General features: G+C 47.1%; 1 protein-coding gene across 1 annotated transcript; it reads left to right on the forward strand.

Moving 5' to 3' along the window:
* Positions 1 to 22,854: 22,854 nt before the first annotated feature.
* Positions 22,855 to 49,939, forward strand: LOC146808693 (keratin, type I cytoskeletal 47 kDa-like). The gene is made up of 8 exons (XM_085615504.1): positions 22,855 to 23,400; positions 34,857 to 34,939; positions 36,020 to 36,176; positions 37,483 to 37,644; positions 37,759 to 37,884; positions 43,004 to 43,221; positions 45,332 to 45,459; positions 47,592 to 49,939. Exons 1-8 carry the CDS (start codon positions 22,936 to 22,938, stop codon positions 47,690 to 47,692), a joined length of 1,440 nt encoding a protein of 479 aa, XP_085471630.1. The 5' UTR covers positions 22,855 to 22,935; the 3' UTR covers positions 47,693 to 49,939.
* The last annotated feature ends 22,150 nt before the right edge of the window (positions 49,940 to 72,089 follow it).

Raw genomic sequence — 72,089 nt, forward strand, 5'->3', positions numbered from 1 at the left:
TATAGCATAACAAAATAAAACATAGCATAGCATTAGAAAACACAAAACACAGCATAACAAAACATAGTATAGCATAACGAAACACAACAAAACATACCATAGCATAACAAAGCATAGCATAGCAAAACAAAACATAGCATAACAAAACATAGCATACCAAAACACAATAAAACATACCATAGCATAACAAAACAAAACATAGCATAGCATAACAAAACAAAACACAACATAACATAGCATACCAAAACAAAGCACAGCATTGCAAAACACAACAAAACAGCATAGCATAAGAAAACATAGCATAGCATAACAAAACACAACATAGCATAGCATAACAAAACATAGCATAGCATAACAAAACACAACAAAACATAGCATAGCATAACAAAGCATAGCATAACAAAACACAAGAAAACAAAACATCATAGCATAACATAACAAAACACAGCATAGCAAAACACCACAAAACATAGCAGAGCATAACAAAACATAGCATAGCATAACAAAACACAACAAAACATAGCATAGCATAACAAAGCATAGCAAATAGCATAACAAAACAAAGCATAGCATAGCAAAACATAGCATAGCATAACAAAACGTAGCATAACATGACAAAACATAGCATAGCTAACAAAACAAAACATAGCATAACAAAACATAATATAGCATAACAAAACACAACAAAACATAGCATAACAAAACATAGCATAACATAACAAAACACAACAAAACATAGCATAGCATAACTAAACAAAATATAGCATAGCATAACAAAACAAACATAGCATAACAAAGCATAGCATAACAAAACACAAGAAAACATAGCATAACAAAACATATCATAGCATTACTTAACAAAACATAGCATAGCAACACACAACAAAACATAGCATAGCATAACAAAACACAACAAAACAAAGCATAGCATAGCATAACAAAACATAGCATAGCATAACAAAACAAAACAGCATAGCAAAACACAACAAAGCATAGCATAACAAAACAAAACATAGCATAGCATAACAAAACATAGGATATCATAACAAAACAAAACATATCATAGCATAACAAAACAAAACATAGCATAGCATAACAAAACATAGCATAACATAGCATAGCATAACAAAATAAAACATAGCATAGCATAAGAAAACACAAAACATAGCATAACAAAACATAGTAAAGCATAACAAAACACAACAAAACATACCATAGCATAACAAAGCATAGCATAGCAAAACAAAACATAGCATAACAAAACATAGCATACCAAAACACAACAAAACATAGCATAGCATAACATAGCATAGCATAACAAAACAAAACATAGCATAGCATAACAAATCACAACAAAACATAGCATAACAAAACAAAGCACAGCATAGCAAAACACAACAAAACAGCATAGCATAAGAAAACATAGCATAGCATAACAAAACACAACATAGCATAGCATAACAAAACATAGCATAGCATAACAAAACACAACAAAACATAGCATAGCATAACAAAGCATAGCATAACAAAACACAATAAAACAAAACATCATAGCATAACATAACAAAACACAGCATAGCAAAACACAACAAAACATAGCAGAGCATAACAAAACATAGCATAGCATAACAAAACACAACAAAACATAGCATAGCATAACAAAACATAGCATAGCATAACAAAACAAAGCATAGCATAGCAAAACATAGCATAGCATAACAAAACGTAGCATAACATGACAAAACACAAAACATAGCATAGCATAACAAAACAAAACATAGCTTAACAAAACATAGTATAGCATAACAAAACACAACAAAACATAGCATAACAAAAGAAAACATAGCATAAAAAAACACAACGTAGCATAACAAAACACAACGTAGCATAACATAACAAAACATAGCATAACATAACAAAACATAGCATAGCTTAACTCCTTCAGCGCTGCGCGGATTCCCCCGCGGTGCTGAAGGGTTCGAGCGCGGGCGGGGCCATGACGGAACGGTTCCGTCATGAGCACAGCTCAACCGATGCTCATGACGGAATCGTTCCGTCATGAGCATGGAAGGGGATAACTAAACAAAATATAGCATAGCATAACAAAACAAACATAGCATAACAAAGCATAGTAAAACAAAACACAAGAAAACATAGCATAACAAAACATATCATAGCATAACAAAACATAGCATAGCGACACACAACAAAACATAGCATAGCATAACAAAACACAACAAAACAAAGCATAGCATAGCATAACAAAAAATAGCATAGCATAACAAAACAAAACAGCATAGCAAAACACAACAAAGCATAGCATAACAAAACAAAACATAGCATAGCATAACAAAACATAGCATAGCATAACAAAGCATAACAAAACAAAACAGCATAGCATAACAAAACATAGCATAGCATAACAAAAATAGCATAACATAGCATAGCATAGCATAACAAAATAAAACATAGCATAGCATAAGAAAACACAAAACCTAGCATAACAAAACATAGTAAAGCATAACAAAACACAACAAAACATACCATAGCATAACAAAGCATAGCAAAACAAAACATAGCATAACAAAACATAGCATACCAAAACACAACAAAAAATAGCATAACAAAACATAGCATAGCATAACAAAACAAAACATAGCATAGCATAACAAAACACAGCAAAACATAGCATAACAAAACAAAGCACAGCATAGCAAAACACAACAAAACAAAACATCATAGCATAACATAACGAAACACAGCATAGCAAAACACAACAAAACATAGCAGAGCATAACAAAACATCGCATAGCATAACAAAACACAACAAAACATAGCATAGCATAACAAAACATAGCATAGCATAACACAACAAAGCATAGCATAGCAAAACATAGCATAGCATAACAAAACGTAGCATAACATGACAAAACACAAAACATAGCATAGCATAACAAAACATAGCATAGCATAACAAAACAAAGCATAGCATAAGAAAACATAGCATAGCATAACAAAACACAACATAGCATAACAAAACATAGCATAGCATAACAAAACACAACAAAACATAGCATAGCATAACAAAGCATAGCATAACAAAACACAACAAAACAAAACATCATAGCATAACATAACGAAACACAGCATAGCAAAACACTACAAAACATAGCAGAGCATAACAAAACATAGCATAGCATAACAAAACACAACAAAGCATAGCATAGCAAAACATAGCATAGCAGAACAAAACGTAGCATAACATGACAAAACACAAAACATAGCAGAGCATAACAAAACAAAACAAAACATAGCATAACAAAACATAGTATAGCATAACAAAACACAACAAAACATAACATAACAAAAGAAAGCATAGCATAACAAAACACAACGTAGCATAGCATTACAAAACATAGCATAACATAACAAAACACAACAAAACATAGCATAGCATAACTAAACAAAATATAGCATAGCATAACAAAACAAACATAGCATAACAAAGCATAGTATAACAAAACACAAGAAAACATAGCATAACAAAACATATCATAGCATAACATAACAAAACATAGCATAGCAACACACAACAAAACATAGCATAGCATAACAAAACACAACAAAACAAAGCATAGCATAGCATAACAAAAAATAGCATAGCATAACAAAACAAAACAGCATAGCAAAACACAACAAAGCATAGCATAACAAAACAAAACATAGCATAGCATAACAAAGCATAGCATAGCATAACAAAGCATAACAAAACAAAACATAGCATAGCATAACAAAACATAGCATAGCATAACAAAACATAGCATAACAAAACATAGTAAAGCATAACAAAACACAACAAAACATACCATAGCATAACAAAGCATAGCATAGCAAAACAAAACATAGCATAACAAAACATAGCATACCAAAACACAACAAAACATAGCATAGCATAACAAAACACAACAAAACATAGCATAACAAAACAAAGCACAGCATAGCAAAACACAACAAAACAAAACATCATAGCATAACATAACGAAACACAGCATAGCAAAACACAACAAAACATAGCAGAGCATAACAAAACATAGCATAGCATAACAAAACACAACAAAACATAGCATAGCATAACAAAACATAGCATAGCATAACAAAACAAAGCATAGCATAGCAAAACATAGCATAGCATAACAAAACGTAGCATAACAAAACAAAACATAGCATAGCATAACAAAACACAACGTAGCATAGCATAACAAAACATAGCATAACATAACAAAACATAGTATAGCATAACAAAACACAACAAAAAATAGCATAGCAACAAAAAATATCGTAGGGGCCACGGAACAGAGACCGCGCTCATCAAAGCGGCTCAAGATATTAGAATTATTCTGGATCAGGGAGGCACGGCTGTTCTTGTACTGCTGGATCTCTCAGCAGCTTTTGACACGGTCGATCACACCATCTTGATCGACATGTCACTAAAATGGGTATCCAGCAAAAAGCTAGAGCACTTTTGACCTCTTTCCTCACCAACCGCACTCAGTTGGTAAATTTTGGCACCTTTCAGTCTGCCCAACTGGCCCTCCGTGTGGTGCTCCGCAAGGATCATCCCTAAGTCCGACCCTTTTTAACATCTACGTGTCGGATTTAGCCAAAGTAATTAAGGGACACAGGATGGGCCTTACATCGTATGCCGACGATACGCAGTTGGCGTTGACTATACATAATGATGGGGAAAAGGTAGCAGCCAATTTTCAAAGAGGCATGCTGGCCATCAGAAGCTGGATGACCAGCAATTGCCTTAAGTTGAACTCTGATAAAATAGAGGTTATGACATTCGGCAAGCTATCCCCGTCTGGTCCTCCTCTTGGTGGCCTTCTTTACTGGGTCCCCCTCCACTCCCAATTACTAGGGTTAGGAATTTAGGCATCATATATGATGACAGACTGACTTTTGTGCCTCATGCTAACTCTGTGGTTTCAGCTTCATTTCACAAACTACGTATGATAAAAAAGATGTTACCATTTCTTCCTTTGACTGCAGGAAAAACTCTGGTTAGTACACTAGCCATGTCTACCATTGACTACTGTAATGGGCTTCTTGTGAAAGCCCAAAACAAGGTCATTCATAAACTACAGTCAATCCAGAACGCAGCCGCCAGAATGCTGTCAGGAACCCCCAAGTACAAGCCAATCTCCCTCGTCATCCAGAAGTATTACTGGCTCCCTGTGAGGAATCGCATAAAGTTCAAGGCCTTGTGCATTGCCTACAAGGCTTCCCGTAAAACTGGACCTCTAATCAGAGAGCTAGCGACTTATATTCCAGCACGGGCCCTTCGCTCATCCACTGCATATTTGCTTAGAGTTCCACATGCCAAAACTGCTTCATGGGGCGGTAAGTGTTTTATTGTCGCCACTGCTAAACTTTGGAACTCGCTTCCATTAAAGATCAGATCGTGCCCGTCTTTACTAACTTTCAGGAAAATGACAAAAACCTGGTGGTTTAATCAATAAGTCCCTTCGGTATATGGTATAAGCTGGCTGTCCTCAGCGACGAGACACCCATGGGTAGTTGAGCGCTTTATAAATCTCATAAACATATACATAGAACAGGCCAGGTGAGCACTGCCCAGCGTCCCTCGATCCTATCGAATTCTATGATGAGCCGAGAGGCTGCAGGCGACCCCGCGCCCCCACCCCGAGAGATGGCGTCCCGCGGACCCGTCATAGCGTGCTCTGGCCACAGGCCTGCCGTGCTTACACTTCTGCCCCCCAACCCGCCGCCATGATGACTGGGCCGCTACCCGTGGCCGCGCTCGCCCATGCAGTCCATTCCGGATGTTGTTGCACTTCATCGCTTGTTGCGGGGCCGTCTCCCTGCGCGGAGGGTTGCTGTATATGGGAGTGGAGTGGAGCATTGTTCCACGCTTGACCCCGGGGCCAGGCCCGGGATCATGATATACCACCCTGCGCACCCTGGGCAGGCCCCCTGCAGCAGCGCAACCCTGCCCTCTTGCCCGATCCATGAAGGAGGAGCGGGAAGGGACTGAACGCCGCACCCCCCTACTCAGGTGCATCTCAACCATATTGGAGCCGGACTCTGGGCCAGGGGAGCTGCTTTCTCCCCTCCCCCTCCACCCCTCTCCCCCTAGTGACTCCAACTCAGGCTATTGCAGAGGCCGCCCCCGCAGGGGGCTCGAGGGCCGGCACCATAATGGCCGCCAGAGCCCGACAAGGAACGGAACTGGTTTTTACCAGCGGGAAGCGCCGCAGGGCGGAATGCCCTGAGGCCCCGCCCTCTCCCTACCAAGAACAATAGGAAGGGGAGATATAAGACGACGCTCCCCCCTTTGCCTTGCATACCATGGGAGCTGGGGGAGCGGCGCCAACAACTTTCGAATCGGCCTTGGGATCTTAGGAGCAGCTGCGGTCTCCACCGTCATGACCCAGGCGATGAAGCACCCAAGCCAGCAGGAGAGAACAGGGAACCCGGCTGCCACATGAAGTGCCCGAGGCGTCCCCACCCCCGCCGGGGCACAGAAGGTCAGGACGGAATGAACCAAAGCCGGAACACGCAAGCAGAACCCCCAGCTCCCATTATGCCGAGGCCCGCAGCGCTGGAAGCAGTGGCAGGCGCAAGGGCGATGTGCCGATGTGCGAGCTATGTAAGAGTAGGCAAATGTGGCCCCTTACCCACCGCTGGCAGGGATGAGGGCCAAGGACGGGCGACATCGAGTCAAGGCCATCAATCCCCAGCAGCCCTGAGCCGGGTCAGCAGAACTGCTGAACTTCGCCAGCTCCAATGTGCAGCGCAGAGAGGGAAGCTGGCCCCAGCAACGGCGCGATACCCCGTGGCATCCAGATTTGGGGTTGACGCCGGGATATGATCGCGACAATCAGCGTCGAGGCCCACGTCTTCGCCAACACTTAGAGGGCATGAGGAGGTTACTGGGAGGCTTCGGCCCGTTAAGGTGAGCGCGGCCCGGAAGTGTGAATAAGGCTCGGGAAAAATCTAATCGTTATGGTAGTTGGAGGGTATTGCTGGTTAGCATCGTACGTGTGTAATTGGGTACTTAAAAAAAAAAAAAATAATAATAATAATAATAATGTGAAAAGAGTGTGCCCATTTGAATATTCCCAGCCAGTTAATGCTGGTAAGGCTGTCGCGCAGCGCCGAGAGCCTTGCTTGCCTTTGGCGCTCGATAAAGCGGGCGGGGAGGGGGAGTCATCATCATGGGGCACAAGTAACTGGTCGCATACAGCCATCTTGAAGAAGGGCAATTTATTGATGAGGGTAGCGGCTATAACAGGGCTCAAATTTGCTTTAGGCGAATGAAAGGCAGACAACCCTGGTCTTAAGAGGTCATTAAACGTGTCCCTAAGGCTGCCGTTACAATTAAGAAAGATATGAATCCAATTCATCGCTTACAAGATGACCGGGCAAGCTCATGCAGAAAGTCTTCCGAAGCCCGGAATTAGCTTTCCATTCTCCATAGCTTGATGTCGACACATTAGTTACCGTTAATTGGGGAGCGCTAAACACATTGGGGCATATCAACAAGGGCTTTAACTCTGCTTTTTTGGCTTTAAAAGCCAAAAAAGCAGAGATAAAACTAGCGCCCTATCAACAACAGGGTGCTAACACGCAAATTTGCATGTTAGCACCCTTTTACTCTACGCTTCCCCTTGCATCTCTAATGAGATGCAAAGGGGGCGTTCCAGAGTAAAATAATAGGAGAAATGTCGCTAAGCGACATTTCTCCTATTATCAAGAATATCGCTAACCCAGTTAGAGACAAAAAAAGCAGCACTAACCGCGGTTAACGCTGCTTTTTTACGTCTGGTATTTGTCTGACTTAGCCATGATATCCTATGGAAGGAGGATATCATGGCTAAGTTTGTTTGTCCCTATCAACAAGGTAACGTGAGATTATCGCTGGCTTTCCAGCGATAATCTCTCGTTAGCCTGTTAGCGTGAGGATTTTTATCGCTATTGAGATAAGCGTTGCTAATAGCACGCTATCTCAGCGATAAAAATCGGAGCTAGCCGGCGATAATTATCCTAGCGCTAAGAGCGCTGAGCGATAATTATCGCCGGTTGTTGTTGATATGCCCCATTGTTATTATGCTTATCTCCAAGTTGCAGAGTCACAAAGCAACGTGCCATGTTTTTCGCCTGAATTGGGGGCATATCAACAACAACCGGCGATAATTATCGCTCAGCGCTCTTAGCGTGAGGATAATTATCGCCGGCTAGCGTGAATTTTTATCGCTGAGATAGCGTGCTATTAGCAACGCTTATCTCAATAGCGATAAAAATCTACACGCTAACAGGCTATCGTGAGATTATCGCTGGAAACCCAGCGATAATCACACGTTACCTTGTTGATAGGGACAGGCAAACTTAGCCATGATATCCTCCTTCCATAGGATATCATGGCTAAGTCTGAAAATTAGCAGACGTAAAAAAGCAGCGTTAACCGCGGTTAGCGCTGCTTTTTTTGTCTCTAACAGGGTTAGCGACATTCTTGATAATAGGAGAAATGTCGCTTAGCGACATTTCTCTTATTATTTTACTCTGGAACGCCCCCTTTGCATCTCATTAGAGATGCAAGGGGAAGCATAGAGTAAAAGGGTGCTAACATGCAAATTTGCGTGTTAGCACCCTGTTGTTGATAGGGTGCTAGTTTTATCTCTGCTTTTTTGGCTTTTAAAGCCAAAAAAGCAGAGATAAAGCCCTTGTTGATATGCCCCTTGGTGTGAAGCTATATAGCAGAATTGCCAATGGCGGCAATGTACTTTGATTTCTGCAGGCATTTTCTAAACTAATCGCTTGCTGCTGCTAAAATACCGTTCTAAGGGTTCCCAGCCGAGCCACAACGGTAATTTAAAAAAAAACAAAAAAAAACATTCCAGTACAGAGCGCGAGCGGTGCTGCACGCGCCTAGTGCCCAGAATGTTTGGAAGTGTGTGCAGGCCGGTGGCCGGCCCATGGTTCGCTCTGGAGCATGGGGAAAGTGAAAATTGAGAAGCTGCTGAAACACTGCAGTGCGGAGAGCGATAAACTAATAACACTTCCACGCAGTAAACCTCCTTTTTTACACGCTCCCAACGAAGATGTAACATCGCGAGGTGGCGGACAGCGGCAGAGTTGGAAAACCCTCTTTTTATGTAGGATATTACCCAGGGTGCCCGCGAAATGAGTCTGGTCTTTGTAGGACACGATCAATGTCACTCTTCATGGATGACCTTGGCTCCCAAAGTCGGTCCAGGAATCAGCTTGAAACTGCGTAGTGGTTTAATGCGCCAGTTGCGGAGGACCAGGTCGAACCTCTAACCATAGCATTCGAATTTGCGGCAGCTAACTGTAGGGTAATCCCATGTCATGGCAGCCACCCCCGGTCAAGCCTGACGTAGCCAGAATCACTTGGGAGTCTTGACAGGGCAGATTTTCTTTTCCCCCTTTTAAGGGCGGGTCGGCTAGACCTAGTGTATAGAGTGGTGTTGACCAGGGGCTGGGTGAGGTGCCCCTCGAGATATAGGGGCCACCTTGCATCTACATGCCAGCATTTCAACATTCTCAGATGGCTACACTTGGGTAATTTTCATGTAGCTCCGGGAAACTTTAGTAGCATATACACCGGGTAAACGATCGTCTGGTAATCAGAGAATTTATCCAAGATGTGTAGCGTTTTAAAAAGGGGTGATCAATACGGTGGTTATGCTTCTGCCTTGAAATAGAATGCGCACTGAATGTAGCAAGAACACCAAAGTGGAAAAGCGGTACCCCGAGGCCTGCCACTCTAGGTCAGTGTTGCACAGCCTAAGCTGTGAGGAAGATGCGCAGATGTATAATGAAACGTTGCTGTAACTGAAAGGAAAAACATAACGCTCAAACTACTAGATGGGCACAGGAGTTAGATGTTTTTTCAAATCGCATCTCCCTCTTTGCGGTTAAAGCTATCATGGTGCATGGACATATACAGGTTCAGCCTGCGGTCAAGCGGTAGATGAACTAAAAACCCCCAGAATAAAAGTCCAGTTGATAATTAGGTTACTATCGAATGTCTTCAGTAGCCCTTATTTGTAATTCTGGGTAGTGCGCAGTTACTGGAAGAAGCCTACTTTAGGCTTTGTGTATAGCGCCTGTGCCAGCAGGTGCATTTCGTAGAATAGAATGCAGAAGGATAGGTATCCAAGTCTGGCATGTGGCATAAACGGGATTGAAAGGGACTGTGTAATTGGGACAGTACATCTGAATGGGGAACCACGTCCGCCGGTAGCTCAGCTACCTGTAATACAAGGCTGATGGTATAATACGCGCGCACGTGTACCGCTGGGCTACGTCCGGGTACACCAAGGAAGATCAAAGGAGCAAGTTTTCAAAGACAGCCATGCTGACAGTTAAGTATATATGGGGACAATAATATTACCCGGTCAGTAAAGGTTTCCAAGGCTGGGGACCCCGGGCATTCGTGCTGTGTCTGGTTATCTCCGTGTTGAAGAGAGGAAAGTATACTGAGTTGGGTGACAATAAACATCTGTTACCCAGTGCCTAGATGGGGTGTACATGCGCTTTACAAATAGAGGGGTCAGGTTCCCTGCGAACCCAGTTGCGCCAATACGTGATCTCATCCTTCCAAAGTAAGAAACATGTACAGTTTAGCGGGGTGCCTATGTAAACGAAAATGTCTAACATGATAATACAAAATGTACCAAAACGATCTAGACCAGCTTCCAATACCTGTAGCTGACAAGAAGGCAGATGTCTGGGGCAGGTGTTAAACGTAGTAAGGGAATACACCAATGTAAAGCATCTGTACCACGGAGTTGGGCAGCAATAAACAGCTGCGCCCAAAGGCTACCCCCCACACGCAAAGGGGCGTGGTAAACAACAAAGAACAATCTATGAGCTGTCAGGGTGATTTACGACCCTAGGAGTTGCAAATGAGCAAAAAGACAAACCAGTGATTTATGGCCAGCCGATGATTTATGGCTGATGATTTATGATGCTCATGCGGAGTGATTTATGACAGCAGATTGTGACAGAATTATTTATGGCCTACCGATGATTGATGACCCATGATTTATGACCCATGATTTATGATGCTCAGGCAAAAATGATTTATGACAACGAAATTATGATGGCTTGTGACAGAATGATTTATGACGTGCCAATGATTTATGACTCATGATTTATGGCTGCTGATTTATGGGGATCAGGCAGAGTGATTTATGGCAACAAAGTAAGGGCCAATTGTGGCAAAATGATTTATGACGCACAATGATTTATGGCCCATGATGTATGATGTCCAGCTGACAAGGCGTGACATCACATTTGTAATAATGTCTGACAACGATTTATGACCCCGGCCTCCAAGGGGATGTCAGGGGGAGTTGTACAAGTGTGATTATGTAATAAGTAATAAACTGCGGCCAACAATTACCACCACATACAACGATTGTTGGCTGTTTTTTAGTAATGCAGATGCACAAATATGGTACGGTTCCTGGAATGGGCGCAGTGCGGCCGTTATGGCTGGGTGGTGCCGGGCAGTTTGGGGACGGGGGAGGGCTCACGGGCTAACCGCCTTAGCAGCTCAGCCAGGTGCACGTCTAACAGTGTTGAAGGCAGTTCTTATCCATTGGGCTGCCCATGTATGAGGGGCTGGGATCACCAAATCCCCTATACCCTGCCCCCGTCCCGCCGCCCCACCTGCACGGACCAGCCCAGACACCGCCATGCCTACTGCTGCGGCCGGACTGGCATAAGTTGCAAGGAAGGGGTTCCAACGGGGGTGGAAGATGTGGTACCTGGGGTTATGGGGCATTGCCTGCAATCACCTCGCACAACTCGACCTCAGGACAGTGTGTCCAACAGACCAGCAGCACGATCAAACGGCGTCAGGGCAGTGGGCAAAAGAGGACACCCAGTGGGCGGGAGAGGTATTTGTACCTCGCCCCCCACCCACTCATGCCCGGAAGTGATGCGGGCATGCGGACACGTAGGGGGTCGCAAACACTGGGCGGCTGCCTCGTGTGCCCTCATGTGGCACTAAGGGGGACCGCCCTCTTAGGAGGATTCCCTTTGTGCCCGCATGGTATCAGTAATATTAGTGGGAGGTTGGGGTGCGGTATAAGCAGTGCTTTAAATGGGCCGAGACTCACCTGTACTGAGTACCAGCATTTCCGATTTTTGGGGCCGTCAGTACCAGCACTTTTCTGTAGACAACGAGAGTACCGGTACCCTGATCGACGGCAGGCTCAGGTTTGGCATCTCCTCCAGGGCAGGGCTTCCGAGCAGCTTGTATGGATCCCCTTACTGCCACATTGAGTGCACATAGATCAGTGCAAGTTTGTTCCCCAAAGGAGTAACTCTTTGAATATTAGCCACCCTTTCGCAGAGTTGCTGCTGAAGAGTCTAGCAGAGCCCATTTCAGTGTTCCCAAACTGTAGGGGTTTAAGTGGGCACTTGTCACACTGTGATTAACAGGGCAGGGTCTCTAGACAGACCCCCTGAACTGTCAATCAGGTGTGCAGCGACCATACTGATGAAAGAGCTTTAGCACCCCTACCCCCACCCCTCCCTCAGGTGCGTGAAATGACTTGGGGCCTTCAGCCACTAATTCAGCCCCATTTAGGGTATGGCACTGGCCTTAGTAAAGTGAGTGGCAGTGCAAGATAGTCCTCCACCTCGGTCGGTTTTCTTTTCATGTTTTTGTTCATCACAGGAGCCGCTTCCCTGTGTGTGCCCCTCTAACACTAATCGCTGCATTTACATGATAACAGCGGCTGCCCTGGGTAATGGGTGTGAAGTTAGCCCTGCCCTTAGGGCAACGAATAGCAGGGAACCTGCAGCGCTCCAGGAATGAGCTCCCATGACAACTGGTGATGTCTTTGGTTGGGGGAAAGACAAGGTGAACATAGAAGGAAGGGCGAGAGAGGAATGTAAAGAAGTCAGGTGACAGGTGAAGTTAGCATTGCCACTTTTTAAGATAAAAATGCCAGATATTTGTGGAGTTCTGAAATCATAAATGGGCTTGGAAAGGTATTGTAACACAAATTTGTGTAAAGTCAAAACTCTGGTACATTTTTTGTTAGCTTTAATATATACATGTGTGTATGTATATATATATGTATGTGCATACATACATATATGTGTATGTGTATATATATGTGTGTGTATATATGTATGTATATATATATATAAATATATATATATACACACACACACAAAATAATGAAATATAGCCGAACAAAATAGTAACCAGGTGGCAAACTTAGGGGATGAGCACAGCATGGAGGGGAGAACTGGAGCCAAGTAGGGAAAAAACCAGTGAGAAAATGTAAGAGACTTGTGGAGAGAGTAAGGCAGAAGTGGGAGTAAGAGAGACAGAACTAGCGAGAGAAGGTTGGAGGCTGGGTAAAGATGAGAGGCAAGTGGAGCGGATATGTGGATGTAAAAACAAGGAACCAGCAAGAGACAGGAAGAGCCTGGTCGTAGGTCAAAGGGCAGTGGCAGTGCTTTGAATGGGCCAGCACTCACAGGTACTGAGTACCGGCACTTCTTATTTTTATCACTATAAGTACTGGACTTCTCTACTGTGTTTTGAGAGTACCAGTACTCATGAAAGGTAGGCGGATTGGCTGCAAGTGCTGGTGAGCACTAGGCTGTCAGCGTTGGAACCTATCTGGCGGATTGGCAGCAAGTGCTGGTAAGCACTAGGCTGTCAGCGTTGGAACCTATCTGGCGGATTGGCAGCAAGTGCTGGTAAGCACTAGGCTGTCAGCGTTGGAACCTATCTGGCGGATTGGCTGCAAGTGCTGGTGAGCACTAGGCTGTCAGCGTAGGAACCTATCTGGCGGATTGGCTGCAAGTGCTGGTGAGCACTAGGCTGTCAGCGTAGGAACCTATCTGGCGGATTGGCTGCAAGTGCTGGTGAGCACTAGGCTGTCAGCGTTGGAACCTATCTGGCGGATTGGCTGCAAGTGCTGGTGAGCACTAGGCTGTCAGCGTTGGAACCTATCTGGCGGATTGGCTGCAAGTGCTGGTGAGCACTAGGCTGTCAGCGTAGGAACCTATCTGGCGGATTGGCTGCAAGTGCTGGTGAGCACTAGGCTGTCAGCGTTGGAACCTATCTGGCGGATTGGCTGCAAGTGCTGGTGAGCACTAGGCTGTCAGCGTTGGAACCTATCTGGCGGATTGGCTGCAAGTGCTGGTGAGCACTAGGCTGTCAGCGTTGGAACCTATCTGGCGGATTGGCTGCAAGTGCTGGTGAGCACTAGGCTGTCAGCGTTGGAACCTATCTGGCGGATTGGCTGCAAGTGCTGGTGAGCACTAGGCTGTCAGCGTAGGAACCTATCTGGCGGATTGGCTGCAAGTGCTGGTGAGCACTAGGCTGTCAGCGTTGGAACCTATCTGACAGCCAAGGCCCACTGTATTCCTGAGCTGAGCTGCGGCTGAACTATTCAGTGTGGGCTCCTTTGCGTGATGTCCCTGTGTTCACCATCACACTGTGTTGGACAGTGGAGGGCCCATGTAGGCGCTGTGCTGTTAATCACATTCACACTATTGTGTGGATTTGTGGAAACACAGGTATGGAGGCAGCAGGCTGATAGCGGCGATTAAAAAACCCATGGGAGGTAAGGCGTTTAAAATGGCTTTCATCCCACCTGGCCCTTTGTGTGAGTGTTTGCATATGGCTGTGTGCTTGCCTGCTTGTGTCTGCCTGTTCTTCTGTGAGAGGAGTAGGGAGAGGATCAGGACACTCTCAGGATATATTGTAAGGGGACTGTGCAGAATGCTTTTGTGTGCATGTGTGCTTGTTTCTTTCTGTGTGTGTGTGTGCACGTTTCTGCCAAACAACAACAAATAACATATGGCATTAAGAAGCAGCAAATATTACAAAACAAGGAAATGTTAACATATCATCCTGTTTGGCTTTCATTTTGTGTAATATGTTAACCTGTTTTGTTACATAAACACATTTCTCTTGTGTTTTGATATGTGCTGCAACTGGTACAGAAGTCATTATTTATCATAATATCTTCCCATAGCCCCGCCCCTAGCCCCGCCCACTTGCCACGCCTCTATTCTAATGAGTACCTGCACTTATTTTTTGCCATTTAAAGCACTGGGTACAAGTCCAAGTTTGTGTCAGCTTGTACTGCTGCCCCATTTCCTAGGCTATCTGTAGTACTTTTCATTCGAAGTGCGCTCTGTTGAACGAGACACTGCGGGTGATCCTCGTCACGGCTGTAGACTGAAAGGTGGCTGCTGGCTTCAAGTCGCACGAGTTCAGGATTTCGGTTGACAAGCGACGCCATTTCGCAGTCCCTCATGATTCAAGTGCCCCCACCCCCCTCGCACGATAGCTTGGCGCCCTCGGCCGCTCCCTTTCCTTCATGCTGCGGTGCACAAAAGAACAGGCTTCCAGGAGCGGCGCTGAGCCGCAATTACTGCCATCAAAGCTTGACGGGCGTTACCGAGCGGCGCCCCGGGGGTCTCTATGTGCGTTCATTTTCCTCTTTGCCGTTAATGTGTTTTTTCACGGGGTTTGTCGCTAAAGGCCGTTGGTATGCGGCTTGTTCTTTTTCATTCTGTGCCGGAGACCATTGCTTTAATGGACCTATAGAAGTGCAGGTACTCTCTATTTATGGTACTTTTGTGATCCTCAAAGGTGCCGGCTCTCTCCCATTAAAAGTATTGCAGCAGTGCAGGTCACATTGAAGAAGTGCAGGCACCCAGTACCAGACAGCACCTGCCCATTTAAAGCACTGCCCAGACATATTACCACATTTGCATTTGCAGCGTATGAAGTGCTTCATTTTTTAATAAGTGTAGTGACGCAAAGTCTGTGGGATGATCGAAATGCTGGACACCTTGATACCACATCACGCCTCTTTTTTTCCTACACCCTGCACTTGATGTCTCTTTATCTAACTCTCCACACCCTTTTCTCCATGCTTTCTCCTTTTGTCCAGATTTCCTATCTTCATCTTCATTCTTTTTTCTTTGCCTTTCTCTTTCTTGTTCTGCTTCAAAGTAGGATGATGAAAAATAAGTCCTGGTCTCCAAAACGAACTGCGGGACCCGACAGGCTGCAACCACCAGCACAAATTAAGCACTGAATTTGGTAAGAGGATTGGAGAGACCTATCACCGACCCATAGCAACAGACCGAATTAGGGTGCTGTCTAAAATATATATGAACAAATCTCCTCACCAGCATAAGTGATTATAAAATAAAATGATAAAAATAACTTAAAAAATAGCTATTTACCTCATCACTTTCAATAGTTTGCTTTAACCCTACAGAGGCATTTGCTCCCCCTGGGAACCCATCCACGGCCCCCAAGGGGGGCGCGCCCCATAGTTTGTAGACCTCTGCCATACAATGATAAGCCACACTATCCTACCCATACCATACCATACAATGACAGGCCATACCATACTATAGAATGGCAGCTCATGCTTTACCATACCATACCATAATATACAATGACATACCATACCATGTACAATGACAGGGCAAATCATACCATACTATACACTGATAGGCCATACTACACCGTAGTGTACAATGACTGACGATACCTATACCATCACAAACCATCCTATACAATGACAGGCCGTACAATACCATACAAACCATACAATGGCAGGCCATACCAAACCATACCATACAACAGGCCACACCATACCATATCACATCATATACCAAGCCATACTGTGCCATACCATAGCATACAGTGACAGGCCCTTCCATTTCATACTATAACATAGAGACCTTTCTTCTTTTTTTACTCTTTGGCAGACTACACAGCAGCCGCATAGCTGTACGTGGCTAAATAAACATTGACAAAGCCAATAGATCTTGCATGGGCAAGTCAGTGGGTCTAGTGAGCAAAGTATTCCACTCGTTAATTGTGTATTGTGTGTGTGCGCACGGAGCATCTTGGCTCACGTGAGGCTTGGTGACTGGGATGATTTTTCATCCCTCTCACAGCTCGTTTGTTAGAATGAGCATTTTTGAGGACCCCGATTCTGGTGGTTTTCGGAAAACTAGGAGTTTGGGGTGATGTGTTTATGACGGTTGAACGCTTGCACTGGGAGGAATGGCCACCTATGTGGAATGTGTGGTAATGTGGACAGTCCAGGTTGGAAATAAACAGACACAGATTTAAATTACGAACAAGCAAGTTTGAAAGCTTATTTCCAGATAATTATGATAGCAAATAACACCTATGTTATATAAAGTAGGAATGACACTATTAACTTTTGCAACCGTGTGTTTTCTGTATAATTAAGGATTTGCCACCTAATTCACTGCATAAGTTGTATGAGTGTGCACATTTTGCATAATTTGCTCTTGTGCAATTACGCAAAATTCCAGAAAAAGTTTCACGAAATTATGTGAAATGCAAAACAGACGTTTAATAATATATTTTAGCGCAAAGTGCGTCCCAACGTTCATTCTGGATACGAGAACACCCTAAATGAATAGTGCAAAAAATATATGGGGCACGAATAACAGCAGCTCGTGCTCTGACCGTTCATGTTGTACCTGTGCACGCATGCGAAACTTGTGATGCGAACATCGCGTAATTATGCCACGCGGCTCAATGTAAATTAATGAGCGTAAACCAAGATTATGGACGTTTACGCCAGCGTAATACACATTTCGCCTGAGGCCTAATTGCTGGTTTGTACAAAAAAGTTGCTTTTTGCTGAAGAGATTAAGAGCTATGGGAGACTCTGCAAAGTTCCTGGTGAACTTTGACCTGCTCAGCGCTGTATTCAGGCATTTAAAGATGGGATTTACCCTCCCAAAGAATGCTAACACCCTCGGTGGACGAACTGACAGAAGGGACATTGTCTGCATCAGAGAACACAAAGATGGCATACATAAATGAACTACTCACCGGAAAGAAATATTCCTTTTTGTCAAACAATAGCTTGTTTGAAGTGTTTGCATCCATTTGCTATACATCCTAGACACTCTTCTCATGGCGGACGCCATTTCAAGGCGTCTAGAAGAGCCCTAAACCTGCTGCGTGAAGTCTCTCACACTAATGTGCCTCTTACTTATGTACAATCACAATGAATGCGCAATGCACCATGCTGTTTTGGAGGGATTGTGTTGTAATTGTGCACAAACCCTCATGCACTGGAGGAGCATGGCGCCCCCGCCTCCTGGTTGGATGCAAAGAGACAGAAGTGAGTGGTCTGGAGTGGACGGGTCCTGTGCCAAAGCTGCAGTTTTGGTAGCTACAGCCCGGTCTCGTGGGGGGGCTCTTTTTGGAGAGGTGCACTTAGAGGCAGCTGAATGCGACCCCGAGTTAAACCCAAAACTGAAAACACACTTTAGAAACATCTGGAATGCACAGAATAAGAGAGGCACATTTTAGCACCCAGAGTGTGCCGGGGGTAGCGGAGGTGACATCACTTATCCTTTCACCTTTATGACATCACAAGGAAATCATGTCTTATGACCTTAACCTTGACGACATCCCAATAAATGACATTACTGAATTGTCATATTTCATGATTAATGTAGCAACACAACACAGACATTCCTTTTTAAGATATCACCTCTAGGATGCTGCTGGCTTGATCTTTAAAAGGTCTGGGGTACAATAGTTGCCCTGAATTGTAGCAAGTGAGTGAAGCAAGCAGGCCAAACTACTTGTGAGTGGTTCCGCTCTCCTAAAGAATTTTGAAACTGAAAAAGGAACCAGAGCGGCACCCCCGTAATGGCGGAGCAGAGTCGCCCCACTGCTCAGAGTCAAACAATATCATTGTATTTGACTTTCACTGATTCTGAAATGCATGAGGGCGGGCCTGGTCATGACAGGCAGGTTGGTGACGCTTAGAAGTGCGCATGTATGTTTGGCCGACTGTCCTAGGCAATTGTATTCCGCCAGCCCAGCTGTGTTTCCAGTTAGGGTAGGGAAATGCCGCAGGCTCCCGGAGAGCAGCGCCTGGATGGGCTGGGCGGCCTCTGCCTTCCCAGAGACGGCTGGGAGAGCTCTGAGTCTGCGGCGGCCGGCGGCGTTAGAGGGTGCGAGGAAAAGGCATGTTTTTTAAAATATTATTATCCCCGCCCACCCGTCCGTCCATCTGTCCCTCCCTCCCTCCCCTGCCCCCTCCCCCCACGTTAGTGTTGTGGTGACTGCCACTGAAAGGAACTTTCAGTGCATTTTAATCACAAAGTTGTTAATGAGGTTGTTAAAGTGCCAAAGTCATTGACAAAACATTCATGAAATATTCATCTCAGTTCATGGTGTGCCAAGCCATTAACTGAAGGCGAAAAAAAAGACCTAGGCAATTAATTGGTATAACAATACCTAACAACACATATCATTGATATATGAAATTACTCAGCGTAAAAGGAGTTCTTCAACTAAAATGTTCACATTATTTTTTATTTTTTATATAGATTCATAATAAAAAGATAGAAAAATTTTGAATAATGAAACATAATACATATGACACCATAATCACAAATATATATTACATAAAAAACAGTAAATATAATACATAAATATCAAACATATAACAGAAAGAAAGACATATGACAAAAAATTCATTGTTGCTGATTGGAATTCAAAGTGGCTAAATCTTAAGACAAGTTTATAATAATATGTCTACGCGTGTTTCGGCGCAAAAAAACGCCTTCTTCAGGACGACCACAGCAACCTGGACAAACATAGAAGAACAGAATGTATATCATCCATACAATAAAATTAAGTACACTGAGTCAAAAGAACCTTGCATACAAGTTGCAGAGAATATGCATGCAACTAACATTAATGACAACAGGTGTTTCTGTGTGAAGGTGACATGCGACAAGACTTTCTTAGAAAACAATAAAAGTTGACTGTAATAAAGCACAAAGGGAACCAAAATGGGAAAGAGAAGGGTAAAGGGATAGAACCCAGGGAATCACCAATGAAATAGGTAAGTGGTTTACAAACTCTATAAATATAGAGTACCAGTGATGGGAAAAAGGAGAAAGGAAAGAAAGAAACCTAATAGAAAAGTAATAAGGGAAGTGCAGAATGAAATATAGAGCCAGAGAAAATTGTAGAATAGAGTAGTTTAGAATGATATCAGCTGAAAATTGGGATAGATTAAGACAGCTGAAAATAGTACTAGCTTACCAAAGGTAAGTCTGTATTTGGGACCAAAGATAATTGTTGGCCCTAAGGTAACTCAATTACCGGAAATAGAGTGCAATAAAAAAATAAAAAAATAAAGATTTGATGTCAGACCTTAAACATCACCAGGCCTTAAAGGAAGATAAGATCTTTCATTTAGTTTTCATAGGTTCTTGTGTCTAGCACCACAATGCTGCCGCCTTTGTCGCAACTTTTGATTGTTAACTTTTTATCTTGTTCAATCTCATGAAGAGATAAATATTCGTTTTTATTGAGATTATATGTTGGTTCAGGTGTGTATTTCAAGACGATTGAAGACTGTGTGCTCAAACACTTCTACTTCTGCTGCCACGCCATGAAACCAGATGCTCCCCGGGAGTTCACCCCATTAAAAAGAAAATGTGCTTAGGTTCCCTCATACGTCAAAAGTTACCTCCATTGTGCCAGTACTAGCGTTTTTCCTTGGGTACCCCATATGCCATCGGTGCCCCCAACAAGCTAATGGCAATATTGTTTAATTTATTCTGTCCTTTTGCCAGAGGTGACCATTATTTTAAAAACTCCCACTGTATGCCAGGGCCGGAATTGTGTCATGGTTGCCACCCTCCCACATGCTAGGTTGTCCTTCTTTATGCCAGTAATTTTCTCCACTTTGCTGGTCCCAGCCTTTGGCATGGGTGCTCCTATGTCAAGAATGTCCTCAGGTCCAGCAGCATTGTCCACGGGTGCCCTGTATGCAATAACCCCCGCTAGTGTGGCAGTGCAAGTATTTTATCATGGGTGCCCATCATGCCAAGAAATACCACCAGGGCCAGTGTTTTGACAGGTGTCTGTCATGTTCCGCACTCCTCAAGTGTGGTATAGCCTGTTTCTTGTTTCCAAGGCTGCCTCTGGAAGACAAGAATGGCCCTCAGCATGCTGGGCCAATGACAGACTCACACGCACACCTCCACACTGCCGCTCACTCACATCACCCACACTCTCTCACACTCTCTTATCCTGAATCATTCTTACGAGCAGTCAATCTTCATCTCACTCACTCATTGTCACTCACTCTGACTCACTCATGATTACTGACACTCAATCTCACACATTCTCACCATCTTTCAGTGACTCAGTCACTGTCACTCGTACTCACGTGCTTACACATAGACATTCTCACATACACATGCTCTCTCTCACATACATGCATTGTCACCTGCAAGCACTCACACAGTTTCCATTCAGCAGCAGAGATGTATTTCCCTCAGATGGCACTGAAAGTCCCTTCCAGCGGATCCCGCCCCATCTTTTACTCAATTAATAGTCATTAATACTGACAGGATATTATTCACGAACAGCAGAATGAAAAATAAACAGAAATTAACGAGTTTTTGCCAGCAGTAAGACAAGGGTCGCAAAAACACTGCCAGGGTCTGCTAATGACAAGCAGCGACCCCTGGTGACCCCTAAATGACACGTCCATAACGGGAGTGGCATCAGGTTGCCTGGAGGAGCATTAAATGTGGCCCCAGTGTCATTTCGAAGAAGGAAATGTGATTTTCGCTTCAGCACCATTCATTTTAGCACCAGGTCCGATCGAGGACACTAAACTAGAGACAGGCAGACTGCATTCAGGTGTGCATCAGGCACATTAACCCACCGAGCTTATACACAGTTCATGGAAACCTTCTGTAGAGAAAAATGAACGTATGTTCTTGTCTCTTGAAAAATGAAAACACGACTCAGATCAGCTCTAGGGTGCCAGTAAGTGCATCGTTCGAGTGTGGCACCGAGGCGGGCTCCGTGGACCATGGCGGGCACCAGGAGCGTCACTGAGGTGTATTCATCTTTAACTCTTCCTTGCCCTGGCACCGTCCTTGCTCGCCCTGGTGCCATGCTTTCTGATTCCAGGGACAGCACTCCTGGTTAGATTCTGCAGCTGTCACCCCTCCCTCAGATAGAAGCGGCTGAGAGTCTGAAGGCCCTGATGGAGCTAAGGCGACACGGCGTGTGATGTCACTTCCGCTGCCCTGGCATTTTCGTCACTTGATGTCTATGAGTGAGGCCCCTTTAATCTCACCTGTAGTGTCTGGGGTACTCACGGTGGCTTGTGAGTGTAAGTGGAAAGTGTGGGTGTTGGCAGCCGGCTCTGTCGCCCTCTCTGGACATCTGCTGCTTGCAGAACTGCCCTCTCCCCGGATCCATACATTATTAATTTTACATCTGCATTAAAATGTAAAGGCAGGTGTGGGGTGGAAAGACACACCTCTCCTAACGCAGATGCTCCCTGGATGTGAGTGTGCTGGAGCATGGCTCGCCGCCGGCCCCCACGCAGGGGCTGTAGCCAGCTCTGACGGCTGCTAGCCACGACATTCATGCTGCTACGGGCTAATGTGCAGGGTGCAAATATAAGGCGCCAGCCTCGGTGACAAGGGGCTGACAGGGAGCTCTTAACTCGTCTCCAGAGCGTGAAAAGCATGTTCTTGAAAGGTGAGTTTGTAGCCCCACCCTAGTCGCCTTTGGAAAGGTGAGAAACAGCCCGAGGGCAACATATTTCCCACACAAATGGCCCGATCGGGCGAGTTCTCGTTTGATGAGCAGGTGCTGAGCTTGCTGGAGGGGTTTGTGCTATGAGTGGGTGGAGAGGGGATGAGGGGAGTTTGAAATCTAATACCACCTTCTGGTGCTATAAAAGGGACAGTCCGAGCAGGCTGTGGTGTACTCTTGTGCTCTCGCCACACCAGGTACATCTGAAGCCCAGGGGCCTCTCACCAGCCGCCATCATGAATCGCTTTAGCAGCCAATCAGCGTATGGTTCGTCAAGCAGGGGCTCTGCATTTGGGGGCGAGTCCTTCAGCGTGGCTAGAGGGGTGTACAGCTCTGGTGGGGCTGGCTTTGGGGGGGGCTCCTTCGGTAGTGGCGTTGGGGCTGGCTTTGGGGGCGCCTCCTTCGGTAGTGGTGCTGGGGCTGGCTTTGGGGGTGGATTTGGAGGCGGTGCAGGTGGTGGCTTCAGCGCAGGGGGTGGCGATGGCGGCCTCATTGGCAGCGGCGGAGAGAAGCAGGTCATGCAGAACCTCAATGACCGCCTGGCCTCCTACCTGGACAAGGTGCGGGCCCTGGAGGCGGCCAACAGCGAGCTGGAGCTCCGGATCAAGGAGTGGTACAGCAAGCACGCCGGCAGCGCTGAGGGTGGGCGCACCAGCGACTACAGCAAGTACTACGCCACCATCGACGACCTGCGGAGCAAGGTAAGAGGGGGCGAGGGTAAGAGGGGGCAGCATCAGCGGCAGCGCGCGCGTGAGCGACTACAGCAAGTACTATGCCACCATCGACGACCTGCGGAGCAAGGTAAGAGGGTGACTCCGGGATCATCAGTGGCTTCACAGCAGGTCCTGCCAAAGATCCTGGAGGCGTTTCTGTAAAGGCTGGCTACCATACAGTTGGTTGAATTTCATACAGAATTGTGCCCCTTTGTTCACCCCCAAAACAAATTCACTGTCTCCTACTAGAAGGAAGTGGAATGACTTGTAAGAAAGGCACAGTTACTACAGATGTTGGGGTTCCATTTCACGTGTGAGTAGCAATGCACCCCCCGCTGTTTCCTTTCGCATTCTGTTACTGAAGGTGTTCACTGGAATATCGAGATCCCACAGCATCGTAGCCAAAATATCAGGTGAGTAAGAAGGGGTGAGCACACATTTACTACTCTCAACTCCACATCCATGTCCCGTAACAACATCTGAATCCCGTCAAGACAGATGTGTGTGGACTTAAGGATAGTGAAGCTAGACTTATGTATACTGTTCATGCTTTGCCCTCAATACTAGTTCGGCTGATATTCCCTCATCCTGATATAGGAGACGAGGGCGAATGGAAGCCCAGTGGGCGGTACCACGGGAGCGGGGGGTCGGGTACAGTTACTCGCACCCCAGGCTGTAAACACTTCAGCTCAGGGAAGGATATACAACGAAGGGCGTTCAATCTCTTCCTGGGATCTGTACATCTGACTTCTGTCCTTTGACTTCCGTCCTGAAAAGGGTCGTAAAGTCGGCGATAAGAACGGAAAGATGGGGGGGGGAGGGGGGGCGTTAAACTTGGGGGGCCACCTGCATGCATGCCATACGAACAGGGTTTCTATTCCTGGGTTCTATGTGGCACCCTCTGTGCTATGTCGGTGTAGATCCTATTTCCAATAAACTAATTAGAGCAGCCCGCCCATAGCAATGACTGGCAGGTTAAAAGTCCAGGACTGGAACCTGTACCCACTGTGACATGAGTGAGGTGGCCATCTCACGTCCGCGGGGTCCTCTCCTTGACTTTCCTCAAGCCCCTCAAATGTAAGAGGGAATGGAACGGCCAAACATTCAACGAATCTTCCTTTAGTCAATCTCTTTTTTTTTTTTTTTGCCAAGAAAACGTTTCATTCAATCAATCAATCATGGCATTTATAAAGCGCGCTACTCACCCGGGAGGGTCTCAAGGCGCTGGGGGAGGGGGTATGTTACTGCTCGAACAGCCAGGTCTTGAGCTGCTTTCTGAAGGAGAGATGGTCCTGGGTTCGCCGAAGGTGGGTAGGGAGGGAGTTCCAGGTCTTGGCTGCCAGGTAGGAGAAGGATCTTCCTCCGGCGGTGGCTCTGCAGATGCGTGGTACGGTGGCGAGGGCGTGGCTGGTTGATCGTAGCTGGAGGGTGGGCGTGTAGAAGGTCATGCGGTCGTTGAGGTACTTGGGGCCCAGGTCGCGGAGAGCCTTGTGTGCGTGGGTGAGGAGTCTGAACGTGATTCTCTTGCTGACGGGGAGCCAGTGCAGGTCTCTCAGGTGTCCGGTGATGTGGCTGTGTCGGGGAAGGTCCAGGATGAGTCGTGCAGAGGCGTTCTGGATGCGTTGGAGTCTTTTTTGAAGTTTGGCTGTGGTTCCGGCGTAGAGGGTGTTCCAGTAGTCCAGTCGGCTGGTGACGAGTGCCTGGGTAACGGTCTTCCTGGTTTCAGTGGGGATCCATCTGAAGATCTTCCGGAGCATGCGCAGGACGTTGAAGCATGAAGATGAGACGGTGTTGACTTGTCTGGTCATCGACAGGGAGGAGTCCAGGATGAAGCCCAGGTTGCGTGCGTGGTCCGTTGGCTTGGGAGCGGTGCCCAGGGCCGGGGGCCACCAGGAGTCGTCCCAGGCGGAGGGTGATGATCCCATTCCGGCACGTGTACCTTTACCTTTGCGGCTGGAAGCGTGGGTTTCCAAATCCCAGCATGCAAAGCACTGCCCGCTACGAGCCACAACTGGCTGAAAGCGCCCTGCGCCACATGGGGCCTTTCGGTACATTTTCTGCAGGGTTGGTACGTCAGGCACGTGCCAAACTGCTCCAAAGTGACCCATTTTTTCGACCTAGACAGTGACCGACTTGAAGCCACGCCCTTGAGTGTGTGCCTGAGGGAGGTCGACCAGGGTGCCTCTTCTTTTTCAGTGGCGGCTGGTGACATTTGAAAATCGTAAGCCGTAAACACTGCACTGAGGCGAGCAAGCGTAGAGAGCGAGCCCGAACTACCTACAGGGGTAAGTGAAATGAAAAAGAGCGGGCAAATGGTGCATTCTCAAGCAAATTTGAGGAAGAGGTGGCTTGGCGAACACATCTCTGGGAGTCGCCAGACAAGTCTCTTTGCACTTGCACAGATACATCACTCTCGCTGCATTCACATAGGCACACTGTTCACCATGCACTCACACAGACATCACTCACCCTTCCCTGACACATCACTAAGCCAGCATTCACCCATCCATATCACTCACACAGGCACACTGCTCACCCTGCACTCACACAGACATCACTCACCCTTCGCTGACACATCACTAGGCCTGCATTCACCCATCCACATCACTCACACAGGCACACTGCTCACCCTGCACTCACACAGACATCACTCACCCTTCCCTGACACATCACTAAGCCAGCATTCACCCATCCACATCACTCACACAGGCACACTGCTCACCCTGCACTCACACAGACATCACTCACCCTTCCCTGACGCATCACTAAGCCTGCATTCACCCATCCACATCACTCACACAGGCACACTGCTCACCCTGCACTCACACATACATCACTCACCCTTCTCTGACACATCACTAAGCCTGCATTCACCCATCCACATCACTCACACAGGCACACTGCTCACCCTGCACTCACACATACATCACTCACCCTTCTCTGACACATCACTAAGCCTGCATTCACCCATCCACATCACTCACACAGGCACACTGCTCGCCCTGCACTCACACAGACATCACTCACCCTTCCCTGACACATCACTAAGCCTGCATTCACCCATCCACATCACTCACACAGGCACACTGCTCGCCCTGCACTCACACAGACATCACTCACCCTTCCCTGACACATCACTAAGCCAGCATTCACTCATCCACATTACTCACACAGGCACACTGCTCGCCCTGCACTCACACAGACATCACTCACCCTTCCCTGACACATCACTAAGCCAGCATTCACCCATCCACATCACTCACACAGGCACACTGCTCGCCCTGCACTCACACAGACATCACTCACCCTTCCCTGACACATCACTATGCCAGCATTCCCCCATCCACATCACTCACACAGGCACACTGCTCACCCTGCACTCACACAGACATCACTCACCCTTCCCTGACACATCACTAAGCCAGCATTCACCCATCCACATCACTCACACAGGCACACTGCTCACCCTGCACTCACACAGACATCACTCACCCTTCCCTGACACATCACTAAGCCTGCATTCACCCATCCACATCACTCACACAGGCACACTGCTCACCCTGCACTCACACATACATCACTCACCCTTCTCTGACACATCACTAAGCCTGCATTCACCCATCCACATCACTCACACAGGCACACTGCTCGCCCTGCACTCACACAGACATCACTCACCCTTCCCTGACACATCACTAAGCCTGCATTCACCCATCCACATCACTCACACAGGCACACTGCTCGCCCTGCACTCACACAGACATCACTCACCCTTCCCTGACACATCACTAAGCCAGCATTCACCCATCCACATTACTCACACAGGCACACTGCTCGCCCTGCACTCACACAGACATCACTCACCCTTCCCTGACACATCACTAAGCCAGCATTCACCCATCCACATCACTCACACAGGCACACTGCTCGCCCTGCACTCACACAGACATCACTCACCCTTCCCTGACACATCACTAAGCCAGCATTCACCCATCCACATCACTCACACAGGCACACTGCTCACCCTGCACTCACACAGACATCACTCACCCTTCCCTGACACATCACTAAGCCAGCATTCACCCATCCACATCACTCACACAGGCACACTGCTCACCCTGCACTCACAGACATCACTCACCCTTCCCTGACACATCACAAAGCCAGCATTCACCCATCCACATCACTCACACAAGCACACTGCTCACCCTGCACTCACACAGACATCACTCACCCTTCCCTGACACATCACTAAGCCAGCATTCACCCATCCACATCACTCACACAGGCACACTGCTCACCCTGCACTCACACATACATCACTCACCCTTCCCTGACACATCACTAAGCCAGCATTCACCCATCCATATCACTCACATAGGCACACTGCTCACCCTGCACTCACACAGACATCACTCACCCTTCCCTGACACATCACTAAGCCAACATTCACCCATCCACATCACTCACACAGGCACACTGCTCACCCTGCACTCACACAGACATCACTCACCCTTCGCTGACACATCACTAAGCCAGCATTCACCCATCCACATCACTCACACAGGCACACTGCTCACCCTGCACTCACACAGACATCACCCGCCCTTCCCTGACACATCACTAAGCCAGCATTCACCCATCCACATCACTCACACAGGCACACTGCTCACCCTGCACTCACACAGACATCATTCACCCTTCCCTGACACATCACTAAGCCTGCATTCACCCATCCACATCACTCACACAGGCACACTGCTCACCCTGCACTCACACAGACATCACTCACCCTTTGCTGACACATCACTAAGCCAGCATTCACCCATCCACATCACTCACACAGGCACACTGCTCACCCTGCACTCACACAGACATCACTCACCCTTCCCTGACACATCACTAAGCCTGCATTCACCCATCCACATCACTCACACAGGCACACTGCTCACCCTGCGCTCACACAGACATCACTCACCCTTCCCTGACACATCACTAAGCCTGCATTCACCCATCCACATCACTCACACAGGCGCACTGCTCACCCTGCACTCACACAGACATCACTCACCCTTCCCTGACACATCACTAAGCGTGCATTCACCCATCCACATCACTCACACAGGCACACTGCTCACCCTACACTCACACAGACATCACTCACCCTTCCCTGACACATCACTAAGCCTGCATTCACCCATCCACATCACTCACACAGGCACACTGCTCACCCTGCACTCACACAGACATCACTCACCCTTCGCTGCACTGCACTCAAAGATGCACATTGTTTCGCTCTCGCTACGCTCACAAAAGTAGACTGCTCACCATGCACTCAGAAGGGCACACCACTCATCCAGTGTGCCCTGTGCAGGCCATAAATGCATATACATCAAAAATGGGTCCCTGCTGCTGTACAACAGTTCATTTGTTGAAAATAAATTCTGCAGAGTGCCGTCTACATTTCATAGTGACAGGTCTGGATGTTGTTGAAAGGGCCAAATCAGACTTTCATTTATCTGAGGCCGATCAAATGTGTCCCATTAAGGTGGACAATGCCTGTTATTTGCTGTGGCGCAAAACCACACAGACACAACGCTCCGATAGGACTGTCAGTATGTGCCATTCAAAATAACATTAAAAAGGCCAAGAATGCTAACACCTCTGAAGTGAGCCTTGTGCATGTACACGCCAATGCATGAACCCTACAACCACGCTACCGGGAGCCTGTAGACCTAACCGCCTCTAAAAGCACAGAGCATTCATCGCCTCCCGTAAACGAGCCAAAGTCCTCCAGCAACCGCAGAACAGCAGAGCCCACGGGTAAACGCAAACGCAACAATGCAAACAAACCCAGGGGCACATCATCAAGGCCCGAGAGAAAATTATCGCCGCATTAGCGTCCGTTTTCGGGCCAAAAGCGGCAATAATTTTATCGCACTATTAGCAAGGTCACGCTATCACATGAATCCATGCCACAGCGCCCTTTCCCTTAACGCCCAGCTTTGCATGTCTAATAAGATGCAAAGTGGGCGTTCCTCCCCAAAACAACGTGAGAAATGTCGCTAACCGACATTTCTCCTATCAACAATGTGAACGCTAACCTGCAGAGCGATAAGAAAAGTAGCGCTAACCGAGGTTATCGCTACTTTCCTTACGCCTGCTTTCAGTCTGACTTAGCCATGATATCCTATGGAGGGTGGATATCATGGCTAAGTTTGTGAGTCCCTATCAACAAGCTATCGCCAAACCCTGATAAACCCATTTAATATTTTGGTCGCTGACACGTGACGAACTGAAGTGACCGTGACAGCATATCCCGAGTATCTGCCCTAAACTCACTCCAATAATTCCCTGCCACCTTTCTAAACAGAAATCTTTCCGTGTACAGTTACACAGACACAAAAACTGGTCGAGGTCACCTGATCGTTTGGAGATTCACCCTCTGCTGGGGGGGGGGGGGGTTGCCCGCATTCTCACTGAGCTCAGGTGGTAGCAGGAGGAAACCATGGCCAGCAAGGCTCGCCCTACACGTGCAGTGACACTACAGAGCAGACTATTTGTCACATCTAAGCCACAGCAGATGCCCAGCGCTTTCCAAGTTCTGCTGACACCTTTCAAAGGGGCCTCACGACAGCCAGGGCAGCCAGCCTCTTCCGCCCAGGGAGCTCACAGCCCCGGAACCGCTCACTGAGTGCAGAAGACATCACCGGACTCCTGGGCGTCGACTTTCACAGGATGGAACCGAAGGAATAGGACAGAAGGAGGGACGGTCGAAGCCCCAACACTGGAAAGGGCTCCCACGCAAGTCACGTTCCTCAGTGGGCATTCAGTGACAGTTACCTGGGCTCTATTCGAACCAGTGGGCATTCAGTGACAGCTATCTGGGCTCTATGCGAACCAGTGGGCAATCTGTGACAGCTATCTAGGCTCTATGCGAACCAGTGGGTATTCAGTGACAGCTACCTGGGCTCTATGCGAACCAGTGGGCATTCAGTGACAGCTACCTGGGCTCTATTCGAACCAGTGGGCATTCAGGAAAGCTACCTAAGCTCTATTCGAACCAGTGGGCAATCAGTGACAGCTACCTGGGCTCTATTCGAACCAGTGGGCATTCAGTGACAGCTACCTGGGCTCTATTCGAACCAGTGGGCATTCAGTGACAGCTACCTGGGCTCTATTCAAACCAGTGGGCATTCAGTGACAGCTACCTGGGCTCTATGCGAACCAGTGGGCATTCAGTGACAGCTACCTGGGCTCTATGCAAACCAGTGGGCATTCAGTGACAGCTACCTGGGCTCTATGCAAACCAGTGGGCATTCAGTGACAGCTCCCTGGGCTCTATTCGAACCAGTGGGCATTCAGGAAAGCTACCTAAGCTCTATTCGAACCAGTGGGCATTCAGGAAAGCTACCTAAGCTCTATTCGAACCAGTGGGCAATCAGTGACAGCTACCTGGGCTCTATTCGAACCAGTGGGCATTCAGGAAAGCTACCTAAGCTCTATTCGAACCAGTGGGCAATCAGTGACAGCTACCTGGGCTCTATTCGAACCAGTGGGCATTCAGTGACAGCTACCTGGGCTCTATGCGAACCAGTGGGCATTCAGTGACAGCTACCTGGGCTCTATGCGAACCAGTGGGCATCCAGTGACAGCTCCCTGGGCTCTAATCGAACCAGTGGGCATTCAGGAAAGCTACCTAAGCTCTATTCGAACCAGTGGGCATTCAGTGACAGCTACCTGGGCTCTATTCGAACCAGTGGGCAATCTGTGACAGCTACCTGGGTTCTATTCGAACCAGTGGGCAATCTGTGACAGCTACCTGGGCTCCATGCGAACCAGTGGGCATTCAGTGACAGCTACCTGGGCTCTATGCGAACCAGTGGGCATTCAGTGACAGCTACCTGGGCTCTATGCGAACCAGTGGGCATTCAGAAAAGCTACCTAAGCTCTATTCGAACCAGTGGGCATTCAGTGACAGCTACCTGGGCTCTATTCGAACCAGTGGGCAATCTGTGACAGCTAACTGGGTTCTATTCGAACCAGTGGGCAATCTGTGACAGCTACCTGGGTTCTATTCAAACCAGTGGGCAATCTGTGACAGCTACCTGGGATCCATGCGAACCAGTGGGCATTCAGGACAGCTACCTGGGCTCTGTTCGAACCAGTGGGCATTCAGTGACAGCTACATGGGCTCTATTCGAACCAGTGGGCATTCAGTGACAGCTACCTGGGCTCTAATCGAACCAGTGGGCATTCAGGAAAGCTACCTAAGCTCTATTCGAACCAGTGGGCATTCAGTGACAGCTACCTGGGCTCTATTCGAACCAGTGGGCAATCTGTGACAGCTACCTGGGTTCTATTCGAACCAGTGGGCAATCTGTGACAGCTACCTGGGCTCCATGCGAACCAGTGGGCATTCAGTGAGAGCTACCTGGGCTCTATGCGAACCAGTGGGCATTCAGTGACAGCTACCTGGGCTCTATGCGAACCAGTGGGCATTCAGGAAAGCTACCTAAGCTCTATTCGAACCAGTGGGCAATCTGTGACAGCTAACTGGGTTCTATTCGAACCAGTGGGCAATCTGTGACAGCTACCTGGGTTCTATTCAAACCAGTGGGCAATCTGTGACAGTTACCTGGGCTCCATGCGAACCAGTGGGCATTCAGGACAGCTACCTGGGCTCTATTCGAACCAGTGGGCATTCAGTGACAGCTACCTGGGCTCCATGCGAACCAGTGGGCATTCAGGGACAGCTACCTGGGCTCTATTCGAACCAGTGGGCAATCAGTGACAGCTACATGGGCTCTATGTGAACCAGTGGGCATTCAGTGACAGCTACCTGGGCTCTATGTGAACCAGTGGGCATTCAGTGACAGCTACCTGGGCTCTATGCGAACCAGTGGGCATTCAGTGACAGCTACCTTGGCTCTATGCGAACCAGTGGGCATTCAGTGATAGCTCCCTGGGCTCTATTCGAACCAGTGGGCATTCAGGAAAGCTAGCTAAGCTCTATTCGAACCAGTGGGCAATCAGTGACAGCTACCTGGGCTCTATTCGAACCAGTGGGCATTCAGTGACAGCTACCTGGGCTCTATGCGAACCAGTGGGCATTTAGTGACAGCTACCTGGGCTCTATGCGAACCAGTGGGCATTCAGTGACAGCTACCTGGGCTCTATGCGAACCAGTGGGCATTCAGTGACAGCTCCCTGGGCTCTATTCGAACCAGTGGGCATTCAGGAAAGCTACCTAAGCTCTATTCGAACCAGTGGGCATTCAGTGACAGCTATCTGGGCTCTATTCGAACCAGTGGGCAATCTGTGACAGCTACCTGGGTTCTATTCGAACCAGTGGGCAATCTGTGACAGCTACCTGGGCTCTATGCCAACCAGTGGGCATTCAGTGACAGCTACCTGGGCTCCATGCGAACCAGTGGGCATTCAGTGACAGCTATCTGGGCTCTATTCGAACCAGTGGGCAATCTGTGACAGCTACCTGGGCTCCATGCGAACCAGTGGGCATTCAGTGACAGCTACCTGGGCTCTATGCGAACCAGTGGGCATTCAGGAAAGCTACCTAAGCTCTATTCGAACCAGTGGGCATTCAGTGACAGCTACCTGAGCTCTATTCGAACCAGTGGGCAATCTGGGACAGCTAACTGGGTTCTATTAGAACCAGTGGGCAATCTGTGACAGCTACCTGGGTTCTATTCGAACCAGTGGGCAATCTGTGACAGCTACCTGAGCTCCATGCGAACCAGTGGGCATTCAGGACAGCTACCTGGGCTCTATTCGAACCAGTGGGCATTCAGTGACAGCTACCTGGGCTCCATGCGAACCAGTGGGCATTCAGGGACAGCTACCTGGGCTCTATGCGAACCAGTGGGCATTCAGTGACAGCTACCTGGGCTCCATGCGAACCAGTGGGCATTCAGGACAGCTACCTGGGCTCTATTCGAACCAGTGGGCAATCTGTGACAGCTACCTGGGCTCCATGCGAACCAGTGGGCATTCAGGGACAGCTACCTGGGCTCTATGCGAACCAGTGGGCATTCAGTGACAGCTACCTGGGTCTATGCGAACCAGTGGGCATTCAGTGACAGCTACCTGGGCTCTATTCGAACCAGCGGGCAATCAGTGACAGCTACCTGGGCTCTATGCGAACCAGTGGGCATTCAGTGACAGCTCCCTGGGCTCTATTCGAACCAGTGGGCATTCAGGAAAGCTACCTAAGCTCTATTCGAACCAGTGGGCAATCAGTGACAGCTACCTGGGCTCCATTCAAACCAGTGGGCATTCAGTGACAGCTACCTGGGCTCTATTCGAACCAGTGGGCAATCTGTGACAGCTAACTGGGTTCTATTCGAACCAGTGGGCAATCTGTGACAGCTACCTGGGCTCTATTCGAACCAGTGGGCATTCAGGACAGCTACCTAAGCTCTATTCGAACCAATGGGCAATCTGTGACAGCTACCTGGGCTCTATTCGAACCAGTGGGCAATCTGTGACAGCTACCTGGGCTCTATTCGAACCAGTGGGCATTCAGGACAGCTACCTAAGCTCTATTCGAACCAGTGGGCAATCTGTGACAGCTACCTGGGCTCTATTCGAACCAGTGGGCAATCTGTGACAGCTACCTGGGTTCTATTCGAACCAGTGGGCAATCTGTGACAGCTACCTGGGTTCTATTCGAACCAGTGGGCAATCTATGACAGCTACCTGGGCTCTATTCGAACCAGTGGGCATTCAGGACAGCTACCTGGGCTCTATTCGAACCAGTGGGCAATCTGTGACAGCTACCTGGGCTCTATTAGAACCAGTGGGCAATCATTGACAGCTACCTGGGCTCTATTCGAACCAGTGGGCATTCAGTGACAGACCCTATCATTGTGCACCCAGGTGTCAGATTACAGCCCCAAAGGACTGGGGAAACTCACCACAAACAAGGACAGCGACCTACCATCACTAAGGACCAGCACTGTGGTTACCCACGCACGACACCAAAACGCTTCCCATCACGGGCCACGCTGCAACTCAACCGAGCGCTCCCCCACAGTATAGCAGGCTACGTATCAGCTAACGTGCTGTGGCACCTTGCCAGGGGCATGAAGCGCTACATGCAGAGCTCTCAAGTTCTCCAGGACCATCTGTGAGTAGCCCACCTATTTCAAGTTTTGTAATTTTTATTCTTGGATTTGAAACCCTGTTTATTCGATTTTAGAAACAGGACTACAAATCACAGAATGCACCAAATGAACCTAGACTGATTGCGCTAATCACGCATAGACCTAGAAAACACGAAAGCTCCACATATAAATGAAACGACAAGGCAATTCAATACATGTATGTAATGCATAATTGATTGTAAATGTAGGACTAGTTCGATGCAGTTAAAAAAGTATAACCCTCTCAAAAATCTCCCTTTTGTTTTGCGTGTCCTCCAGATCGGCGCCGCCACCATTGACAACGCCCGCATCGTGCTGCAGGTTGACAACGCCAGGCTGGCTGCTGATGACTTCAAGCTGAAGTGAGTAATAGTATTAGGGTCTTGAATTCAAGACTCTTTTACTGCTCCCTCCTTCCCTGACTGATGTTGTCTCCATAAAAGTTGCTCAAAGTACCCAGGGGACAGATTATCACAGCTAGCCTCACTCTGAGAAGCTGGTTTTCTGCTTTCAAAGTACCAGTCTGCTGGAGTACCAGGGCTCTCCAAGGATTCTTTGAACCAGACTACATGGATTTTAGCACAATGCTGCCACTTAATCTAAAGTGACATTTAGCACCTGTGGTGGCTTACCTGAATTCCTTTACATTTTCCATTTCTATTTCCGGTCAAATAGGATTGTTTCCATGGCAGATTTTTAGGACTTCTTTGTTAAGATAAATTCACATGAGGGAACTGACATGAAAATTGATTGCATATTTGGTGGCGGATATCGTGAGCTGGGTCTGGCCCTTCTAAGCCATACTGGATACCCCTGCTTTAAAGGGTCTTTGCAGCATGACACACCCACATTTCAAAAAGTTGTAGCATTGAAAATCCTGCAGAACCCGTCTTTTGTTTAAAGAATTCTATTGTCAAGGACTGTGCGGTAGATCTTGGCTCCACCCAAAGGTAAACTCTTCATTGACGCCTCACAGGATGTTATCGTCTACTGGTGAACCCACCTTGTACAAATACTGCCTGCTTCTGAAAGGTTGGCTCACTGAGAGTCCCCGCACCGCCCGCCATTCAAACTGGCCGTGCAGAATGTGGTCCTGTCGCATGGGCCGCGTGAACCAATTCAGATCTTTCTAGTCCACATTTCTATACCTTATTTGTTTTGCAGATGGGCAGATCATGCATAGACTAGTTTAAGGACTGTGGCATGACATATGGTGCATATTCCAATGTGACATTTATCAATAGACCTCTCGTTACTAAGGGGGTTAGTCCTTCATTCAATCGCCCACTCGCGATTCATCCAATGCACTCCAAAGCCGTTGGATGGTTTCTATGGGATCAGTGACCATTCGAAATTGTGCCGCAAGTTACAATATAGAAATGAAGTAGTCAGTACATTGTGCTCTCACTCGTGGCAAATACCTCTTCTTTGTCCTTCTTCAGGTATGAGAACGAGCTGGCCATGCGCCAGAGCGTGGAGGCCGACATCAATGGGCTGCGCCGCGTCCTGGATGAACTGACCATGTCCAGATCTGACCTGGAGATGCAGATCGAGAGCCTGACCGAGGAGCTGGCCTACCTCAAGAAGAACCACCAAGAGGTAGAGGGCAGACCCGGTGCTTTATTCACCGGGTGAACCCGAAGCCAAGTTAGACAGGGCCATAAAACTAGAGTTAGAATCGCATAGGGATGGTGCTCCCTGCCTGCTGTGCTCACCACAGACTCTTTAGTTGGAAATGTGAGTGACATCAGATGATACGTCAGTGACTCTCAAGTTAGAGCCCTTGTATATTATACGGCACACTTGCAAGGAAGGCATGATGGATTGAAAACTTGAACTGGGCAGAAGTTCTTGGGGGGAAATGATCTGCTGAAAAGGGTATAATGTTTGCCACTGGAGTGGTTTTTAGATGAGGTTAATGAAGCGTTGGGTAGCGTATACCCTCTTAAAGGCTGCTGAACTTTGGGTGGTGTGCTTTGCCATCCAAGAGTGGGAGATACAAGTTAGCATTTTACTATGCGTGTTCTATAGGCAGGCGTGATGCCTGCAGTAGTGGGTTGTACTAGCCTAAGGTTTTGTCCACTGTAGATGAGTATGTGGTAATACATAGCTTGTGATCTATTTGGTAACGTCTTTCTTTGACGAATGCTGTCGGATGGTTAGTTCTTTTACCAAATGGAGAAATAGTCTATTGCTAACTAGCTAAGCAGTCTTTTATTCAGGCCGAGGCGGGGTCCAGCAGCTACAATGTTTGCAGTGTAGGGAAAGGGCCATGGAGTGACATTAAGGGATACTGTGCGCAGGTGGGGTTTACGGTCATTCGGTGGAAATGACAAGATGATTCTATTAGGATAAGACATTGTCTGACCTAGCAAGTCATGTTGAGAAGACGAATACCGGTTACTGTCTTGGTAGAGAGTGTGATCTAGTTGGGAGGAGACCTAGTCTAAGGGCACAGGTCATGAACTGTGATGTGCTAGTTCAGAAAGGGCATTGTCTAATAGAAGTGTATGAATGAGTGGAAAGGGTGTGGTCTACTAGAAAGAGGTGTAATATTCAGGGAAGGGCAGCGATTTAGTCAAATTCAACATTAGCTAGCGTGAGGTACAGAGGTCTACTGAGAACAGGTGTGATTTGATGGAAGGAGGTGCAATCTACTGGAGATTATGTGAGTAGGATATGAATATTAGTGGGAAGATGTATGGTATAGTGATGGGGCGTGGTCTAGTAAATTGGCGTGGTCTACCTGGTGGAGCTACGGAATCTAGGATTTCATTTGGTAGCCATGAATTTGGTCTCCCTATGGTGACATTTGATGTACTATAAATATATGAACCAAACTCCTTCCCATCTGTTCCTTCTGAATCTTCCTTAATTGAGAATCTTGGTCCTTTGCTTGCCCTAGGAAATGCAGGCTGTGTCGGGCACAGCTGCCGGCTCTGTGAATGTCGAGATGGACGCTGTACCTGGACAAGACCTGACTGCTATCCTGAATAACATGAGAGCTGATTATGAATCACTGGCGGAGAAGAACCGCAGAGAAGCCCAGGCCCAGTTCTTGAAAGCGGTAAGGAGCACCATGTTATCCCCTGCACCAGTCAGATGGACATGGCCGCCATCCGGCCCTTTTAAAGAGATATCCTACTGGTGAACCCTAACAATGCTCCCGTCGTTTCTTCAGTCTGAAGATCTGAAAGCGGAGATCTCCCAGGGCGTGGAGGCAGTGCAGACGACCAAGAGCGAGGTGTCAGATCTACGAAGAACTCTCCAAGGCTTAGAGATCGAGCTTCAGTCCCAGATGGCCATGGTATGTGTCTCTTAGATTTTGCCAAATGCTCAGTTATTGACAGAAGTCAAAGTTATGGTGGGGTTTAGGCTATAAAGATAATGAGTTTTTTCACATTCTAAATCTTTTTCAAAATTCATATTTTCATCTTGAATACGCAATATATAGATAGCAATTTTCAAACAATGTTTCTAATTAAATGTTTTGAACTATATGCATTTGAAACTAAACGTTTTGATGTTTCAAGATATATTTGGACATGATAATACTAGAAGATGTATAAATATTGGTGATGGCTGTGTGTGTGTGTGTGTGTGTGTGTGTGTGTGTGTGTGTGTGTGTGATCGTTTAGAATGTAGAATATGAACTAGTCCGCAAATCAACCATCAGAAATGCAACCCTGGTTCAACACTAACTTTTCCAAAGAGGTGAAAATCCTCATTCCCCGAATGCAGAATAACCTGCTAAGGTTTCTCGGAATATCAATCAAGCTCTGAGTTCGCTAGGAAATTAACGTGTGATATAAACCATAATTCATTGTGTGCATATGTCTTCTGTGCAGCCATGGCACTGAGGACAAAACACGGACAGCGGCGGCTCCTCTGTTAAGGCGGAGGAACGTCGCCCCACTGCTCTCTCAGCAATGAAAACATGAAAAATAAAATGATAATAACACACAATGAGCCCAGTCGAAGGGCTGGGTGGGGCCGAGCTATGCTGACAGCATCTGCAACAGGGGTGGGGGCGGCTGGTACTGCTGTAAGCGCAATTGACGGTTTGACCGACCGTCTTAGTGCTGCCAAACCATCATGCACACTTAGATGTCTCTAATCCGAGGTGTGCTGCACATATTATTGTGAAGAACAAGGAGGGGCTCCCTTGCCCTATATGAGCATTAAATCAGCCCGCTCAGGCCAATCATGGGGCTGCTCTCATGCATTACCAGCATGAGAGCAGCACTGCGATTCTCATAGGGGACTGGGAGCCAATCATGGGGCTGCTCTCATGCATTACCAGCATGAGAGCAGCGCTGCGATTCGCATAGGGGACTGGGAGCCAATCATGGTGCTGCTCTCATGCATTACCAGCATGAGAGCAGCGCTGCGATTCGAATAGGGGACTGGGAGCCATGCATGGACTGCCGGGAGTCAAGAGGAGAGGTGCAGAAAAGCACTGAAGCGGTGGCCGGCAGGTAAACGCCTTTTTAGTTTATTTTTTCATTCACCCTCCCTTCCCCTCCTATGCTGTCCCCTGCTTCCCCATGCCCAGCTCACCACTTTTATATCACAGCAGCCACTACTGCAAAACAAGCACTGGCAGACCCTGTATGTCTCAGCTCTAAAAAAAAAAAGAAAAACGAACTTTTGGCTTTGCCAATGATTTGTTTCCTAGCTGCAAGTGGGTCGGACATCATTAGGGAGCCAGAGAGTGCAATGAGTGGTGTGCAGGGTTAGCACGCACAAGAACAAGTGGAGGGGAGAAGGAAACACAAGCAGTCCCAGGGAGTGCTAAATAAAAAAAATGCAAAAGTCCCATCAAGATAGCAGCTGAAGAATACAACTCATCCAATCACAACGCCGCGAGACTGAAATGCTCCTGGGTGGAACAAACACGGAAGAAAGTTATTGATTCAAAAGCAGACTCCTGTGATAAACAACAAAGCTATTCAATCATAAAAGGCAGAAACAAAGCACACACTAAGTAGATGTTATGTACTGGAAAGAATAGGCCTGCAAATGAATAGTTAAAGATGTCTGCTACCCAGGCTTAAACAAGCATTGGCATAGCCAATAGGTCTCTCGTTAGGGACCCGTATAAGTATTTAGTTATGCAGCACAATATCCTTGGTGCAACAACATCAACTGTTGCATGGTTAAACACTTATAAGGTCCCAAAGGCGAGACCTATTGGCTATGTCAATGCTTGTTTGATTAAACTGTCAGTCATATGGCACAGCTGCTGCTCAACATGGATGAAGAAACATTGAAAAGTATTTCAGCCATGTTGTACACATTAAAAGAACATGAAGGGAAATTGTGAAGCTTGGAAGTGTAAACGGGAGACAGAGATGTTTTGTGGTTGTTAATAAGTATTAATGGGGTAAATACCACCTCATATGCGGGTGGGGGTCAAATGCGCAGAGAGAAGAGTGTTGTGGAGCCATCGCACCTCCTGCAGCAGTGGTACCTGTGCCCTTGGAAATGTGGGGGCAAAGACTTGGGGTGGGAGAGACCTAAGTGTGTGGGTGAAATACAGCAGTGATCTTGGCTGAGTGGGTTTGTATGGGGCACGGTGCCACTGCACCGGGTGCATAGAAGGAAGGCATGGTTTAGTAAGTGTAGTTTCATAGGCTACAGGGGGGAGAGGGAGAGGTGGGTTCGGGGATGTTGCCCTGCGAAGGAGGTGATAGATGGAGGTGCTACAACTGCACAGGCATGAAGCATATTTTGTAGCTAGCCACAGACTCTAGTTCAAAGTGCATGATAGTGTGCAGTGGGATAGGCAGCGCGTGATGACCTCTAGTGCAAAGTGAATGATAGTGCGCAGCGGGGTAGGCAGCGCATGATGACCACTAGTGCAAAGTGCATGATAGTGCGCAGCAGGGTAGGCAGCGCGTGATGACCTCTAGTGCAAAGTGCATGATAGTGCGCAGCAGGGTAGGCAGCGCGTGATGACCTCTAGTGCAAAGTGCATGATAGTGCGCAGCAGGGTAGGCAGCGTGTGATGACCTCTAGTGCAAAGTGCATGATAGTGCTCAGCAGGGTAGGCAGCGCGTGATGACCTCTAGTGCAAAGTGCATGATAGTGAGCAGCAGGGTAGGCAGCGCGTGATGACCTCTAGTGCAAAGTGCATGATAGTGCGCAGCAGGGTAGGCAGCGCGTGATGACCTCTAGTGCAAAGTGCATGATAGTGCTCAGCAGGGTAGGCAGCACGTGATGACCTCTAGTGCAAAGTGCATGATAGTGCTCAGCAGGGTAGGCAGCGCGTGATGACCTCTAGTGCAAAGTGCATGATAGTGCGCAGCAGGGTAGGCAGCGCGTGATGACCTCTAGTGCAAAGTGCATGATAGTGCGCAGCAGGGTAGGCAGCGCGTGATAGCCTCTAGTACAGCAGAGGGAATAGGCTCCTTGGCTTATGTAAGAAATCTGAAATGAAGCAGTAAAAAGCGCTCGATAACTCCCAATTGCCCCTGCTGCATGAAGTGTGTGTGTCTGTGTGTGTGCGTGAATGAATGTCTGTGTGTGTGTGCACAAAAAGCAGGGATGGGAGAGGGCACGGTGTGTTAAAGGGCCCTAGAAGAGCAGTGATTATGTGTTGTTTCAGAACGACATATTCCCATCTTTTTTAGGTCACAACACAGCACCCATTGAATGTTTTACAAAGTGCCTCTGTTCGTTCAATATTTTAAATGGTTTAAGGTAACAAACGACTATGAGAATCAAACAGCGCAAATACCACATCAGGTGTTCATGAAGTGGAGGATGTGGTCTCACGGCTAGACTGCTGACCTTGAAGCTGGGAAACCAAGGTTCGAGCCTCTGCGTTGACTCCACACCCTGTGATTCTGGGCAAATCACGTAATCTCCCCGTGCCCACCAAAAAACATGAATGTGTCCTTGTGTAACGTAACTGGTGCTCGTGTAAAGCATTCCAATACCTTCGGGTCGAGGTCATGCTATATAAATCTGGAGAAAAAGAATGAAGTAACGGCTACTTCTCGTGCATTACATATACAGAGTTGGTTCATTCTAAACCGAGTACAAGTGTCAGGCCTACCCCCTCGAATGAAAACGTGTGATTTCGGTCACATCACTTCATCCCCGAGGGCCGAAAATTAAGACTACTTAAAAACATGCTCACCACCCAAAAGAAAACACAGCATTTACAGTATCAATAAATGGGTTTGTCTTGAATTTTTTTTTGAAGGTGTAGCTGTTCTGGCAGCAGAGGGGGTAGGTCACGGAATGTGTGCAACACACGGCGCTCTGGGAGGAGGCAAGTCTGTGGCACCCATGGAGCGCCGTCTGGGAGGGAGGGACCCTACCAAAGCTGTGCCCGGGGAGGGTGAGTAACTGGATGGGGAGGATCCCAACAGGACTAATCCAGAGTGCGACAGGGGAGGACCAAAGTGGGGAGCCTGCAGCCTCCTCCGGAGGGTTAATGGGAGCCCAGGGAGAAGTTAATGACAAGACTGGAGCAGTCCCAGCAGACAGGCTGGCGTTTGCCCTCCCACACTCCACCGCCCGCCCATCCGCTGCCTGCGTCAAACAATGGCATGGCCTAGTGGCAGCAAAAGTGAAAGCAGCTGGCAGCCAAGTGGCGGCAAAAGTGAAAGCAGCTGCAGCGTCCCGCGAGTGGTGCGCGCGCACTTAGGAAAGCAGTCTTCACTTTTTAAGCACTGCACTCGTGCTTGTGGCGTGCCGCTGCATGCACCCGCAAGGTGGATGCCGCCACAAGCACGAGTGCAGTGCTTGAAAAGTGAAGACCGATGGCTAAAGGCCCTCCTAGAACAGCGCATGCGCGCTGCCTAGGCGAGACCTAAAAAGGAGTGGAAAGATTTTCATGTAACATTAATTAACCAGTGCTTAGTTCTTAGAATGAATTTAAATACTAGAAACAAATTTGCAAAGTTTGATTAAGAAAATTCATACGTAACGTTAAATCATTTACAGAGCTACATAGGTGCTTTATTGGTGTTGGGTGGGAAGATGAGATGCCGGTTGACTGTTGTTTTAACTAGAATTGATTGCACTTTGGTTGCATGAAATTTTTATTTTCTACCATTTTCTGCTTCATTGTCCTCCCCCAACTACCGAAATCAAAGAGGAATGTAGCACACCAACCAGCACAAAAATTTCTGCTGGCTCGGCTGCTCCATTTACATTGCTTATGTTCCACCAGTGACGCACCTCCATCTCTGCCACTGTGTCTTCCAGAGAGCAGTGGCAACGCAACCAGAAATGGTGTTGGAGAACCTGCCCAATCTAGAGTGACAGGTCCGAAACTATGGCTGGCAGAGTGAAGGGTCTGCATTGAAATAGTCGTGAACGTTCAGCATTTGGGGGCAGCATCCCTCCTGTTTTCCATGGACTTGGTGCCCAGCCCTATTCTGTAACACGCTCTCTCAATTTCTCAACAGAAACGCTCTCTGGAACAAACCTTGGCAGAGACAGAAGGACGCTACGGGGCACAGCTCATGCAGATGCAGCAGAGGATCAGCGGCCTGGAGGAGCAGCTCATGCAGCTCCGCGGCGATATGGAACGACAGAGCTTCGAGTACCAGCAGCTCCTGGACATCAAGACTCGGCTGGAGATGGAGATCGAGACCTACCGGCGTCTGCTGGAGGGAGAGTTAGGGTAAGAAAACCACTCAGAGAGTTTTCATGGCACCTTTAGCCATTATTACAAGTTCATTGTAACCAATGGGCACAACAACTTCGACTCCTCGACCAATTAGAATGAAGAGCAATGCAGTAATCCTGTACGTCCAGCAATGGGCCCCGTAGCCTCCGGCTGCTCCAAGAAGCCAAAATCCCAGGGCAAAAATCTGGCTAGTAATGATGAATAACGAGGCGTGATGGTGCGTTCCATCTGGCTCTCCAGTTATTTCCAATCCTTAATTGGACCCTCAGGCTTAAACTCAGAATAGGACAGCTTTTCTGCTTTCCTAGAGTTACCGTTCCGGCCAGTAGTGGTAATCCACTCGAAATTCCAGCCTCATTACTGAGCTACCTATAAGGAGGGATATAGTCTTTAATAGTGTCACATTCAAATTGTCTCTCACTGACCCAGGCAGAGGCGGCTCCCCCACTAAGGCGGAGGAGCGTCGCCCCGCCCCTCTCGGTGCAGGTGAAAGGAAAAGTAAAATGATAATAACACCATTATTAATAACGCCATTATTATTAACGCCATTATTATCTTTTTATTTTTCACTACAGGGCGAGGTTAGGGCGGGGCTGGAGTCACAAGGGTAGGAGTGGTGGCACACTCTCAGTACGCATGACTGTTTGGCTGTCTGTCTTGAGTCGGCCAAACAGTCACACACACTTTGCATGTTCCCCACCAGGCTGCATTACACAACCTAGGTGTACACCAACATTGGTGACCACGGAAGGCCTCAGTATTAGAGTGCCCTTAAAGAAAGGGTGAATACTGGGACCATAGATAAACATTGAGACTGATATCTTATTTTCTATTTATTAGATTTATAGAGTGCACAATTATCCGAGGGTGCCAAACGCTAGCATACTAATACACTCTATAAGGCAACTCGCATACTCAGTGGCTCCAGGCAAAGTCCATGTAAACAAATGGGTCTCTAGAGCCCTATAAAAGTTTAAGAAATTTGGCTTTGGCGTAACCTCGGGCTCCAGTCTGTTCCATGCCTGAGCTGTAACCACAAAAAAGACCACCTTCCCAATCCTGCTCTCCTGTATTTGGATGTATGATATTACAACGCAGGTTTTTACCACGCGTGCAGTTACATCGCATGCGTTACAACGCATGCGATGTTACAACGCTATGCCATTAGAACGCAAGTCTTTACATCGACTTGCGCTAGATGGCGTGCTGACATTAAAAAAGTGTAATTTACTATTCCAACTCCAGTCCACTTAACAGTAGGGAAGGTGTTGGGATAGTAAACTACACAATTTGTAATGTTAGCACGCCATCTAGCGCAAGTCGATGTACAGACTTGCGTTCTAATGGCATAGCGTTGTAACATCGCATGCGTTGTAACGCATGCGATGTAACTGCACAGCGTGGTAATAACCGCGTTGTAATGGCTGTTCCCCCCTGTATTTAGGTACTCTGATCAGACAGGTAGAGATTGAGCGAAGCAGTCAGGGAGGAATGTATTTTTTAAACATATCAGATAGATACGAAGATTGTGCTATGGGTAATGCCCAATTACAGGGCATCATACATTTCTGAGCCGGAATTGGGGCGAACTCATGCTGGAACAGGGATGAAGTTGTCAATTTTGCATGTGTTCAAATCTATTTTCAAGCACCTTTGGTTTTATTAGGCGCTTCTGTAAAATGTTTAATGGGGCGGGTGGGATCCGTCAAGAATACTGCTCCGCCCAACTTGTAACAGGGCACTTAACATTTTATGGAATCATACCCACAAACCTTCTTTAGATTTTTATTGACGTCTCAATCACAGCAAACAATAATGTCTTGGAAGAATGTATTGAAGCCTGACTCAGTGCTCCTACCATTTTGACGAAAAGAAAAGCCGGGGTACAAAAGTTTGCTCACAAAGAGATTTGTGAAGCCATCAACTTCACAAACATGCAAAGTTCATCAAATTCACAAAACTTTACAAGACACGTTTTTACTCAATATAAAAAAAAAAAATCATCATGTGAAAGTTGACAAAGTTTGCAAAGTTGAAGATCATTTCATTGGTTGACCAATCACAAAAGGAGTTCAATGCGACTAATGCGAATGTCCTTCTTCAGCGGGAGCAGCAGCAAATCCTCCTCCTCCTCCTCCCAGATGTCGTCCACTAAGACTGCGACAGTGTCCTCCAGCCAAAAGGTGTCCACTGAGGTGAAGTCACAGACGTCATCGGTGGACTCCAAGAAAGGTACCCCGCTTTTCCCTGCTATGCTTCTGTGATCAGGTGATGAAGGCAGGCTGTGCTCCTCCGGTGTGGGCTCTGCATGTCTTCTGCATGTCTTCTTCATGTCTTCTTCATGTGTAGAAGGGTCCTAGGAGTGAAGGTCGGCAGCTTCCTACCCCCAATGCTTTGAAAATATGATTAGGGCTCCTGGATTCATGGTATTTTACTGTTACGTTTATGTTTGAATCCATAGATTAGCGTAGCCGTATTTATTTTTTGTTTGGTGAAAAGAGAAGTGTCGAGTCGTATGTTTCCATATACATTGTACTGTTATATGAACATTTACCCTGCGATGTTTGTAACAGGCAGAGCACGCATATACAAGGAAATAATACACACAACTGCACAAATTAACATTGTAGCACAAGTGAGTATCAGCAGCTCTTAAATCCTATTAGGAAACTGTATCACTTCTTCTTTGGAAACTTCCACTGCCATTTATATGCACAGCTTTGGCCAGGCAGAAATAAATGAGAGAGTGGAGAAAAACTAAAAGAAGCCAATCTCTGTATTTTTTCATTTTTTTTAAATATAATAATCAAAACAAGTTACTTTCCATCAGTATATATGTGTACAAATCATGAAAAACTGAAAAATGAAAAACCCTAAATTTTATTAGGGTCATCTGGAAAAAAGACATCTGGCACTGTTTCTTCCAATACATTTCAGAAGTAATATTTGAGCACAGGTGGGAAATGTAAATGTAAATTGATACTTGTATAGCACACTACTCACCCGCAAGGGTCTCAAGGCGCTTGTACAAATACCGCTGTGGAACCCATCCTGGCTTTCCCTATGAGGCGTCCACTCCTGGGCACCCCCAAGGTGGAGGCCAGGCATCCTTAGCATTGTGGGGGCCGTTGTGGAGATTAAGCAAGCTATTGCCCAGAGTGGGACTCCATGATTGGAATAGGCACCGAGGCGAGAATTATCAGGTCTGTGGAATTTTTGAGCCCAAGACCTGCCGAGGCGGGGAATTGAACCCTGGTCCCGGGCTAGACCTCTGCATCAGGGTCTGCCGCTCTAATCATTGAGCCACACTTCTCCACAAACGGTACTCCAAATACAGTGCCTTTGAACAGGGGGTGAAATTAGTTGTTTAACAGTGGCCTAATGAAGGGGAAGGGACAGTGCTTAATTTGAGCTGATGGTTTACGGTGCTCGGCACTGGCACTTAATTGTCAACACCAGCATTTATGACAGCCTGCCACATGGCGGCGCAGTTTGTCTAATTTGGATTAGAGCACAACAGCTGTCATTAAAATGACAAATACCTGCATCCTAAGCCAGTCGTACAGCGTTGGGGTGTTGAATAGCCTGAATTGTCAAAATTGTAAGAGTCTGATGGTTAGTAAGTGTGTTGGTACTCTCATTGGCAGCACTGGCAGGGGCAATGGGTGGTGCAAGCTGCATTGGCCTCCTGACAAAGGCACTGGCACTTACATTTTTACAAATTAAGAACTGGGGTAGCATTTTTAATACAATTGTAAATGCTTGGTTGGAGCGTTATACCATTAAGGTCAACTGAAGAGTTTCTGTGATTGAAGTGATGAAAATTCATTAAATCAGAGAAAAAGCCCCAAAATCATGGAGCGGTAATACTAAGTGGTAGCGTGTTGGCCATGGGGAGGCGTTTCAAGATTAGTAGCCCTGTGCATGTAGTAAGCAGCGTGCACATCCGCCTCATCCTTGATTGGTGCACGAGTTGCACCGATCTTTGATATTTTTTCAGACTAGAAAAGAAGAGACATGAAAGGAATGAGGAGAAAGGTAAATCACTGGTGGCCTGCTACCAAAGGTGGCACTCTTAAGCGGCAACTCTATCGGCACCCTCAGCTCCTCCCACTTATAGGATTCTCTCCAAAACTCCGGCATCCATTTGCCTTGAAACAGATGCTAATTAGATGATGTACACAAAGTCACTATGACAAAATTACCTTAGGGGTTAGGTCATAAGATGGCAACTGGAAACAAAACTCTACTACTTTCCATTTCCTCAAAAACAAAAACATGCTCATGTGTACTTCAAGTTAATCATGTTTCTTACTTCTAAAATTCAGTTGTAACTTGTTTGTAATTTCTTGTTAAATCTCTAGACCCCACCAAAACCAGAAAGGTGAAGACTTTCATTGAAGAAGTGGTTGACGGCAAAGTGGTGTCTTCGCATTTCGAGGAAATTGAGGAGAATGTGAAATAGAAAATCAAGAAAATCAAGAAGGAAGTTGCAGAGGAGCACACATTCCAGTGGAGAGGGACCGAGACAGCATTAACAGAGTAATCCTGGTAGATTAAGCTTAATATGTGCAGGCATGTTGAATTCAAGAGAGACTCAAGATTCCGTCAAATTGACCAATGAGGAAAGAAGAACTTATTAATATATTTGCATGATTATTTGCAACAAAGACGCCAAGGGAAAACAATGGTAAAAACGTAATATCAATATAAAACTCAAGTGTTAGACTAGATAATTTCAAAAACTTGTTGTTCTCTGCTCTTCTTCCTTCTCAAGCCTTGTTTACAACAAGGAGTTTGATCGAAGTGAGGATGAAGTTCAAACTCTAAGAAAGCACTTGGGAAGGACGCAAAGGAATAGACGCAAATACTCAATGATATATCAAGGATTTTACAAATGTCTTTAATGCAAATAAATATTAAAGTTAAACTTTAAAAGCCAGTGTAAACTGACGGCTAGCAATAAAGAGGAATCAGCGAAGCGTGTAAAAGGGGAAATTTCAACATTTCAGAAATGTTATAAGCTTGTCTACACTCTTGCCCCTTTTGCCAAACAAGAGTGCAGTTGAATTTTGTTTCTTCCAGAGGGCAGAGTTCAATGTGTTCATTCTCTTTGAGTCTCCATAATTTACTTGGTCCCAATACGACACTTATAACCCCTACGAAGAATATAATTTGTACTGGCTCAAAGATGATTTCTCTAAATTGTATTCCCTGCTTTCTCTGCTAAAGTTAAGACTGATGGGGGCATATTATCAAGCAGGGCGTTAAAATTATCGCCGCTTTAGCCGCAGAAAACTGCGGCTAAAGCGTCGATAATGGGCTTGATAATATGCTGCAGAGAATTCCAATAGACACCCATGTTGACACCAGAGCATGGGCTTCTAAGGGAATTGTCTGCGGCATATTATCAAGCCCATTATCGCTGCGTTAGCTGCAGTTTTCTGTCACTAAAGCGGCAATAATTTTAACGCCGTTTCTTGATAATATGCCCCTACGTCTTTTATTTGCCTGCTAAAAGTGGTGGAGGGGAGTAAAACAATTCAAGATAATACTTTCAATGTAGTCATACTCTAAAGGACCGCAGACTCCGAACTTCAATTTTGTAGATTTATTATAAGGCCAAAAATAATTGAATATAAACACACCTTAATATCAGAGTATATTGGTACATAAAAATCAATACAGAGCCGAGTCTACGAATATAATTCATTCAGCACAAAAGGCATAAAGTGATGAACTCCAAAATCAAAATACAGCAAAGAATAGAAGCTGAGTCCAATTCTCTTTTCATTTGGGAAGAAAACAAACAAAAATGATCTTTCCCTACACTGCTCTCAATGAAGGGCTTACCAATCTCTCTTCTATCATATCCCAAAGGTGTCAGCACGTGTTGACTTCCTAAGAAGCACTCGCGTCAACTGGCTCTGATAGCTTAAAGCTATGGAGCTCGCTCTAAGATGCTCCTTCTTCTCCGAGAATTAGCAGAAGTCTCCCGAATCTGTTCCTGCACATCCTACAAAAAGACAATGTTCAACCCACAATACGTCACATGGTGTACTGTTTCAATTGCAATGTTTTCAGTAGCTTTCCACAAGAGCTTTCATTAATTTTTCTTCGTCTTCCAGTGGCCTTGGCTTCAGATAGGCCAGGCACAAAATGAGTCCTCCCTTCTCGCCTTCCAGACTTCAAAGAAATTCCGGGTATCTCCTTGAATCTAAAAATAACGAGGTCGAATTCCTGCACCTGCAGGAGGATGAAAAGATATTGTCTTTGAGCACAAAAAGGATTTATTTAATTAATTCTTGAGCAACCAAGGAGAAACGAACTTCAAAACAACTTACAGTTTGAGCCTACAATTCAGGCAACTTAAACTAAACACAGTTTACATTGCACAAGTATAATTGCATCCTGCACATTACACATACGGGAAATGTAAATGTCACTAATACATGTAAAATCCTACTTGAATGTGCACACTACTTTTCAGTGCTACTATAACGTGAATAAAGGCATCTTAATAACCATGAAACACTGCAACCGTCAAAAATACATGTGAGTGCGTTTAAACAATGAGTATAGTGCACCCATACACTTTAGAGTGCTGTAAGCGCTTTATCAAAGGAAAAGGATACCACTCAGCCCTCCTGATTCAATATAAAAAGCTCCTCTGAATGTTTCTTCGACTCAATAAAGTTTCTGAAGCAAGCAATACCTGTCACAGTTTTTTGTTTGATGGACAAAGCAGATGCAGTTGTTAATCCTGAGAACCGTCTTCTCTTGTAAATAGATCGGTGTATTTTTTTTCTTCAACAGTTTTGCACAGGAGCAGCATGGATCGGGGCACTGAATGGCCAGTGGCATTCCACATCTTTTCGGGGCAGTGAGAACCAAATGTACACCATGAGCTGGCTCTACAATGGCCTTTCTGTAATGAGTTTGTGTCCCAGTGCCGTTTTAACTGATACAAACAGATCGGCAGCTCAGGAGATGGACCAAGGGCTCAATGGTCGTGGAGTTTACCAGCTATCATAAATGTGGGTGGTGTGTGCCCTAATATTGCTACCCCTTCCCTAGTGATGGAGTCTCCCATCCAATTGGCCCAAAAAAGGTATAAAGTTGGTCTTAGAAGGTTTCTGGTGGCATTCATTCTTCAAGGAATAATATAATGGATAAGCATGACAGAGCACCAGTTTTTGGTCTCAAGAAATAGAAATGCTATACCTGAATCGCCAAATGCTGGGCATACATAAGGAGTCCAATGGCCCAAAGCAAGCGGGAGTCTAAATATTAGTTTAATGTTCTAGAAGTTTTTTTATTTTATTGCCAAACGATACCATCATTTTCTTCACATTCCCAAATGTGAAGAAAATGTCTATATTGCCATTTTGGGTTGTATATATGACCATTGAATACAGCCTCAGGAATAGATGCACTCTGGGTAAATGCAACCGCGGCGTGATCCAACCAAACCAGGGGCAGTAGGCCCACAAAGAACAGACCTGGAAAATTGGGAAAAAAAACATCCAAGGTATGACCCGCTTGGTGAGAGGTTACTGGAAGCTTGCTTCAATAACTTAGCCAATTGGCTCCTGAAGGTCCGCGTGGAGCTCTCTACATCCTGGGGATGAGAGGGCTTACAGCAACTTTCAGAAGACCTGCTCCCTCCACACTCAAATAGAATTAGGGCCACAGGATAGGGACCCTCTCTGTTGTCAGCCATCACAACCTGATGGAATGCAGATCTCCCTGATCTGGAGAAAACAGCTGACTCTTTACCATAGTCAAACTGGCTCCTGTATCATGCTGAGCCGCCACACCTTGCCTATTGACGGTGACCCATTGCCTATACATTAACTGTAGGAACCATCTCACTGTCACCCCGGGACACAGGGGTAACCCTACTAAACTCCCAGTCATTAACTGGGACAAATTCCTTACCGAGCCCTGCACCTGCCAGCCTAGGAACATTTCCTCCAGTGGGAGGTAATGCTCTATTTGGACACTTGGAATCCCCCTTGTAGTGTCCATACTCGAAGCACTCGTAGCATTTAGCAGACTTGGACTGCTGACTTTTGTCATGGTAGTCTTTCTTATGGTTGCCAGATTGGGAATGAGATCCAGACCCTTTCCCCTGTGAGTTGTTCTGGGGGCCTTTAGAGAACGCAGTCTTTTTTATCTCACCTCTCCTTCTGGTTCGAAGCCTGACCACTCTTTTGGGAGTCTCCCCTTGATGCTTACTTGACTCTCTGGTGCTGACACAAATGTCCACCTACTCAGCAAGCTCCATAAGGTCAGAAAGCTTGCTATCCACTAGGTGTTGGCACAGCTCTGTGAATCAAATATCAAGCATGTAAAATAAGTTATATAGCCCTTCATAATCAATTACTTTGCTTCCCCTCACCTAGCCCTTCAGTGCCGTACCATCATGGTTCAAGCAATTGACCCAGCTGTATGTATGGATAGCTTGGGGCTAGTCCTGAACTGTTGTCTGTAACCCTCTGGTGTCAACCCAAACGTACTGGTCAAAATGGTCTTCATTGCAGTGTAGCATGTCTGGTCCCACACCTTTAGTGTAAGAAGAGTGTTCGACCCCACTGTGGGCATGCACATACATTACCACCCTAGACCTCCTCTGGGACCTTGTGCACTTTTAAGACACCTCTTAGACTCAAACCCACTTGTTCACGTCCTCCCACCACATAACTAGGCACCAAATCCTTGGTTACTCTATAATTTGACCCATGTGAACACACTGCAGGTATGCTACCACCATTACTGTTGCTGGTCCTCACTTGTAGGACTCATAAGTCCAGCTCTCTGAGACTTAGCTCATGGGACATCTTCCTTTCCTCCATGGCAAGTCTCTCCTCTTCAAGAGCCTTATTTTTCTCAGACAAAGCAAGTTTTTGCTGTTGCTCGAACTTAGCAAGATCTAGTCTCAGTTTCTTTTCTTCCCTCCTGTCTTCCAGCTCCTCTGGGGACAGGCTTCTAGGGAAGACACTGCTCCTCACTGGGGGAACTACTATTGCTTCCTGAAGGTCATTAGCCTCCTCCCCATGAAGTGGTAAATCCACATTGGATTTAAACACAGGTAAGCCTCCTCCTCTATGATTTCTTGCTCCTCTTCCCCTGGGTTATCAGACCCTGCAACCTGAGTCTCCGCCCAGGCTCTCAGAGCTTTCTGGAACGCTACGTTCTTGGCGAGTCCCTTGATAGAAATCTGAAATCCCATTGAGAACCCCTTCAGATGGGTCCCATTTTAAGACTCTAACTTAGCCGCCTCAAAATCAGTTGCTGCAGGTGCAGGCACTAATTCTCCAGTTTGGGACATGGGCTAGCAGGAAAAATCACAAAGGATAAACAGGGAAAATTGAAAATAATTTGAAATGGTCTCTGTACAGAGTTGTAATTAACAATGAGTTACTATATGGTATTGCACAAACACAAGTCCTACCTATACTCACTGTTGATCACCAATGTCTATGGTACACAACCTGGCCAGGCTGAACCCACCACTCTAGTCAGGGTAAGCTAGATACATAGCTGAGATAGTGAAATAGTGAAATACTCTTAATCCAGAGAGGCTTTACTGGGATTTAGAGGTTCGTTAAGGAATGCTGCCTGCGTGTGTCTGGCTATGGACTCAAGGTACATTATACCCACTGGGTCCTGCCTAAACTGTAAGATGACGCTCCCCAAGATTCTGTATCAACAGGTTAGGACTAAGAAGGTCCTCGATCTACGGGCCGGCGCTATGGCTAAGACGATTAGTTGTATTCTGATTAATGCCAGGTCCTTAGTAAAATACAGTATTGAATGCGCTAATTTGATGGAAGACAATGGGATAAAACTAGCATTCATTACTGAAACATGGACGGACGAAGCGTCCGGTCCTGACCTAGTCAAAGCCACCCCACCTGGGTTCCAGTGCGAGGTGCTTAACAGGCCAAATAGGAAAGGAGGGGGGCTGGCCATCATCTATCATAATTCTATTCAGGGGACTTTTAAACCTGTAAATTTGCCCACATGTGAAGCCCTCGCCTTCAACCTTAGCATAACACACCACCACTCTTTTAAGGGCACTCTACTATATAGGCCTCCAGGACCCAGACTTTCTTTTTTCCCTTCCCTGGGGAATCTCCTGGAAGAAGCCCTTCTGGGCGACTCTTACACCATTCTTGGAGATTTTAATTTCTACTTGGAACTCGCTAATGACCTGGAGACAGCTCGGTTAATGGATTTGATGGAAGCCGCAGAGCTTACACAGCATGTGAAAGGACCCTCTCACCAAGCAAATTTAATTCACAATCCTTCTCATTACCACGTGGCGTCCCACAGGGGTCGTCGCTAAGCCCGACCCTCTTCAATGTTTACGTCGCTACCCTGTCTTCAGTTATTAGTGGCTACGGGTTTGGGATCACCTCGTATGCAGACGACACACAAATTGTGGTATCACTACTACCTGGCAAGGAAACTGGATTGGATATGCGTTTCCAGTCATGCATGGCAGAAGTAGGACGTTGGATGGCAGGCAACTGCCTAAGGTTGAACTCGGATAAAACCGAGGTGATGTTATTTGAAAACAACCCTAACTTTTGGACTCCCTCTTGGTGGCCGTCTTCACTGGGGTCTCTCCCTACCCCAGCTGAGAAAGTCAAAAATTTGGTGATCCTGTTAGATGTAAAATTATCTATGGGTGCCCAGGTCAAGGCGGTAGCTTCCAAAACAGGTTACATCTTAAGAACATTGAAAAAAATCTTGAATCTGCTGCCGCTAGACTGTCGTAAAACCGTGGTCACGGCCTTGGTCTTGTCAAGGCTGGACTATTGCAATAGTCTATATTTAAATATACAGCAAAAACTGTTGCACAAGCTTCAGATGCTCCAAAATGCTGCGGCTAGACTCATTACAGGTACACCCAAATTTGCCCCTATCTCCAATGTGATAAAAAAACTGCACTGGCTCCCGCTCGGGAACTGGGTTCAGTTTAAATCACTATGCTTGGTTTTTAAAGCTCTGCATGGAGAGGGGCCAGAAAATCTTAAAAGAAAATTTCAATGGTACACCCCATCGCGCCTGCTCCGATCATCAGAAGCAAAATTGATCGCAGTCCCTTCTACAAAAAAAGCCCTTTGGGGCGGTCGCAGATTCACTTTCAGTGCTGTTAAATCCTGGAATAAGTTGCCTTTTCATTTAAGAAATGCCAACAATCTGCTAAGTTTCAGAAAGGATTTGAAGACTTGGCTTTTTGTGAAATAACTCTCCCTGCCCTGGCCTTGCCCTTGGAGAAGTAGTCAGCGCCATGACAACTATTTGGTAACCGCGCGCTTTAAAAATCGCCTTAAAAAAAAAAAGATAACCTGTGCTCACCCTCTTGTAGTTTGGTGCAGAGCAGGCAGGCTTATCAAAAGAGGCAATGTGTAAAGTATTTGTGCAACACACACGCAGTAACACAATTAAAACACCACAAAAAGACTCCACTCATGTTTATAAACATAGGATAGTATATTATACCCAAAACAAGACCAGAATGATCAAAATTCAATGCATACTTTTTACATTAGGAGCGTAATCGAAAATATGCAGGAAAAACCAGTGTTACATAACACCTTCGCTCTGCATACGTTTTTCAGGGTAATGTTCAAAGCTGTGTGAGCGGGCAGGAACACTCACATTTAGCATGCTCATTGCAGTCTCACTGGACTGGGTTTACTGACACAGATCCCGGCAGGGGATCCACAGGTAGACGTTTGTACAGTGTCTGGATAAGATCAGCTCCCATGCACTGCAAACAGAAAGTGGGTCATGGGTCACTTGCAACTGATGTATGAAAATCATTTTAGCCGCCCGAAGGAATGCAAGTCAACCACAGCGGACCTTGCGGGTCCCAACTGCGGGCACATTACCTTTTCAAACAGGAGCAGTCAAGGCAGACTTGGCGGGCTGAGCACAGACTCAGTGATCTCCTCTACACAGGAATGGTCGGCATGCAGCGCAGATTCTGGTGACGTAGGCCTCTGCGCTGAGGTGTCATCACAGGAAAGACTCCAGTTACCACAGCAACGCTGGGACCGCGCTGGAAGCGCTTCCCTCCGCTCTGAGGTATCATGTCCAGCACAAAGGCAGTGATTTTGGTCAGCGAGTAAAGCTGATCTTCATAGTTAGCAGTTGTAGGTCAAAAACAAATGCTGGAACTTTGTAGAGCAAAGCACTTGATCTTTTTGAGGCAAAGTCGTTGATAGCCCTGAGACTTCAAGAACAGGGGGCAAGCCAGCAAGCCCTTGGAGAACACTTGAAGTCAACACAGTACAAAGGTAGCAGGCAGCACGCCAGCGCAACAAGGCAAGTAGCAAAGTGGTAGACTCTCCTGCAGCTCAACAAGCAGTAGGCCAGCCTACCAGAGTAGTTAGCAGAGTGACAGTCCCTCCTGCCAGCACAGCAGTTCTTCTGGCAAGGTGCAGATGTAGAGCCAGAAGTGTCTGGTTACAGGTCCAAAAAGTGCCTGAATTGAAGGGGTCACAAACCCAGTACTTATACCAATAAGTGCCTTTGATGTAGAGGGTGACTTTAAAGGAGCTCTCTGAAGTGCACAAGGATCCCTTTCAACCAAGCCCTGTCTGCCAGGGCATCTGTGAATTTCACCCCAAAGACCAGCAAAACCAAAGTAGAATTCCTTGACATCGGGATCTATCAAAATAACAACTTGATCCAGGTAACTTTGTTCACCAAACCCATGGCAAGGAACACTCTGCTCCATTTTGATAGCTATCACCCTAGATGTCATAAACGGGGCATCCCTTTCAGACAGTTCCTACGGTTAGACACAAACTGTATGAGCATCCAAGATCATGACATGAATGCAGAGCATCTTAAGATCAAGTTTCTGACAAGAGGTTACCCTAGACAACTTATTAGAGACTCATACAAGAGGGCAAAGTACTACAAAAGGGAACTGTTATTCCAAGACAAACCCAAGACAAATGACGAAAAATTGGTTTGTCACTCAACACACATACCTCAATAATAAAATAAGGCAAATCATAGGACCACAGTGGCATATCTTGAATACTGAAGACAACACAACAAAAATCTTCCAAACGAGTACACGCTATCGGACGTAACAGCAATTCGAGAAACTTGCTGGTTAAAGCAGTCTGCGTAGAGGAAACAAATTTAATTCAGAAATCGGTCACAGGCATGAAACCAGTCTCAGGTAACCATAAATGTGGCAGTTGTCATGCTTGTTCTAATGGCATTGTGACAGACACCTTGACTCCTTGAAAAAGGAAAATCGAACTGCCTGAAATTATAAATTGCAGGACATCGAATATTGAATACTTAATCCAATGTCCAATTCCGGTATGTCAGGGAAAGCAGCCATGAATTTAGAACATGCTTTAGTGAACACAAATCTGTCATAAGAAATCAAAGAACAGGAGCCCTTCTGGTGGAACATTGCTCCACCAAAAATCATATGGAGATTGATCTAACAAGGATCATCTTGGAAAAGATTACGATTCCGAAAGGCACTGATCCTGATGAACTCAGAAGAAAAAGGGAAGCATATTGGATTTTCTCCGTTGGAAACTTTGATCATGGTTTGAATTCTTACCTCAAGAAATCCCGAGGGGTATATATCCCCGTCCATCTGCGCAATAGTAGTGCTGTGCCATGCCCGTGATCAAGACAAAACTCTGCTGTCCTTGCGTACTAGTAAGTCAGCCCCCCCTTTCCCTGCAATAAATTCCTGCTCTCTCTTGGGAACAGGGTCTGTAGCTTTATGTGTTTAGCCGTACATATTTTGATAGCCTTTGGAAGCTGTTACTCCGGAATTCTAGTTGGTATGAAATAACATAATCCTGAAATCAAACTCTTCCTGTTTTATGTTTAATCTTGCAGCAATATTATACTAATCTATGATAGGAGATTCTTTTAACTACTTTTTAGTAATCGACACCCTTCGAGTCCCCCCTTATTTGATTTTTCGAATAGAAGCTGGGACGATGCATGCTAGCTTGTGATTCTTTGCTTAAATCTGTGCATTTGCCAGTAGCCCTTGCATGCTTAGATATGGTAATATACTCTTGCCGGGAACCAAGTTATACTTAAAATAGACACCTATTCTCTGACGTGTAGGCTGGCTATCGCATCTAATGAACCTTGCCCCACGGTAAGATTCACCTAAGATCTCCGTTTAGCAACTAACTTCTAGGAGTTCTCCCCTGATTGAGTGATCAGATTACTGCCCCTATTAATATTTCTTTGGCATTGCCCCCCTTTCTTGAAGTTTCTCCTGGGAACTGGATACTCTATATTCGATATTTCTCACAATACCCTGCAGAAGGTCCTTGCCTCTAACTCACAACCAATATTCATATGCCTTGGGATGGTTCCACATATTTGTGCTCTTTTTTAGGTCTTGCCTAGTGATGCAGCACGAATGTGCTGCCATCGCTTTGCGAGTAATGCAGTATACACTGTAGTGTGGAAGCTTCGTGGAAGCTCCATCCACTCTCTGCCCATTGGCTTTTGTCTTAAATGCTGCCTTCTGATTGGTTTGAGGCTTGTTAGTCCCTCCTCAGTCATCATTTGCATCCTTCCACGGCTATCAGCCCCTTTACTGCACAGACTATTTTCTTCCAGTCTCTCCCCCTCCCTCCATGACTTCTTGGTGCCCCCCCCTCCAGGCACTTCCTGTCTGTCGTGCTCATGCCACTACGAGCCCCAGCCTTTGCCCCTGTCTGCAGGAGGGAAGCTGTAGCCCACCCCACTGTTGCGTGCCCGGCATGTTGCATTACAGTCTTTCTGAGCGTGTGTGCGTTGTGCTGTGAGCAGCTGTGTGGAGCTGCTCGCAGCTGCTCTTCCCCCCTCTCCCGCAGTCCGTGACTTCTTGGCGGCCCGCCCCCTTCCATGCACTCCGGTCGTACTTGTGCCACTACGGGGGCCCAGCCTTTGCCTTGTTATATTATGTGCAGAGAACATATGGCCAGAAGATAACATTCAAATATAATATTGTCTGCCCAGGTGAGGAGCGCGTTTACTTTTGCACTCTTAGCACCATCGTATAGCTCCTCGCATAGACTAACATTGCGAGCCTCAAATCACTACACATTAGGACGCTGTAATCCGGGTAATGGTATTTCTTATTCAAACTTGCTTTTCAATAAGCGCATTAACGTATGATTCAAAATCCAATCTTTGTTATGAACACTAATAAAAAATTGCTTTATTGTGAGGATAAATCTAATCTGCATTCAGAAATGGCCGCTATGTCAACGTATTCCACAGACAAACCTCCAGCGGGCCCTCCAGTCCATTGTGGATCTCTATCATCCGTGACCTGGGCAAGGCGCGTAGTCGTCAAAGGAGGAAGATGTCCGAGGTGGCGAGTATCTTTATCTCCGGCTTCGTAGCACGTATTGGTGGGGCTATGTTATTCTTACAAATCACACTCTGCCTTCCCCCAGACGGTGTGTAATCCCGGCTCTCAGAATCTGCTCACCTAAACCCCTATCTTGTCTTGTAGTATTGTGAAGTCAGAGGCACTGGTGAACCTTTGTTTTTCAGTTTCAGGGGACCGTATAGGTTATTCCCTGATGACTCGTATAGAACACTGAGGAAGCCGGGTAATGGAGCGCAAGGATACAGGACAGAGGCTATGTTATTCTTACAAATCACACTCTGCCTTCCCCCAGACGGTGTGTAATCCCGGCTCTCAGAATCTGCTCACCTAAACCCCTATCTTGTCTTGTAGTATTGTGAAGTCAGAGGCACTGGTGAACCTTTGTTTTTCAGTTTCAGGGGACCGTATAGGTTATTCCCTGATGACTCGTATAGAACACTGAGGAAGCCGGGTAATGGAGCGCAAGACCAGGGCTCGGGGACAGCCTCTGTCAGCATTATCTCGCAAGATGTCCACAACCGTCAGGATCACAGCTTCGGTGGAATGGGCGGGTCGAAAGCCAGCCTGGTGAGGGTCCAAGTATTTTGACGACTCTAAGAAGTTAGAGAGACATTTTGCTATGTAGCCCTCAAAGATTTTGGCCAACAACGGTAGCAGGGAGATCGGACGGTAGTTGGAAAGGAGCGCAGGGTCAGCTCCCAGCTTTTTCAGAAGAGGGACCACTATTGCTTTTTTAAAAGCCAGGGGGACTGTGCCAGATGTAATGGATTCATTCAGTAATGCGAGTGCAGGACCCGAATGAATTGCAAGGCACTCTTTCAGAATGCGAAGGGGGCAACAGTCAGAGGGAGCGCCTGATTTAATTTCCACTAATAGATCTTGAAAGATCTTATCACTGATAATAGGGAAACAGCTAAGAGTTCTGTTATTACAATGTGCCACAGGGGAATCCAAAGGAGGGAGATGTGTGGGGCTACTAGCTTTTATTGAAGCAATCTTGTCAATAAAATAGTCATTAATGAGTTGCATAGGCCTTGAGAGGGGACAGCCTTCAAAAGAGTACGCTCAGGATTGGAAAGTTCATCTATTATAGAGAATATTACTTTAGAAATTTTTATTAGATTTTAAGATACAATCAGAGAAGTAGGCTGCTTTGGCGGTCAGAATACTTTTCTTGTACTCTTTCTGAGCAGAGATGTACCGTGATTTTTTTTCTGAAGAGTATTGCAAACGCCATTGTCTCTCCGATTGGCGCAAGGCCAATTTCTGGGCCTTGAGATCGTCCGAGAACCATCTATTTGCCTCCGCCCGGCGTGCTAATTTGACTTTTTTAAATGGGGCGTGTTTATTACTGGCATCAAGAAGCCATTTGGATATCTTATTTTCCGAGGTATTAACATCGTGGTCAGGGAGTGGAGCAGTATCAGCTAGTGTGTTGAGAAAGTCTTCTTTATTAATGAGATTCCACCTTCTTGCAAGACCTCCTTCCGTCACAATGATTTTCTGAAAAGATGATCGTATCAGTGAGAATTTTAACAAATAGTGAACGGACCAGATACAGGGTAAGGCAATAGGGATAGAAGTAGTCACGCCAATTGCCCATATTTGATCCAAGATCCGACCCTTTGAATGAGTCGGGGATGAAACTAACTGGGAGAGGTTTAAATTTCTGAGCAGGTCAGACATTTCTGCTGATTGGGGCCTTTCATTGGGATCACTGTACCAGTAATTAAAATCACCCACAAGGAGGACCTTAGCATGCTCCGTCACCAGTTTGGCTATCTGTTCACTAAGAGCTAACGGGAAGAGAGGCATCTGCTTAGGTGGTCTATATAATAAGACACAAACCAGAGAATCATTAGCTGATTCTAATTTTATCACTATGTTCTCGGTGTCAGTGAGAGGGAGGCATGTCAAGGAGCAGAATCTAAAGTCAGTATGAATAACGGCAGCCACTTCCCCACCTGACTTGCCCGAGCACCTATTGGCAGACATGATGTAGTAGTCAGGGGGAAGTGCCGCAAGTATATCTGGTGCAGAGTCAGCAGTAAGCCATGTCTCGGTCAATAACAGAACATCCGGTTTATCAGCAGTCAGGAGTAGAAAAATCTCCAGCTGATGTTTGACCAGGGAGCGGGTGTTAAGATAATAGATTGACATAGGTGCAACTCTGTGTATGACCTGAATCGGGGGTCTCTGATTATGAGCAGCTGTAATCTGTAGTTCCGGAACACTACTCCGTTTAAGAAGTAGGTTGTGTACAACTATAGAGGACAAGGCCTATTTTGAAGGTTGCCAATTTAAAGTGTGCATCTCTTTCAAAAAGGCAGATGAATATGTAAAAAATTGGCCATAGTAACTGGGCCCTGGGCCCGGAAGGCCGCGGACGGGCGCAGACGGGCTTGCCTTTAGCGCGCCTTCTGCGCGCTGCCGGTGCGCCCGCGCTGTCATCTGTTTTTATCCCCACAAGCTGGGAACGTCTAGAGTGCTGCCCGGGCCTCCACCCAATATGTCTGCCTGCTCCTCCCTGCGCCACGTAGGAATAGAGGCGATGCAGGTTCCGGATGGCAGCGGTGGACTGAGTGAGGTGAGCCCTGGGTAGTGAAGAGGTTAGGGGAGTAGAACGAAACTAAAGTATAGCAAACATATAAATAAAAATACCAATCGTTATAAAAACTCCCGGCTTCCGCCTCAGGAGTCGACCTTGATGCTGCGCGCCCGCGCTGTCATCTGTTTTTATCCCCACAAGCTGGGAACGTCTAGAGTGCTGCCCGGGCCCCCACCCAATATGTCTGCCTGCTCCTCCCTGCGCCGCGTAGGAATAGAGGCGATGCAGGTTCCAGACGGCAGCGGTGGACTGAGTGAGGTGAGCCCTGGGTAGTGAAGAGGTTAGGGGAGTAGAACGCAACTAAAGTATAGCAATCATGAAAATAAAAATACCAATCGTTTTAAAAACTCCCGGCTTCCGCCTCAGGAGTCGACCTTGATGCTGCGCGCCCGCGCTGTCATCTGTTTTTATCCCCACAAGCTGGGAACGTCTAGAGTGCTGCCCGGGCCCCCACCCAATATGTCTGCCTGCTCCTCCTTGCGCCGCGTAGGAATAGAGGCGATGCAGGTTCCAGACAGCAGCGGTGGACTGAGTGAGGTGAGCCCTGGGTAGTGAAGAGGTTAGGGGAGTAGAACGCAACTAAAGTATAGGAAACATAGAAATAAAAATACCAATCGTTTTAAAAACTCCCGGCTTCCGCCTCAGGAGTCGACCTTGATGATGCGCGCCCGCGCTGTCATCTGTTTTTATCCCCACAAGCTGGGAACGTCTAGAGTGCTGCCCGGGCCCCCACCCAATATGTCTGCCTGCTCCTCCCTGCGCCGCGTAGGAATAGAGGCGATGCAGGTTGCAGACAGCAGCGGTGGACTGAGTGAGGTGAGCCCTGGGTAGTGAAGAGGTTAGGGGAGTAGAACGCAACTAAAGTATAGCAAACATGAAAATAAAAATACCAATCGTTTTAAAAACTCCCGGCTTCTGCCTCAGGAGTCGACCTTGATGCTGCGCGCCCGCTCTGTCATCTGTTTTTAACCCCACAAGCTGGGAACGTCTAGAGTGCTGCCCGGGCTCCCACCCAATATGTCTGCCTGCTCCTCCCTGCACCGCGTAGGAATAGAGGCGATGCAGGTTCCGGATGGCAGCGGTGGACTGAGTGAGGTGAGCCCTGGGTAGTGAAGAGGTTAGGGGAGTAGAACGCAACTAAAGTATAGCAAACATAGAAATAAAAATACCAATCGTTTTAAAAACTCCCGGCTTCTGCCTCAGGAGTCGACCTTGATGCTGCGCGCCCGCGCTGTCATCTGTTTTTATCCCCACAAGCTGGGAACGTCTAGAGTGCTGCCCGGGCCCCCACCCAATATGTCTGCCTGCTCCTCCCTGCGCCGCGTAGGAATAGAGGCGATGCAGGTTCCAGACGGCAGCGGTGGACTGAGTGAGGTGAGCCCTGGGTAGTGAAGAGGTTAGGGGAGTAGAACGCAACTAAAGTATAGCAATCATGAAAATAAAAATACCAATCGTTTTAAAAACTCCCGGCTTCCGCCTCAGGAGTCGACCTTGATGCTGCGCGCCCGCGCTGTCATCTGTTTTTATCCCCACAAGCTGGGAACGTCTAGAGTGCTGCCCGGGCCCCCACCCAATATGTCTGCCTGCTCCTCCTTGCGCCGCGTAGGAATAGAGGCGATGCAGGTTCCAGACAGCAGCGGTGGACTGAGTGAGGTGAGCCCTGGGTAGTGAAGAGGTTAGGGGAGTAGAACGCAACTAAAGTATAGGAAACATAGAAATAAAAATACCAATCGTTTTAAAAACTCCCGGCTTCCGCCTCAGGAGTCGACCTTGATGATGCGCGCCCGCGCTGTCATCTGTTTTTATCCCCACAAGCTGGGAACGTCTAGAGTGCTGCCCGGGCCCCCACCCAATATGTCTGCCTGCTCCTCCCTGCGCCGCGTAGGAATAGAGGCGATGCAGGTTGCAGACAGCAGCGGTGGACTGAGTGAGGTGAGCCCTGGGTAGTGAAGAGGTTAGGGGAGTAGAACGCAACTAAAGTATAGCAAACATGAAAATAAAAATACCAATCGTTTTAAAAACTCCCGGCTTCTGCCTCAGGAGTCGACCTTGATGCTGCGCGCCCGCTCTGTCATCTGTTTTTAACCCCACAAGCTGGGAACGTCTAGAGTGCTGCCCGGGCTCCCACCCAATATGTCTGCCTGCTCCTCCCTGCACCGCGTAGGAATAGAGGCGATGCAGGTTCCGGATGGCAGCGGTGGACTGAGTGAGGTGAGCCCTCGGTAGTGAAGAGGTTAGGGGAGTAGAACGCAACTAAAGTATAGCAAACATAGAAATAAAAATACCAATCGTTTTAAAAACTCCCGGCTTCTGCCTCAGGAGTCGACCTTGATGCTGCGCGCCCGCGCTGTCATCTGTTTTTATCCCCACAAGCTGGGAACGTCTAGAGTGCTGCCCGGGCCCCCACCCAATATGTCTGCCTGCTCCTCCCTGCGCCGCGTAGGAATAGAGGCGATGCAGGTTCCGGACGGCAGCGGTGGACTGAGTGAGGTGAGCCCTGGGTAGTGAAGAGGTTAGGGAAGTAGAACGCAAATAAAGTATAGCAAACATGAAAATAAAAATACCAATCGTTTTAAAAACTCCCGGCTTCCGCCTCAGGAGCCGACCTTGATGCTGCGCGCCCGCGCTGTCATCTGTTTTTATCCCCACAAGCTGGGAACGTCTAGAGTGCTGCCCGTGCCCCCACCCAATATGTCTGCCTGCTCCTCCCTGCGCCGCGTAGGAATAGAGGCGATGCAGGTTCCGGACGGCAGCGGTGGACTGAGTGAGGTGAGCCCTGGGTAGTGAAGAGGTTAGGGGAGTAGAACGCAACTAAAGTATAGCAAACATGAAAATAAAAATACCAATCGTTTTAAAAACTCCCGGCTTCCACCTCAGGAGTCGACCTTGATGCTCTGCGCCCGCGCTGTCATCTGTTTTTATCCCCACAAGCTGGGAACGTCTAGAGTGCTGCCCGGGCCCCCACCCAATATGTCTGCCTGCTCCTCAATCAATCAATCAATCAAAGCATTTGTATAGCGTGCTACTCACCCGTAGGGTCTCAAGGCGCTTGGGGGGGGGGGGGGGGGGTCCGCTACTGCTCGAACAGCCAGGTCTTGAGTTGCTTCCTGAAGGAGAGGTGGTCTTGGGTCAGGCGGAGGTGGATGGGGAGGGAGTTCCACGTCTTGGCAGCCAGGTAGGAGAAGGATCTTCCTCCTGTTGTGGCTCTTCGGATGCGGGGGACGGCGGCGAGGGTGTGGCTGGTTGATCGAAGCTGGCGGGTGGGGGTGTAGAAGGTCAAGCGGTCGTTGAGGTATCTTGGGCCTTGGTTGGGGAGAGCTTTGTGTGCGTGGGTGAGGAGTCTGAACGTGATTCTTTTGCTGACGGGGAGCCAGTGCAGGTCTCTCAGATGTGCGGAGATGTGGCTGTGTCGGGGGATGTCCAGGATGAGGCGTGCTGAGGCGTTCTGGATGCGCTGGAGTCGTTTCTGGAGTTTGGCTGTGGTTCCGGCGTAGAGGGAGTTGCCGTAGTCCAGTCGGCTGGTGACGAGGGCCTGGGTGACCGTCTTCCTGGTTTCGGTGGGTATCCACCGGAAGATCTTCCGTAGCATGCGTAGGATGTTGAAACATGATGCGGAGACGGCACTGACTTGTCTGGTCATGGAGAGGGAGGAGTCCAGCACGAAGCCCAGGTTGCGTGCGTGGTCTGTTGGTTTGGGTGCACTGCCAAGGGCAGGGGGCCACCAGGAGTCGTCCCAGGTGGAGAGTGACGATCCCAGGATGAGGACTTCCATCTTGTCTGAGTTCAGTTTCAGGCGGCTGTTCGTCATCCACTCAGCTACGTCTTTCATCCACCTCGTGTAGGTTGGTTCTGGCGGTGGCGGGGTCGTTGGTGAGGGAGAGGATCAGCTGGGTGTCATCGGCGTAGGAGATAATGTTGAGGTTGTGTCGGCGTGCGATGGCTGCAAGGGGGCACATGTAGACGTTGAAGAGGGTGGGGCTGAGCGATGATCCTTGTGGTACGCCGCCGATTACTTCGGTGGCCTCGGATATGAAAGGGGGGAGGCGGACTCTCTGTGTTCTTCCGGCGAGGAAGGAGATGATCCATTCCAGTGCCTTCTCCTGGATGCCGATGTTGTTGAGGCGCTGCACTAGGGTGCGGTGGCAGACCGTGTCGAACGCCGCGGAGAGGTCCAGGTGGATGAAGGCCGCGGTTTCCCCGTTGTCGAGTAGAGCTCGGATGTCGTCGGTGGCTGCGATGAGGGCGGTCTCGGTGCTGTGGTTGGGCCGGAAGCCTGACTGCGAGTGGTCGAGGGATCCGTTCCTCTCGAGGAAGGTGGCCAGTTGTCTGTTAACGGTCTTCTCGATGACTTTGGCCGGAAAGGGAAGGAGCGAGATGGGGCGGTACTTTTTGAGGTCGGTGGGGTCAGCCGATGGTTTCTTCAGTAGAGCGTTGAGTTCGGCGTGTTTCCAGATCTCTGGGAAGGTGGCGGTGTCGAAGGTGGCGTTGATGATGTCCCGCAGGTGGGGTGCGATGACGGAGTCGGCTTTGTTGAAGACGTGGTGAGGGCAGGGGTCGGTTGGAGATCCTGAGTGGATGGAGTTTATCGTGCGGATGGTGTCTACGGTGTTGACCGGGGTCCAGGCGCGGAGGGTGGTGGTGGGGGGCGTTGTCCCGGTCGTAGGGTGCGATGGCTGTGTGCTGAAACTGTTGTGTATGTCCGCGATCTTGCTGTGGAAGAATGAGGCGAGCGAGTTGCAGAGGTCTTGCGAGGGCGTGATGTCGTTGTTTCCGGCGCTAGGGTTTGAGAGCTCTTTGACGTTGTTGAAGAGTTCCTTGCTGTTACGGGCGTTGTTGTCCAGTCATTGCTTGAATGCGGATTTTTTGGTGGCGTGGATCAGCTGGCTCCTCCCTGCGCCGCGTAGGAATAGAGGCGATGCAGGTTCCAGACAGCAGCGGTGGACTGAGTGAGGTGAGCCCTGGGTAGTGAAGAGGTTAGGGGAGTAGAACGCAACTAAAGTATAGCAAACATGGAAATAAAAATACCAATTGTTTTAAAAACTCCCGGCTTCCGCCTCAGGAGTTGACCCTGATGCTGCGCGCCCGCGCTGTCATCTGTTTTTATCCCCACAAGCTGGGAACGTCTACAGTGCTGCCCGGGCCCCCACCCAATATGTCTGCCAGCTCCTCCCTGCGCCGCGTAGGAATAGAGGCGATGCAGGTTCCGGACGGCAGCGGTGGACTGAGTAGAGGTGAGCCCTGTGTAGTGAAGAGGTTAGGGGAGTAGAATGCAACTAAAGTATAGCAAACATAGAAATAAAAATACCAATCGTTTTAAAAACTCCCGGCTTCCGCCTCAGGAGTCGACCTTGATGCTGCGCGCCCGCGCTGTCATCTGTTTTTATCCCCACAAGCTGGGAACGTCTAGAGTGCTGCCCGGGCCCCCACCCAATATGTCTGCCTGCTCCTCCCTGCACCGCGTAGGAATAGAGGCGATGCAGGTTCCAGACAGCAGCGGTGGACTGAGTGAGGTGAGCCCTGGGTAGTGAAGAGGTTAGGAGAGTAGAACGCAACTAAAGTATAGCAAACATGAAAATAAAAATACCAATCATTTTAAAAACTCCCGGCTTCCGCCTTAGGAGTCGACCTTGATGCACACTTACACCTGCTGAACATACTTTGACTGGTGTGTGAACTACTCAGGAATTGTTACATTTCAGACAACGTGTACATACAATGGACAGAACCCACACTGTAAACTTCGGTCAGGCAGATTTACCCCTGAATACATGCTGTGTGGTTCGTAGCCACCCACGCGCTCTACATAGTTTTGTGCAGCCCGACCCATGTATCCCTGCTATCTGTATCCTGGCTTCTGTGCTCACCTCACTCTATAGTTGTATCCACGAACACACTGCTCAGTGCTACCTGTCTCAAATTGGTCACATACAAACTCCGTACACACTCCCGCTTGCCCAATCCACAAAACGTTAGGCATAGTGACCACACAAGCATGACCAGTGCAGCCATGACCGTTCTTAGTTTAACTTATTTGTAGACACTGCCCTGTTCAGCTATCCAAATCTATATACTCGCTTGCCTGTGCAGCCTCATTCACGTGTGTATTGCACTCCGTGGTCTAATCCATATGCTCCCCACCCATCGCCGGCTGCTTCGCCTACTGAACACAGTGCCCGGTGTATTTATGAATTCGACACATTGACCGCTTCTGGCTTGTTTAATACTTGTTAGGTCAGCCTGCCTTATGCTCCATATTGTATGCACAGTTTCATCTTCAGCCTGTCTGCCCTAAGTGTACACTTCCCTTTACGTTTTGGCCCTTCTACTTAGATTCGTATAGAGTGCGACCAATGTAGAGGGCTTATCCTGTACAGCTTATTTTAATACAGCCAGCCTGCTAAAAACACACGTTGGCCTGAGCAGTGTTTGCTTTTCATGGCTCCTCACCCTCCCCCAGCCGCAATCCCCCCATTCCTACAAAACAAAAGTTCCCATGTTGCTTAATCAACAGGCCCCATAATTGTGTCTTACCGCGCGTCCATGTACCGTGTGACGGTATTGTAAATATGCAAGCATAGCTGTTTATGTATTCAAGGCTTTACAGCAACTCCATGGCACTGCTTCCACGTCAGTTAATTTCCCTCTGTCTTTCCCCAACAAACCCTCCCTCCCCTTACAGCATGTTATATTACCAGTATGACTGTTTGTAATCTGCCACTACACCCATTTTCTGAAAACCCAGACTCTTACATAAAGAACAGACTGCTGTGCTGCAGGAGATACATCCACTGAGTACACGCTCAGGAGGTTGAGCTGTGAATTCATATGAAGTCCAGAGTGAAACATATTACAGAGATCACGGGCAGAACAGCAGCGAGCGTTCCCACTGTACCTCCATGTGGTGACACGATTAACCAGGCTCTTATTCGGCAGCTCACAGGCGCTCCATACGGCAGCGGCAAAGCAATGGAAGCTTTCCATGCACTGGTACCTGTCCTGGTTTCAGTGACAACAAAGTGACAACTGCCTTAGCTGTACTGTACTCACACTGAGCGCCTTGCACTAAATGACCTCGCATGGGCACTATCCTCACTGCAATAAGAACCATCCCTCCTCCCCATTCATATGCTCTCTTTTCTCTCACTTTAACTTGTCCACTCTTTCTCTTGTTTTTCTCCTCCCGCTGTTTATCGCCTCCTCTCTCCTATTACACATCTGTTCCCCAAAGCACGCCATCCTGCTCTAACAATGGCTGCCTTTCTCTTCCTGTGTGCACCTTAAACACTACATAGCATACTTGTTGATTTCCACAAACATCTTTGTTGGCTCTACTTATTTATACATTTATTTAAAGTGTATCAATAATTTAATGTATTCTTCAAACCACTAATAAGAGCTCAAATACAATGTTCACTGCCAAAACTACTGCCACAGTTATAATCACTGCCACACCGTCCATTGCAGAAATATGCAATAATATACTACATGGTGGAAGAGGTGTGGCGCCGCGGCCAGGGCGACTGACTCTGGAATCTGGGGATCACGGTTCGATCCCTTGCGGCAGATTAGCCCAGCACCATGTGACTCTGGGCAATAGCTTGCTTAATCTTCCCAACGGCCCCCAGCGCCTAGAGACACTTACGGGTGATTGTTCGCGCTTTACAAATGTGGATTATTATTATTATTATTATTATACACTTATAAGGTCCCACAGGCAAGACCGATTGCATTGCAAATGCTTGTTGTTAGGATGCTGCCTCTTAACTCTTAAGAAGCAACACTTGCAATGACCCTCCTGAGCGAGGGACACCGAGACATTCTGATTTTGACATGCCTCATTTGAACTTTTTTAGACTTGTGTCTGTACCTGGAACTACTTAGGGGTATGTCTTACTCATCTGAATAGCTACCTTTTATGCTCTATATCCAGGTGAATATATTTGTTAGATTATCCACGTTATAACTACCACTTTGTGCAGAAAGACCTCTGTCAGATTGGTGCTGGGCACTCTGACCTGACTGTTTGCCATATGTTGGTTGGAACATTGGACGCTCTCTGTGTGCATTGCCTCCACCTTGGAGATACTGCACCTATACTGATGTAGTAGGTATCGGATATCCTTGGTACACTTTTGTCAAAACCGGACTGCGTAAATCAGATCTCCGTTTCTATATGCACATGCTCACACTTTGAGGCACACTATGTCCTTCTATCTTATTTCATTATGGATTTTCACTTGAGGATTTCCTTCAAGAATCTGATCTTGGTTACTTGCCTGCTTTGGGCTGTGGTACTCAGCTGGTCTACCACTTCCTCCATTTGCTCTTTCCTTAGTCTCTTTCCGAAAAGAACACATCTAAGGTATTCCTCTTCTGTTATGCTCTTTTCCCCCAATGGGGGTTGTGCTCATGATATGGTTCCTCAGATCTTTGTCGGTGATACTTTTTATCCCACATTCGTCTTACTGTTTTAGTTATGTTTTTGTATCTAAATTTTGAAATTTTCGTGTGCCCGACCGTATGAGGATTGGATCCGAGCTTCCTGACGTGTCTGTTCTCTCAACCTGGATGGCTTGCTGCCACCATACAAATATTATGTTCAGCGCCCTGATGAAGGTGGCATAACTTGTCCCATTTGCTTTCTTCTCACCGAAACGCACGTTGGGGCAATTCTCTGTTTGATATACCTTTTCTGTGCGTACAAAACAGCTGTCAATAATAATTGACGGATTGTATTTAGATATGTTCTGGTTGATTAATGAACAACTATACTTTATGTGTATCTACAACATTGACACCTTTTGATAATTGGCCAAATAACATTGTATAACAGATGCTTGAGATTCTGGCCAATGATTTTAATGTATGGGATTGTGGTAAACAAAAATCTTCTTTACCGGACTGGATTTCATACGGGATCTTGAAATAAAATAAAATAGCTCAGAATAACAAGAGGCAGAATCCGTGGTATAAGAGTTTCTAAATGGGCTTTATTCCATCAAAAAAATGGCCGACTCGAGTCGCGGCCTTCAGGTTCCGTCACCACGAGGGTTCAGGAAGTGAAGTACAATAATTTATTGACAGACATGCATTTTTATAATAAGTACATTACAATGAAACGAATGTAGAAGGCGTAACATTTGATAAGAAAAGTGATAAAACAGGTACGTAATCGAAACTAGGCGTAATAAGGAATAAAAGAAACATGATTGGTTAGGATTATCAGACATAGGTGGATCTATAAGATAATACTTGGCATAGATGCGCGCGCAGCAGCATGACGTGTGATTGACGTGCAACTAGGGGGTGAAGGGGACTTGACATTTAGCTCTACATGTGGAGACGAGAAGTCTGGGGGGTCAAGTCAACCTAATCCCAAATCATATCTAACATCCTATGTTTAAAGAACTATGTTATCCACAAGGAAGGACTCTCGGACAGAATCTAGTCTATACTGACTGTGTGCGTGCACAAACGCCTAAGTGTCTATATGAGATGCGAGGGGCAGAAAACTTTCCATGGCAGCAGGGCTATGAATCATTTGCAGGAGGACGGAAAGGCCGAGTCCTTTGCTTGTGAGCTAAAGGAAATGTTTACCTAAATCACTAGACAGGAATGCATCGGCTGAAGAGCAAAATAGATAATTCGAAGGTGAAATACAGCTTCTTGGCAGGCAGGCGAAAACTGGCCGAGGCAGGCACCGTTAGCTGCACAGGGAGTAGGGCAAAGTTCATGGATACAGATGCGAGCTCAAGCTGAAGCTGTCAAAGACAGAGAGCAGGGAAAGGCTTTGAGGACAGAATCGGGCCTACTTGCCTGAACTGTAAAAATGGAGTAACTTAGCCATATAAAGTCGGTGGCCTTTCATACTTAGGAATCGAATATCCAGCCCATCGATGGCGGATCTGACAGAGAACATGTCGACGGTAGACACACATATGTTTGCGTCTTAGAAACTGGAACTAGAGGGAACATACATGTACTTGTAACATGCATATAGAACCGTTGGGGTCCAAGATAGGGGACATAACTGATCAGGAAAATCCACATTTCCACATTCCCTCCTTGTCCCCTACTTGCCCTTCAAGAGATATCAATCTTCATCATTCCATCGATTTGCTCATGGAGCATCATTTCTTCTTCCTTCTTCTTCCGGCATTTTGAACGAGAACTGTGATATGGAATGCATGATGTGGCACACAGACCACAAATCGCTGGTCCACATTGTAGGCATAAACAACAACTGAAGAGCATAAGAAGGCCAATACCTAGGAAGGATAGAACTCTCCATCCCCAGGCTGATATCACACTCCAAAACCACCCGGACCACGTCCAAGTGCCTGGATTTTCGTGTATCTGGCTTACAATCTTATGAAGGCGTGTTATAGCTTGATATACAGATGGCGAATTTTCTGGTATGAATATGCAGCAGCTGGATCCGATGACCCTGCAAGCTCCGCCCCTATCGGCCAGGATGACGTCAAGGACAAGACGATTCTGGAGAACAACAATTCTCATCACTGATTGTTCCTCTGTCAGATTGCCTAGGGCGGCTATAGTCTCATTTACTACAGCTTCAAGAGTCTTGGTGAGTCTACGTATCAGCTTACTATTTGATATTGTACCTATATAGGGAAAGATACCTTTATTGAAATCTGCATACTTGTCCCATGCCGTCTCAGTATAATCGACAACTGGGAGATCTCTTCGCTCTCTATTGTGTACTAAATGAACATTTCGATAATAATTAGGGGGAGCTAGAAAAACAGGTGGCAGAAGGAATGCTATGTAACAGGTACCATCCCAATCTAGAGGCAAACGCATATATGCAGTCTGACCACATATAAA

Source organism: Triturus cristatus, chromosome 7 (assembly GCF_964204655.1).
Source record: "Triturus cristatus chromosome 7, aTriCri1.1, whole genome shotgun sequence".
Taxonomy (NCBI): Eukaryota; Metazoa; Chordata; class Amphibia; order Caudata; family Salamandridae; genus Triturus; species Triturus cristatus.

Bases quoted from the DNA above. Each gene is read 5' to 3' on its own strand.
- LOC146808693 (XM_085615504.1), top strand. From the start codon at position 22,936: ATGAATCGCTTTAGCAGCCAATCAGCGTATGGTTCGTCAAGCAGGGGC. The intron at 36,177-37,482 runs GTAGAGGGCAGA...TGCTTGCCCTAG, and splicing joins TCAAGAAGAACCACCAAGAG to GAAATGCAGGCTGTGTCGGG. The intron at 37,645-37,758 runs GTAAGGAGCACC...TCGTTTCTTCAG, and splicing joins AGGCCCAGTTCTTGAAAGCG to TCTGAAGATCTGAAAGCGGA.